Source organism: Solanum dulcamara, chromosome 6 (genome assembly GCF_947179165.1).
Source record: "Solanum dulcamara chromosome 6, daSolDulc1.2, whole genome shotgun sequence".
NCBI classification, from domain to species: Eukaryota; Viridiplantae; Streptophyta; class Magnoliopsida; order Solanales; family Solanaceae; genus Solanum; species Solanum dulcamara.
This window is the reverse complement of record NC_077242.1, coordinates 7,371,817-7,443,905: the sequence shown is the minus strand read 5'-3', so window position 1 is coordinate 7,443,905 and position 72,089 is coordinate 7,371,817. Positions and strand designations below refer to the sequence as shown.

Genomic DNA, 72,089 nt, shown 5'->3' with positions numbered 1-72,089 from the left:
AAACGTATATACATAACCTAAATCAAAATATATGGATTCATTTGAACCCATAGCTTGTTGATTGGATATGCCTTTGATGGATAATTTCATTATTTGATTTTCAAAATGCTCCTGTTATTATTATATTGAATTAGTTCAATATGATTTGGTAATTTTTAGTTTATTTATGGTTTGTTCGACTTTATAACTGATTATATAGGTGGAGAATTATGACTTTAACAATTGTGAAACTCTTTAATGAAATGAATGAAAACTGTCTAGTATTTGACAGTAAACAACATACATGTTTAAGTAATTTGTACTATATATTGCTAGTTGTAACTAGGTATTTATGTCTTTATGTTTAAAAGTAAAGATAATAAGCTTTTAATTGAAAGGATTTTAAGGCATTTTATTAGTTTATATTTAGAATAATAAAATATTTATCTATATAATAATATAATATACATACACAAATTGTACATGAAATTAAGTATTTCGGCAAAATATTTCATATTTTGATACTGTTATTATATATATCAAATACAAAAGAATAATTTAAAAAAACTTACCAATCATCGTATTAAATTCTGTAATATCGAATTTGTACGTAGTGCCAAAAATTTCGATTTTAATATGACAATTTTGTTTAATAAAATATATCCACCCTAGTGTTGGGTAATAGTGAACTACTGAACTCTAAAAAAAAAAAAAAAGAAGCTACTAGCTAGTGTGAAAGAACAAGAACAAGCTCCGTGAAAAAGCAATTTAGCTTTATAACATTTCAACTAACCACCAAAAGAAAAGACGTGCAGTGGATGGACTTCTCCTCTCTTAATTAGAGGTCTTGAGTTCGAATTCTGAATATAAAAAAAATTCATGATAGGGAACGTTTCTCTCCAAATGGGACCATGCAGTGAGAGTTCAGAATAGTCGGACTCTACAAGTACCGGACAATGGGTGAGAAACCAAAAAAATATTTCAACTACGATTAATCTCAAGTCACTGTAATCATCAAATGTAACGCTAATGATTATTTTCAAGAACAAAATGCAAAATGAAACTTAAAGCAAAACAACATTATATTGGAAGAATTAGGTTTATCAAATATGGACCACATAGTAGTCAAGGCAAAAAATTATTTGAAAATGATCCAAAAGGAAGAGTTGGGTAAGAAAGTTGAGCATGATTGATCAGTGTCCCTTTAATTTTCTAACTTTTTGTTATCACTAGTCCAAAACAGAACACGGCAAATATACTTCTGTAGCTATTGATATATCAAAGTCATCTTCCACTTTATATTACATGTGCTAAAACATGAAGAAGATTCCACCTTGGAATATCATATGTATACTTACAATAGAGAATGCATTGATTGCTTCAATCATAGGAGTAGCTTTGTCCTTTACCATAATTGTTTATTCCAAATTTCATTATATAACATTTTTTTCTCATATATATATATATATATATATATATATATATATATATATATATATATATGTATATATAAGTAATTAAAAAATACTCATCAAAAGACTGTTAGATCAAGTAATTTTATCGTCCACGAGAACAGTTTAAAGGTAAAGAGATTACAATTTGAATTATAGTGTTACGAATTCAAATCTTAAATTTGATTTTTTTAATCATCTGATTTTCGAAATTCACCGATTCAATTATTTCTTTGGGATTGAATTACTAGGAGTAATTTTATGTTTAACTTTGTGGAGTTGTGGTTTTTTGTGCTATTCTTTGTGGTGAAAGTCACTTGACAAAATGAATCATTCACATTGTTGAGTTATATAATGGGATGAGCACTACTAAAGTCTAAATTTAGTGCAAGATACGATTTAACTCTTTTTTAAGTGCCTCTTAAGAATATGAGGAGGGTTCTGTGTACGTAGTCATATTTCTATTTTAGGAAGATAGAAAGACTGTTTTTGAGAGAAAATAGTATCCCAATATGGGAGCTTTTATTTTCCTTCTTTTATTATTATTATTATTATTATTATTTATTTATTTAAAAAGAAAAAAAGAAATTGGACGAAGGCACAATTTGAGAGTGTAGATTTGTGTCACGAAATGACAGAATTGGAGCTTTAGATTGTATAAAGTTGAGGTGGTCAGGGATATTTAGACAATACTTCAGATTGTACAAAACAAAATAATGAAGTGGGCTGGGTCATGGATGGGGTGTTTTTCATAATAATGAGTAATGTTCTTTTCATAATAATGAGTTGGTTTGGGCCATCGATTGGAATATTTTTCAAAACAATGAGTTGGGCTTGGTCATGGATGAAATGTTTGAGAGTCCCACACCGGTAGACACTAAGATCTTTGATTTTCTTATGTGGTCTTGGTCTCTCACACAATACTTTTTTTTACGAGTTAGTATTTGGAATTGAGTTAAGATCAAAGATCCAGGAATAAGTTGATGAAGATTAGAAGAAGGCAGATCAAGTTTTGATAAGAAAATCAAAGCAAACTCTAACACAGCTTATATTGAAAAAGGTAATAAAGCATCTAATAAAAACATAGGGAGCAAAGCAAATTTTAGTTTTGAAACTTTGAAAATTCGTGTGTCCGCCGCACTGGTCCTACATATAATTACAAAAATAATACTTCCTCTAACTCAATTTATGTGATACTTTTTGAATTTTGAGATTCGAACGATTTTTTTTATAGTAGTTATGTCTTTTAAGTATTTTTGAATTGTCATTTTCTATAACTTAATTATTGGGGATTGTACTATTTACATAAGTTTTAAATATGTTAATTTTATATTTCAAAAAGGTTAAAGATTTCATAGCTGTATTTAAGGACAAAATTAAAAGATTGAACTCTCAAAAATTCAAACTGTGTCATATAAATTAAAATAAAAAGAATAATTGTGTGATATAAATGGAAGCTGTTGAAAAATAGATATAAGCATGACGACTATATAAAGTAAGGCATACTCCGTTTGCTAGGAAGTAGGATAATAATAATATATTAAAAAAATGCAATTTTGGACTTATATTTTCCTCAACTATATGATGTCACTTTTCCCTTGTTTTCCCACCACCAAATCTATAGACTAGGATATGCTCTTTTACAAGTCAATAATCTCTTCTTTTTTATTACTATTACTATTGAGATATCAAATAATTTCTCATAGACTATATATTTTACTAAATAACAATTGTGATCAATATTTTTTTTTATGTGTTTTAGATATGTAAACTTTATTTCATAAAACTCTGTACTAAAATATTAGATATATTAACTTTCGACTTTTCATACTTTGATTGAGGGGACTGCTCATTAATTTGTGATTACAACGTGCAATTCAGAGTAGAAACTAAGTACTAAATATTGGCTATTTGAGTTAAAGCAAATCACAAGTCCTATCAAAATATTCAATGTAATATTATGTCAATGATTCTGATTACGATTTGCGAGGGCAGCTTGAGGATAAGATTATATGGTCAAATGGGTAGGTTAAGTTTAATTTGGCATGTCAAAATAGATTGAGTAAATAATGACGGATCAAAGTTACTTGGGTGAAATGAATTGTGTTGAATTAGCTAAAAATCAAATCATAACCCAATTCTCCTAATTTGTACTAAGTTTTAAATTCTATGTTTGTTTTCTTACAATTTGTTTGAATGGTCTAATAAACTTTTTCTCTTATATTATGACTATATATAGTATATTAAACATAAAAAGTCTTTTTAAAAATATTTAGATAAAAAAATTCATAGGTCCAATCTATAAGTATCAACTTGTTAATCAAAGCAACATATCAGCTCAGCTTTAAAATGAGTTGAACAGGCGAATTAAAATAAACTAAGTTAATAAATTAAACACGTGATTAACTTGCCCAAACTCAAATGAATTAAACAAATCACAATTTTATGAAATAATTTTACCACCCTGATTAAAACTTTAAACCATACAAACTATAACCATAATTACCCACCTATCCAAGAGACTTCCCTCTACCACCACGCGTTCAAAAAGTAAATTTTAGGAAGCTCTAACACAAAAAGGAGACATTCTTTTTGTGTTTAACGTGAAGATGATTCAATTTGGTTTGATATTACCTGGAATTACCTTAATTTTGTAAATTAATATCCATTTTCTTACTTGTTATTAGTTTAAATGAATTTACCTTTAGTTTCGTGAGGTCAAGGTATCAAGTGATTCTCGCAAAAAAAATAAGGGAAATGTTCGAATTTACCTTTGATCGTTTTGTAAATGTTCGAGGAAACTACTAAAATTATTGAATTTCTGTCGGAGATCAGGACATGCATTAGATGTCAAAATATTATCAGAATCTCTTATTCTTTGCATACTTTTCTTAGCTGGTGCGTTGATAATGCATAAGTCCTATATAATTCAAATTTATCCTTCGTCAATAATTCTAATCAAATCTATCCCGTTATAAAATGGGCTAGATTTGCCCTCATTGATAACTACATAAGTTTTTCAACACTTGAGCTTTTCTTACGAGGAAAATTTCAAAAGTAAATATGACCCCTTTTCCCATAAAATAATTATAGTTGATCTAGCATTCAATCATGCAAGAAGAGAATCTCAATTATTTTCATCGAGTGCCACCTAATTACCAAATACCAATCATTGAAATTAGAAAAACATTATGAACCGCAGGAACTATATAGAATGTGTGTGGACACTAATCAAAGATGAAAAATGAATTACAGTACTATTAATAATTTCATGGTAACAAATTGAGTCAATATTAGCGTCTTTCTGTACAAAAATGGTGTAAGAATTTGAGCCATATAAAGCTCGATTTGTACTCGTTTTCTTCTTTATCACACGCTTCTTGCTAGAAACAATAAAAAAGTGTATGCAAGACAAAAATGCACTTTTAAAGTGTTTTCAAACTATAAAATAAGGAATATATTCTTAAATTTTGGTTCAAACTCATGAGTCATGAGGAGCGGAGTGGTCCATTACGTAAGGTAAACGAGAGCTTCGCGACGCAAATATGAGCAGTTTTAAACGTGTCACATGGGTTGTCCAATGAAATCAAGTTGACATATGATTATGCTATTTACATTTTTAAAGTGATAAAAAATAAATTATAATTATAAGTAAAATATGATGAAATAAAGATTTTATTGATGAATATATATTTGTGAATATCATTCTTTTTCTCCTTTGATTCTTTTTTATCTTTAATTTTTTTTTGTAATTCGAAAATTGTTAATAGTGTATTTCTTGAATATAGGATGATTTGGTATTTGATTGCTAGGAATGTCGGACATTAGCTTTGACAAAAATAGTATTTAATGTCTTGATCTCTTTATGAATATTCCAAGAGTTTATGGGATTTCAAGATGGGTCTTTAAGGGAATATGTTACCCTTAATATAGACGTAAATTAAGATTTATGGTAGAACAGTCTCCAAAAACCCTAATTGATACTATATATGAGTAATACTTTTACTGATATATAATTATATTTTAACTAATTAAATAATATAAAATTTCCTTTATATCGTCTGTATATGAAAGATAAAACTATTTTTATCCTTGTAAAGAGATTAGTAGGGTCCATATAGAATTAGCGTAGGCAGTTTGAGCAAAGGCCAATTTGTGATATAGTTCATTGATTTCGTTCCACACTTTATTAAGAATTTCTTTAATAATCTGAAAACCATTCTTTTGATTAAAATTGTTCAGATAAGATATGTGGATAACCATAATGAAAATATTTCACTTTGCTTATAATATTGTTGATGTAAGGAGATGTATTTCCCATATTGAGGTTGCTTCGTTCGAAAAGGATAATTACTTATGCACAAAAAATATGTTAAACAAAATCAAATAAATTTAAAACAGTTCAAACAGAGCGGATGTATACTCTAATTCAATTAATCTTCACTACTAGTAGTTAGTGCCGGATTATTGTCGATGTAATCATAAAAAGCTAATTTTTCAGGAATTTTAGATCAGGCTTCTGATAAATTTTGATTTTCTGATCAGAAGGTCACGGGTTCAAGCTTTGGAAATAGCCTCTGGCATAAATGCAAGGTAAGGCTGCGTACAATAGACCCTTGTGGTCTGACACTTTTCTGAACCCTACGCATAGCAAAAGCTTTAGTGCACCAGACTGTCCTTTTTTTACTAGTAGTAAGTTAGCATCAAAGATGGTGCCGACCGTCAAATTTTGAATCTATCTCTGATTTGATTCAATTTCTGATTGGTGTAATAATTTCTCTCATTTCTTTTTTACATCAACCCTTTAAAAATTAGAAGAAGTGATTCTCAATGCAAACACAATTAAATGATCTTTGATCTTTAATCAACAAGGGACAAAAGTTCATTTATATAAAGAATCTTGTTAAGGGTGTATTCGGTATAGAAGAAAATATATTTCAATTTTTTTATATTTTGTTGGTCAGAAGGTTTTGAAAATTATTTTTTCTAGGAAAATAATTTTTTAAAATTAAAAAAATGACTTCTTTAATAAAAGTATGAAAATAAATTTCATAAATGACATTATAAGTTCATTGTCCCCGTCCATCCAACATTCCAACATTCCAACCTCCGCCCTTAGACCATTCCATCCCTGCCACCCCGGAATCCCTCTCCCCACTTCTATAGTATTTTGCTAGATCAGGCATTTAACCAATTGAGGAGGGTAAGGTGGGGGTGGGAAGAATAATAGATATTTTTCCGCTCTATTATTCATGGTTGAGGGGAGAATTTGATTTTTTAAAAACCAAAAATAGGGATATGGGTTGAAATTCCACTTAATATGCACAAATTTCCACATAATAATTTATCTAGTTTTTTCTAGAATATATAATTCATAAACTCAAAATTCTAGAACCATTATCTCTAAGGGGGGAATAAATCTTTACTATTTTCTTCGGTCATTTTTATATGTCTACTATTTTAAAAATAGATGTTTAGTACTTTAACTTGTCCAGTTTAGAAACTTAAGAGATAATCTATCACTTAATTCTTCATTTATTTTTATGAGTATTTGTTAAGACCGAAATAATTAGGTGTCATCTGAAAGATAACAAAACAAACCTCGAAAGACCATGAGTAAGAAGACAAACGAGAAATATGTCAAAAGAGACACAACTATTTAACGTGGCTCGGTCAATCAACCTACATCCACAAGAGGAGATGAGCAATCACTATACAAAAGAGAGCACAAAATATTTAGAGAAATAACCTCACACAATTCACCCAGAATAAAAGGAGGTACACATAAGTGTTCGTAATACTTGTGTCTCACAAATTCTCTCCGTAAACAAAATTTTCAAAACCCTTAGGACTATATTGTTAATGCACCAAGTTAGAAGGAATTAACCTCTATTTATAGAGTCATAAATTAACCTTTATCTACAAGACAAATGACTAGCAAAATATAAAAACTTTGTGTTTTTCTTTTAGGACAAGGAAAACTCAATTATGGTAAGAAATCAGGGCAAATACCCAACAATATTAACTATTGTCATTTTTCAATGTATTTCCCAAAGCATTGGATTATATTCAAAGGGTAATATAATAAAATTGTCATTTTATTAATTTCTTTAAGATATACATCAATTTAATATTAAACAAGTAAAAATGGAGGGCGAAAGTATTAATATTTCATTAGAGTACCACGTGATTGATCAAGACTAAGTTTCCTCAAAGGGAATTTTTTTTTTAAAAAAGGTAGTAGAAAACACGTATAATACGTACCTTACTTCCGTGTAACAGAGCAAATCATAAAAAAAAAAAAAATTAAAAAAAAGACCAAAGTCACTAGAGTTGGTTATCTAGTTACATAATTTTGATTTCGAATCTTTTAAAATACAATATACTAGAAAAGAATGAATAAAGAAACTTACATAAACAAGATGAGAGGGAAAAGAAATCCTCAAAACTTTTGTCTATGTATATTGTATATAATCCACCGGTTACATTGGAAAAAAAAAGAATAATATATAATAAGACAACAAACAAATTAAACAACTGGTATGTATAGATAAAATTTCTAAAACAAGAGCCACCTAACATTACAAACTTTAGAATTTGGATGCACCAAATACTAAAAAAAAACGTAACAACGGTTCCATCCAAATGTCCCTGGAGAAAAATAAAACAATAACAAAGACAACAACAAACACACACAAAAAAAACTATATTTTGAACAATGTCAATCGATATTTACATAAAATCATCGAAATTTAAACTCTCTGGGATTTCGAATTTCATCAAATTACTGCAATAGCTCTCTTTTTCGTCTTCAGTGGGCGTCGACAACACTGAATCTAAACTGAAATTCTGATTGCTGCTGTTGTTGTTCAGTGATTGAAAAGTTGAATTATCAGAAGCATCAGAATTACAATAACCATAGTTTTGTGGAGGTAGCATTTGGCCATTCATCAAATAGGATTTCTCCACGTATCCTAATTGCATGGGCTGTGATAATGAAGATGAAGAAGGAACATTTTGTGTGGTGAAATTTGGTATTTCTTGAATCTGATTTTGGAATTGGAAAAATTGAGGCTGATTTTGCAATTGGGAATTCAATATTTGATTTTGTTGAAGTTTTTGTAACAACAATTCAGACCGTCTAATAAATCAAGACGAGGACTATGCGTAACTGGATCAATACCATTTCTTAGAAGCCTTTTTCTAATATGAGTGTTCCAATAATTCTTGATTTCATTATCTGTTCTTCCTGGTAGACGAGCCGCTATAGCTGACCACCTAAGACAAACATAAAACACAAATATAAGTTTTATGAAGACATTTAAAAAAAATTAAAAGTATATTCTGTCTAACAATATAAACTTTTAAGTTATTAAAGTATATATTGCTTACTTGTTGCCAAGAACACTATGAAGTTGGATAATAGTTTCTTCTTCATCAAATGAGAATCGTCCTCTCTTAATATCAGGTCTCAAGTAATTCGTCCAACGAAGACGACAACTCTTTCCACACCTTTGAAGTCCTGCAAATGAATTTTTCATGAAATATTATACACCATCTATACTCATAATATACATGAAGAACTAAAGAAACCATCAATAATCTTGATGAATAATATATATACCAGCATTCTTAGGGAGTGTTCTCCAATTTCCAGGAACATGAAGTTGAATATATTGGATGAGTTTATTATCTTCTTCTGGAGTCCATGGACCTTTTTTGAGTCCATTTTTATCACAACATGGTGATCTTCCCATTGTTTTTTCTTCTTTTTGTTTCCTTCTAGATGTTATTAAAAAGTTGGAAGTGTTTTCTTGTGAAGAAACTCAAGAACTTTTAGAGAATAAAGTGAACTTGTAGGACCTTGAGAGGATGAAGACCAATATTTATAGATGAGAAAAATAGATTGAAGTCAATAGTATTTGGCGCCGGCCTCCTTCTATGTCAATGCCTCAAATCACTTTGTCCGCTGTCTCTTGAGAGTGAAATGTACAAAAGTTACTTAAGGTAATAGAATATTGAAAATAATGTACTCTCCCCCCATCTGTTTTTACTTGTATTAATTTGACACACCTTTTAAAGAATAATAAATAAAATAATAATTTACTATATCACCTTTTCAAAATAAAAATCTATAAAAAATGTGCATTATTTTTAATATAGTGAAACAGTAAATGTGAACTAGGAGTAATACTATAATCATTTTGGGATAGTTATAGGTCCGGACCATTTGATCATCTAGTTTATATAATATGTACCAACTATATAGATAATAAATAATTTATGTATCTATAATATACATACCTATACTCAAATTCAATATAAATATTGTGTATATTTCGACCGTATTAATAAACTAATTGGCCAAAAATATATATCCGTAACTTTTCCGTTCTTTTTTCAACTGTAAAAGTGTTTGGACTTTATCTGGAAAAAAATGTGAAAATTTTGGATGAATGAGATGAGACAAGTGGCAAGTAACTAATGGTTTTGACCTTTACATCAAAGTCTTCAAAATTAGAATTATTAGTTGGTATGGTAGTTAGGTTTTCCCTACCAATTAAAATGTCAAGGTTTCATTTGTTTCAGTGTTTTTCTTCGCAAAATTATCAGAACTTTAAAATAAATAAAAACATAATTCAAACTCAAGATATGTATAGACTATAGTCCACAAAAAAATTCAGAAATTACGTAGGCTATCGTCAGCGTATCTGTTTCAGTCCAGTTAGTCCTCTTCGTGTCACTTTTTAGAAGCTTATTAGGACCTAATCTTGGAGACAAAGTTTTGATGATTAACAAAGTGAAATAAAATATATTGCAGTCATTGTAATCTTTGACATGCATGCATCCTTGGAGGAAGCCAGTGTGTAAGTTTAGAGATAATATTATAGTATAGAAAAATTAATGTGAAAATTTGAATGATCTACGGATAGAAAAAGCAGATATTAATCCAACAAAAGATGTACATTAGGCAAAATGTGGAATATAGGATGTAATTTAATTAATTATCTGAGTGCTTTTGTATTTTATTTGAAAGAAATAGGGGGTTAGCCTCCTCCTCTCCTTATTATAGTAAGTAGTATTATTTAGTATTCGCATATATAATCTCTTATTCTTTGATGTATATTTTTGTGTTTGATACACGCATTTGCTTTGTACTTTTCTAATTTATTGTCATATTTTTTTTGCAATCTGCTTTGAAAAAGTTTTTTTGAATCGAGAATTTATCTAAATTGACTTCTTTTACTCTATAAAATTAGGAATAAAGTATGCTTATATCTTATCCTTCCCGGCTCTTTATTGTTGTTGAAATGGTCATACATATAATCTGTTTATAAAGCATCTAATATTGTTATTGAGTTAATGATTTTCTAAATTTCTTCTTAATCATCAGTGAGAAAGCATTTTTTTTTATATCCTTTATATTTCATTTTGCAATTTAGAATGTCCAAAATATTTGGAGATCTCACGGTTTTAAAATATAAAGTAGAAGGATTGAAAAAATATTTTGAGAGCAAAAAGGTCAACTATGATATTGAGGATAAAGTCATGAACAGAGAAAAGGGTATATAACAAACCCACAAAATGGAAAAGGAAGGCATACTAGATACATATCTGAATAGAAGAAGTTCTACAGTATAAAATGATGACACGCTTTTTGACGTTCTATAGTAAAAGTTTTCTCAAACTTGCTCTTTTCCAAATCAGTTTAATTATATAAAATAATGACACACTTTTTGAAGCTAGAAATAATTAATTTATACTTTAATTTTATCTCATGAATTTTTTTTATAATCATACAAATGTATTGTAATATACTTTAGATTTTTTAAAATTCAACGCTAATTCAAACTAGCTAGGAGGCACGATTTTCACAAGAACCTTCTTTCCGTAGTCGTTTTTTAAACAATAAAAAAGAGGAACTTTATGAGTAAATGGCTGATGTTTATTTACAGCAAAAATATTAAAAAGGAGTGTTTATGTAAAAGACGCTAAGTAAATTTAATTTCTAATTTGAGGACGTGTCATGAGGTCAGAACAATCCAAGACCATACACGTATCCTAGGGACAAGTGTCAAATTTTACTAACCTATATGAATATTACTTATAACTTATAATATAGCAAGTCAACAAGGCTAGCTAGCTCCTCATATTATGTGGTCTCAGTACTGTACCAGTGCTGATTAAAAATATAAAGATTAAAAAGGAATAAAACAGCTGCTTAGACAAACCACAACCATTGATTACAGATGGCCCCATCGTGGACATTTTTAATTATTGACAAATATTGATAACATGCCATATACACCAATATCAACTTTGAAATCTTACTTGCTTCGCAACACACGTTTTCCTTTTCAAGCCATGTCGCATAAGTAAAATTGATTAAGAGTTCAAGACTGACTTCTACTATCGTAAAATGGATATCAAGCCTAATTTAATTTCAAAAATTAATTAAAGATATAGAAATCATCTAATACTATAATAAAAATAGCATTTTATGATAATAATTATACATATTAACAAAGAGTGCTAAAAATTTTACTGGCGTTAATAAATTGTCACTAAATTCAATGTCGTTATAAGCTTTAGTGACATTTACAAAGAGTGTTAATTGTCACTAAAAAGACATATTTAGCGGTGATTAAGTATTGTCGTTAATTATTTGCTGCTAAAGATCATTTTTGGTGCAGTATAAGATCATATAAGAATACAAATTATCATTTCACCAAGCAACGTGGGACTACTTAACTACTCCCTCTATTTTTGTTTGTCTAATTTTGATTTGATTCGAAGGTTAAAAAAATAAAATAGTATTTTGAATCTTATGAAATTAAATTTAAGATATATAGTATGTGCCAAAATGTCATTTAATTTTATAATAATAAACATGTCACATAGAAAATTAAACTTAAAAAATTATCAAAACAAAAAAGTTATTTTTTTAAAACGGACTAAAAAGAATAATAGAACAAATTAAAATAAGGAGAACAAATTTTATAGTGAGAAAAGAGGAATAATAAAACAAGAAGAAGTTAAAATGCAATAATTGCTCAATTTAAAGCTACATGGTCAAATCAAATAAATGAAAAAAGCCCAAAAGTGTAAACTTGTATTGTATAGGCTAATACATAGCTTTAAGACTATTTTTTTTTGGTTGTTTCTCAATTAATTTCCGCTACTCTATCGCAAAATTTGAGTTCACATCGAGAAGTTTTATATTGGGATTTGTAGTTTCATACTAAGGAATAAAGTGTTTTTTTATCAAATGCAATTCAATTATCAAGGAACTCAAATTCATGAATTAATTAAGTATGACGGAGTAATTATCAGTTCACTACAATTTTATTGATAGATTTAAAACTATTAAAAGATTGAAAGATACAGCCAATTGATGAAAAAGGTCTGGGCAAAGCTTACCCCCTAAAAGCAAAAAAATATGTGTGAGTTTTTTTCAACTGTAGCAGTCCAGCAGGTAATGCTTTTGGCTCACTCTATAAACTCCTAAACTAAAGCAACCTATTATTCAAAGCCGCTGAGTTTCTGGTATTTCATTCATCGAACTTTTATCTAACGAAACAATTTGGTCAAATATTACTTCCTTCTCTTTCTCATACAAGCATTTCAGCAAAATTCAACGTCAAAAAAAATGGGAAATTCAAAACCTCCCCCCTTCCCCCCGTCCCCCCACCACACACATCTGGAGGCTTGCTTAATTGGCTTGTCTACCTCTTCACTTCATTTATTAAGTATAATATAATTTGTTCTAGAAGAAATCATGAATGATAGTATAAAAATTAATATCGATTCTAACTCAATCTCAAATTAAAATTAGCTAATATGGTGAGGATCGTGCAAAAGTATACATAAATACACCAAATTACATCTCTCACACGGATTTGGAACTCATCAAGACCTCTCCCCCAACACGTTGAGCAGTGGACATCAGGAGCATGGATCATACTCCCTCCGTCTTTTATTTGTTGCGCACTTCCTGTTTAATTAGTCCCTTAAGAAATCATAAATAACAAGGATAATTTTATTAATTTACCTTTTAAGAAATTTTTTTGGAACTTTAAAAATTTATTACACTTTCAAAAAATTCTTTGTCATTAATTTTCATTTAGATAATAATTAAAATATTTTAATAAATTAAAAATAATAATTTCTTAATCTTTTCCCAATTAAAGTAGGATAAACATTTTTTGAATTAAAAATATTATCATAGAAAAATAATGTGCTTAAAATATAATATATTTATTTAGAAAATGACATTTTTAACCTATTAAGTAACAATAAAGACATTTTTGAATCAAACTATTGAAGGCAAGAACATTTTTCGGACCAAACTATCAATTGAGGACATTTTTGTTAATTTCACATAGTTTAAGGATATTTTTTACTCTTTTTCAAAAATATATATTATTGTAAAGGTAAAATGAAAAAATATTAAATAATTCTTTCTTGATTTTGTAATTAATTTGGGATAACTATTTATAATAAACGACAAAATATGTGACGGAGGGAGTATAAGATGGGGGCTTGTCGGGTAAATCCAGGGGAGGAGCTACACCTAGCTAAGGGTGGTCAGCTGAACAACCTTCGTCGAATTTTTTTTGCGAATATATATATATATATATATATATATATATATATATATATATATATATATATATATATATATATATATATATATATATATGTTGAATATTGATATTGTCGGATATATATTAATTGTTGAACACCCTTCACATAGTAAAGAAAGATAGCCTTAGTGGTTAAGGGGGGCAAGTTTGCCTGGCATTTTATTTAATTTTTTTAGTTCAGTTTTGTCCTAAAGTATCAACACCCTTTAGAAGATAAGACTGAAAAATATTTTGATATATTTTTTTTTAATTTGTCTAAAGTACGAACACCCTCGACGAAAATCTTGAATCCGCCACTGAGTAAATCATGAATTGAGATGATTCTAATACCATTATAAAAAATGTAATTTAAACCTAATTAACGACCTCAGAAACTAACTTATAAAGCAAGAATTATCCAAAAATTTATACAGAACGTGGTCCTCAACAAAACTGCATAGTTTTATCTCCATTTTACAACTATAATATTTAGCTGTATTTTCTTATTAATGCATAAAAAAATATACGTAACTAGTACATGCAAATTATTATTTTTATTGAGATGACAATCTTCATCGTCTTGTGTTCCCTATTTGGTGTCCACGAGACAACTCAATCTCATAAACTGCTAATTAAAAATTACTAATGAAATCTTAGAGAAAATCACATTACTAACAAGATGATGTCGATTGTCTTGATCAACTTCTCTTGCCACCTGTCTCTAATCTCTATTAATTTTGATGATTCCATTTTAAAATTGCAATTTCAAAGAAAAACTCGTAATTTTGGTCTGCTAAGCCGTCGCATGTTGGCTAATCTTTGTTTAAGAATTAAGCTTATTAATGCGTCAAACTAGAAAAAATAGATTTTAATTCGTCATCATATAACAACCAAAAAATAAACAGTTCATTAATTACTTGTCGAAAATTTAGGGTTTGCTTGTGGGGGAACTTACCCTAAACAGCTACCACGTCATGAGAGTTGACCTCTTTACCCCCCACCCCCACCCCTACCCCTCCCCCCTCTCCCTCCACAAATAGAAACTAACAATTTATTTATAATTTGTTAAGTGAATGTCGTTATATTATTGTTGAGAGGTGTTCAATGGCTCTCAACAAACTTTGAATTATAATGTTTATTTTTTTCTTCTTCATTATCTCCAACACCAATTATTTAATTAGGGGAGTGTTCACATTGTTTCAATATGTATAGAGTGTGAAACTAATGATACGATATCAAGTGCATGTGGAGGCTAATTAAGTTTGTGTTATCATGCATATTTATGTAAGTGCCATGTATATTATCCATGCAACTCGTTATGACGCACACAAATTAAATTACATATTTACATTTCATGTTTAATTATTAGGATAATAAAAATTTTATTTTACCAAAAGGTGGGCTGATGATGTCTTAATTTTAAGATTTAAAAAATGAGGGGAAATTAATTAGTGAAACTTGTAGATACGTGGTTAAGTTTCATGTAGACTTGTGTATAGTTACATTGTGATATCACAGGCATTGTCATTTAGTCAATATATCCAGATGTTTCCGTATCAATCCATGTCCTCTTCATTTTTCATTTTTCATTTTTTTCTTTTTCTTTTTACCCCATCATTTTGTCGTGTTTTTCTTTTTCTCTTCTTAATTTCATGAGGGGCTAGCTATTTTTTTTTATGTTTAATATTTATATTGAAATTTAATTAATTTAAATTTGTATTGCTCTCTATTAAAAATATTCATACCCAATATTTAAATTTAAAATTTCTAATTAAAAAAAGATATTCTTATCAATTACACCACATCCTTTAATGATAAGCGGTGAGGGGCTAGCAATCTTTTTTTGTTGTTTTGTTAGAATAGATGCGAATGAAAGAAACATGTGTTCACTGTGGCGACAAACCTTGTGTTAATTACTTCTCCCGTCTCAAAAATATCTATCATATTTTAATTTACATACCCTTTAAGTTAATAAAAGCAACATTTGACTATTTTATTTATATCTTTTAATATATATATATATATATATATATATATAATTTTTTTAGTTGAATATTTATTCTATTTATATAATGCACCTTTCTTTTATCAAATTTCAGTGATATGGTCTAACCATGAGGATAGTATTTTATCATGGTGTCGGATCCTAAGTTTTTATGGCGCGACGACACCTAGAGTTGTGAAGGTGAGTTAGAGCGTAAAGCCTTAACATGTTCCAAAAAAGGAAATGGAGTTCGCCGGATTCGGACAAAAAGACAAAGGTTGAGGTATTTGTAGTCTTCACGAATAATTATTTTTTGTGTTATATATTATTTAATCCTAATTGACCTAACACAATTCTTAAGAAAACTTTAGTTAGAGATGTATTTTACTAAATTAGTTTTATTTATAATATTTTGAAACTCTAAGCTAACTAGTAGTGTTTTTTTAAAATTTATGTAGTTATTTAATACTAAAAATAGTGTGATAAAAAGTAATTAAATTCTCTTAATTTGTTAAAATATACAAGTAAAATAAAACATCTAATTTTAATATATAAGGGTCAAATAAAATGAAATGGAGAAAGTACTATTAAGGATAAAATGGAAAAAAAATTGTCTTAGAACTTCTTAAACTAAAAAAATATAAGGACCAAAATAGTTATAATTTTTTTTTGTGTGATTATAGATTTATGATCAAAAATAGTGATTAATAATGAAAGAATTATTATGTGACGGTTTTACTTAATACAAAGATTTGTTGTCTTTAATTAAATAGTTTAATCCTCTTATTGCTAATAGACATCTTATTTGATATTCTATATGGCATAAAATAATATACAAATTCCTACATAATTTACTGAAAACATTATTAGCATCTTCGACTATATAGGGGCCAATGGCCTATTGTGTCACATATTAGTGCACATGAACTAATTTTTTTTATATAGATCATGTATATGAATTAATTAAGATCTTGTATATGAATTAATTAAGAAATTAATTAAATATTTGATTGTGAATCTAGTTAATATTGTACATTATCTTGAGGTCACTATAGAATTTATAAAATTCAAATCATGAACCTCCTCTATCGCAAAAGAGTTGTATTCAATATTGAATATAAACTGTATTAAATTGGTATCAGACATGTATCAATTGTATCAATACATACTATATCAATTGAAAACGGGCGAAAGATCTATATCAACGCTTGTCGTATCAACGCGCATGTGTATTGTATATTTGCTACCAAATCCAAATGTAGCTAAGTTTCATATTTTTTAGAAATTGTTGTTATGTATCGTACATATAGCTAGTCTAAATGTTTGCCATCGCATATTTTTTTCTAAATGAATTGCAAACTATGCATTGGGCTCGACTTTCGGCCCATTCCCACTTTCATCATTGTGTAAACATGTGCTATTTGGGGGCCTATATAAGTCTTTTCATGGATTTGAATACAATGTCTTTCTCCTCAGCAAGTATCTATAAACTAAGAAGTTCAATCAAGTCTCTATGTTTTCATGGGACCAAAGATGGTTACACATTTAAAATTTTGAATATTTATATAAGCAAATGAACATGTAAATGCAGCCGATAATGAGCAAGAATCATTCTATGAGCTTACATAGTTACATGTAAGTGCTAAAATCATAAAGCTAAAGTGTCAAATATGATCATTAACTGATTAGATGTTGTACTATGTCGAAATTTAATTTGCCTAGCAAACAGCAATAAAGAAATGATCATTATTATGTCCAGTCCTCCTGGGCTCATTGATCAGCTTTTATAATCTGCTGGAGTTTTTCTTTTCTTTTTCCCGTTGAAAACAAGTTATGTTAATAACACTTGGTTGTTGGTAGAAAAAACAATTTCAGTAAGTTATATTTTTAAAAATCAACTTTAAGGGTCGTTTGGTTGGAATACAAATTATGATGAAATACAAATTATGGTGGGATAAGTTATGCTGGGATAAGTTATGATGAGATTAGTTATGGTGAGAGTAATTTTTATTGCTTGTTTGGTTTGTCATATTCAAAATTATATTCATTGCATAAATCTAAGAATAAGTTGTTTGTTTACAAAAATGCCTTTCACCTTTTCTTTTTTCATTTACTTAGCAAACTTTTAATTATTCATTCTTAAAAATAAAATTTCCATCTTATTTAACTAAAAAAAAATTGTGTATGCATTTTCATGATTGTGCCGTGTGTTTTTAAAATTAAACTTTCATCTTATTTAGCTTTAAATAAAATTTTTATCTTATTTAACTTAAAAATAAAACTTTCATCTTATTTAGCTTAAAAATAAAACTTCCATCTTATTTAGTTTAAAAATAAAACTTCCATTTTAAGTTTATTAGTAAAATAAATTTTATTATTAAAATTATCTACATTTTAAAGTTATTTACATTTTAATTGATATATTATTTATCTTTCATCTTATTTAGCTTAAAAATAAAACTTTCATTTTAAGTTTATTAAAGTAAAATAAATTTTATTATTAAAATTATCTACATTTTAAAGTTATTTGCATTTTAATTGATATATAAAATATAATTTTTAAGTAAGTAATAAAATATTTAATTAAAATATATATTTTAGTAGTGAAGTGAATATTTTACGAGAACTCAAATATTAATAAACATAAGAATTAGACAAATAAATTCAACTTATAATATATTCATAAATACAAATTTTATTTATAAAATATAATTTTTAATAGAAAAATATATTATCATAAAAACAAAGATTAATTAAGTTTGTGAATATTATTATAAATGTTGTTAAAAGTTATGTTAATATACATTAATATAAAAAGTGGTGTATAAAAGAGAGTTTAAAGGGATATTTTAGTTATTTAATATACCTTATCCCAAGATAATTATCCTGGGATTACTATTCTATCCCTAGGTTAAGATAACTTACCCCAGTACTAATTGTTAATCTTGGGATAAGTTATCACATCCTTTGAAACCAAACGAGAAATTAAAGGGCACTTAAAAATTATCCTAGGATTAACCCCTATTATTCATTACACCAAACGACCCCTAAGTGTAGAAACTCATGTTGATTCAGATCCTTCTGTTTTGAATATGACGATGTGTTACGAATCTAATCACGGTGGACGAGCCAATTGAGATACGGTCAAATTACATTTCCGACCCTTGTTAAGAATAGATGTGCACAGTAGATATCTATATATATAGAGGAAGAGATATTCCATTAGGAGATGTTAAGACTTGTGTTATCTTATTTTCATTATCTATTTATGATAGCAATCTGAAATCTCCCTTTTCTATTTTTCTTTTGATTTTTGGTTATTAAAGTTGATGAACAATCTTGCAAGTTCCTTTATTTGATCAATACAAAAGGTTAGTTTGTTACACAATGTGTCTGTTCTCTAAGTGTGTCCTAGGAGTGTTAAATGGGTATGTTGTTGTTATTATGAGTGGCCAGAGAAGCAAGAAGAAGGTTGTAAGGGTGATCACAATAATAATGTCATGTAAGCAATATAGTACACTTGAACCAGTAAAAATCAATCCATTAACGAGTAGAACATCATTTAGAAGTTGAAAGTTAGATAAAGTGACAAAATAGTCCTTTACTACAACAATAACATACAAACCTAGTGAGGTCCATGGAGCCTGGGAGAATAGAGCAGCAGATCTTATCACTATTTAGTCGAGATAGAGAATTTGTTTCAGAAAGATCCCCGGTCAAATGCAACAAATCCAAATACAAAGAAAATAGTGTAGAAATCATAACAAATAAATAGTGCAAAGCCTATATAAGAAAGAAACAAGAACAACAAACTAGTGCAATAATCGAAACACTGTAAACAATAGATTATGATAAATATTAAAAGCAAGAACTATAATAATACGGTTAGTACAACGACTAATACCAACAAGTCTAACCCCTCGAAAAGCAAATTAAAACCTTCCACTTAAGGGTACACAAGTCAAACCGAACCAACAAAAAAACCGACTTGTGGTTTGGTTTGATTGGTTTGGCGTTCAAAAAAATAAATCGACCATTGTTGGGTTGGTTTGGCATTAATAGAAAAAAAGTCAAACCGAATCCAAATCAAAAAGACATTATATATATATACTTTCATTTTTCTATACACAAAAAATGTTTACTATAATATACTTTGTAAGTAATTTTTGAAATTAGTTTATAATTTTGAATATTTGCATATATTATTTCATATTTAAGCTTGTAATATGACTAAAAAAAATTGACATGTGTTTATTTCGTAAAGCAGGCATGTTTAAGTTGATATGATGCTACAGCAACAGATATAGTAAGCAAAATCATACGAAAAGACAAGGGGGATATGAGATAACCATAACGGATGCGTCGGATGGGCGTCAAGTGGAGTTTAGCAAAGTAAAAATTCTCTTAGCTTGGAGCTCATATGGGAAGACACTGGCAACGCTTAGCCACCAAAGCAGATGCCAAAGTATGACACTTTAGGCGCAACCAGCTTAAGGATATGTTTGTTGTTTTTGATAAGTTATAAGTTTAAGAATATTTGTTGTTCTTTTAATTTGTTTTGTGAAGTAATATGTTGTGTCTTTTTATGAGTTTTTGATATGTTTTTTTAAGATAATATCTTGACGATGTCTTTGTATATTTTATTTTATTTTCAATTTTATTTATTCAAGTGTCTTTGATATGCCATTAAGCAATAGAATCACACGATACAGAAAACAACCTTCATTTGGGTACTTCAAGGGCGACATTAAATCACACGATCAAGAAAACAACCTCTTCAATTTGATCTATTTTTCTATCGCAATGTAATTGTAAAAAAAACAGACGTTAGTTGATTTAATTTGATTTATAAGTTTAATAAACCGACATAATTTTTTTGGTTATTTTTTTATGAAAAATCGAACCAAACCGATCTATGTATACCCCTACTTTCACTACCCACTAACCTTCTACTTTAGTACGTGACCTCCATACCCTCTTATCTAAGGTCATGTCCTCGGTAAGCTGAAGTTGTGTCATGTTCTGCCTAATCAACTCTCCTCAATACTTCTTCGGCCTACCTCTGCCTCTCCTCGTCCCCATTATATCCAGCAGCATCTCGAATCTCCTTACTGGGGCATCCACACATCTCCTCTTCATATGCCCAAACTATATTAGTCTCCTTTCCCTCATCTTGTTCACCATGGAGGCAACTCCCACTTCTTTTCGAATTATCTCATTCCTAATCCTTTCGCTCCTACTATGTCCATCCATCCATCTCAACATCCTCATTCCATCAGACCATCACTCATATTCTGAACATGAAATTCTTGACTAGCCAGCACTCCACTTAATACAACAAAACCGATCTAACCATCACTCTATAAAACTTACCTTTAAACTTTGATGGTACTTTCTTGTCACACAAGCCGTCAAACTTCTTTCTTTTGTAAGAATTCATATTTGAAGGTGTAGTTTCTGCTAGTATTTTTGAGGTGCACTTTTTGCTAATTTTAGTCTATTTCTACTATTTAATATAGTTTTTACTGTTGTAATTTGTGAAATTTGGCAAGAGTCGTTTCTCGTTAAAAATATTTTCTTATAATTTTCGTTAAATTTAACAACTAAATTTTCTTAAATATTTGATATAGACAAAAAATAAACGCTTTCGACAAACTCAAAGAATAGCGGCTAATTGTTCATAGATTTATAAAAAGAATGTAGAGATATGTGATTAATTAATACAACGCTTTAAGATATTTTGATACTTAATTTATGAGTCATGGTTTGCTCATTTGGTAAGATTGTATAAAAGTTGAAGAAATTTTGATAGTTTTAACAAATTGTGAAATTTTATATTTACGTGAAAACATACAATTTTAAAAATCTAAACTGCGTTTCTAAACAAAATTTCAATTTCAAATATGATGTAAAATCATGTTCAAACGCCCCCTTAATATCATAAATTATAAAAGATGTAAGTATCACGAAATTAAACTTGGAGGGAAAATTTATGTAATCATCCCATTATTTAACCTTTTAATGACTGTTGGAATTAACATTGATACTGAATAAATAAAGTGATTTTAGCGTATAGATTGTTATAATTGAGTGGTGATATAAGATATCCACTCTGATATCCATTGAATGCGATATATATTTTAAATATATTATTATCACTGAATTATAGTAAGTAACACACATTCCTATTACCCCTCTAGTTCATATTAAGTAAATTGAGGTTTGACACATTTCCTAAAAAAATATTTAAGGATATTAATTAAAGAGGAAATAACGATTTTAGTTTCTATGTTATTATATAATTTCAATTTTAGTCTCTGTGTTATTTGATTATGCAGATTTAACCTTTAATTATTTGAAGTGTGCAATTTTGGTCCTTAATTGGAGTTAAAAAAAGTTAATTATTTAACAAAATAATTATTTGGTCCTTCAATAATTCTTCAAGCATTTAAAATCACCAACCCTTTATTTTATTTTATTTTATTTTATTTTATATATTATCAAATAATCATTTTGTTAAATAATTAACTTCAAGGGGTAAAACCGCACACTTCAAATAAATAAAAATTAAATGTGCATAGTCAAATAACACAGGGACTAAAACTAAAATTATGCAATAATACAGTGACTAAAACCACTATTTTCTCTTAATTAAAAGTTACCTTCCATTATTACTCTTTTGATTATTTCTACACTGTTCTCTTAGAAAATGTAAAGTAGTTCAGATATTAAATATGAAGAAAGGTCTCAACAATTTTCTTGAATTTTGAAAAATTTACGTCTTTTGAACTATGAAAAAAATTAAAAATTCAGAGGAAATATACTTCATCATTTAATCATAATAAATTAATAAGATTTGAATTAAATACCAAGACCTCATAAGTTTTTTTTTATGTAAAAGCATTATATATATATATATATATATATATATATATATATATATCATTAATATAGATTTTTCTACTGAACATAGTTCCTACAATGTCTGCCTAGACATATTTTTTAGCAAACATTAGAGGAACTATCAATACTTCGTCTCTTCCCAACTCACTGCATCTGGTTCCTTCCTTGCTCAGACTATTCGCTACTCTGTTTTGCTCCCTAAAGATGTGTGCCACTATTACATTCCCCATCTTCTGAATAAATGATCTGCACTAAAAAATATTGTTAACATTGTAAACAACAAATTTTCGAGCCGAGAAAAATAAATAATCAAGACCGAAAAATTGGAGTAACAAAGTGTAATATTTGATTTCAAAATATGATGCGGTTACAATCTCTATAATAATCCTCTGATTCTTCAAATAATATGAAACACGTTGAACTTGAATTTGACTTTGATTTATAGTCAAGGGCTTGGATAGCTTGATCTTGAATCTTCGTCTTCGAATTTGGATTTGAATTATTCGTCACGAACACTTGTATGGTTATGACGAACAGTAAAGATGAACAAGTAACTTGATCTTGATCTTCTTCTTCGTTCTTGATCTTGAACTTGAATTTGATTGCTTGAACTTTGTAGCTTTGTAGAGAATTTGTGGTCTTTGATCCACGAGCTCTCTTTTTGCTTCTTGTTCTTCAAAACCCCCCCCTCCTCAGAATAATGAGGACCCCTATTTATAGTTGTAGGGAGTGGTATGAGGGTGTGATTTGATTGGTTGGTTTGAACTGACCAATCAGATTTCTTTGTTGAAGAGTTTTAATTTGATTGGTCAGAACATGTCACATGGACACGTGGCATTATTTTAGTGGCTCATTTAATTTGACTTAGATTGCCACATAACTCTGACATGTGGCATGATTTTAGTGGCTTATTTAATTTGACCTGGATTGCCACCTAACTTTGACATGTGGCATGATTTTAGTGGCTTATTTAATTTGACTTGGATTGCCACCTAACTTTGGCACATGACATAATTCTAGTGGCTTATTTAATTTGACTTGGATTGCCACCTAACTTTGACATGTGGCATGATTTTGGGCCTCTAGGATGAGATGATATTGGGCTTAACAAAGTGGAGTCATCTTTATAGCCCAAATCAATGGATTTAGGTTTTTAATTAAATCCACATTTATTGGGCTTAAATAATCGACCCAATTTTATTAATCCAAAATATTTATTTGGACTAATATATCTTGAATTTAATATAAATTGAACCATTCTACAAATTTATATTTAATAAATTGTAAATGATTACAAACATACAGAGGGTTATCATGTTTAACCATTTTGATAACTTCTTTAGAGTCAAGATTGATTTTCATTGGCCTCAGATTGTTTACATTGGCCATTTTAAGGCCTCTTTGCAGTGCTTGGAGTTCTGCCATAATAAAATTATTATGGGCAACCTTACACATAAAGCCAATGATCCAATCACCGCTATGGTTTTTAATTACCCCACCCAGCCCTACCATGTTAGTGGAGTTTATGATAGCTCCATCAGTTTTCATCATGAAGTGTCTAGGGGTGGGAGGGTCCCATTTGACCTTGATGGTGGATGTTGCAGGAGCTAGTGCTCTTATAGGCTTGATGACGAGGTGGTATTCAGTGGCCTGATTAAGGACATTGAAAAATAAAATGCCTTTTTTTTAAATTAAAACATTGTCATTTTTTTAGTCCAGATGTTCCAGAAACAGAAGAAAATCAGAACCTCCCAAGTTATGAGCTTTTTATAGTACCTGCCTCTACTATCCTTCCAGATTTTCTTCCATTTGTCTCTGGTGATGCTGGAGATATTGATGGTCCAGGTATAGGTGGTATTAGAATTCACTTCATCCCAGAACTTAAAGGCATTAGAGTTGGTAAAAAAGAGGTGGTTAATGTCTTGTGGTATGAGGTTACAGTAGGTGTAGATGGGGTTTACAGAGATTCCAATTCTATGGAGTTATTTATTGGTGGGGATCCTACCATGGAGGAGAAGCCAAAGAAAAGTTTTGATCTTGTTAAGGCTAATGGTTTTTCAAATACAACTAAAATTCGTATTGGTTTCATCATGGTTATTAATAGTGGATTTATGGATCAGCTTGTTGGCTGTTTTGGTGGTAAATATCCCCTTATCCAAAAAATCGTTATTACTGCCTGAGCTACCCAGAGCACATGGTGTATCGCAAACAAAAAATATGACAGTACGACCACTACCAAATCAAGTATCTCAAGACACTCATGCAAATCTACATCATTTACGAATATCACCCATTCCTCCTCATCATCAAAATACTTGAGTTGGAATATTTCAGTTTGTAGTTTAAATCTCTTAGCAACGTCCTTAAAAAGTTGAAAGCATCCTATTGAAAGGTCAAACTTAAATTGATTGGTATTTTCTTTGTAAGTGGTATTATTGTAATGACCCATTAGGTCATTTTGAGAATGAGTCCTCCTCCTTTCATTGAAGACCCTTTTCGTAAATTTAAATTGAAAATTTTGGACCTTTCGGTAACTTTGATTAATTAGTTAAGGGATAATTTTAGAGAATTAATTTAACTGATGGGCTAAAATGTTAATTTATTTAATACTTATACCACTTTTCTTATATTTAATAAAATAGGTTAGTAAGGTTTGTAAATTTTAATACATAATCAGTTTGGAAAAGGAAAAATAATAATAATAAAAGAAAAGAACAAAAATAATTATATCAGATGTAACGCGACGAGAAAATGAGAAATAGAAACGGGAAGAAGAAAATATGGAGGGAGAAAGAAAAGAAAGGGGACAAGAAAAATAAAGGAGAAGAGAAAATAAGGATTTTCATTCCAAAGCGTCAAAGTAATTATTCTCATCCTTTCCATTAAATTTTCATGTGATTATGAACATATTTTTAGGGTATATTGGTGGAGAAACAATGTTGAAATAAGAAAATATGACCCTAGGGTTCTTCATATAAAATCTTGATTTGGGGGTCGAATAACGATCCATTTTAGCTGAAATTTGACATGTGAGTTTATTTTATCACGAGTGAACATAATCGGAAAGAAAATTTCAGATTTGACTTGAATGACATAGAATGAGTTAGTTCCCGAATTTTGACATATTGAGATAGATAATTAAATATTAGGTATATTATATTTTATAAATTCCATTAAATTTATGATATTGGGCAAATTAGAACCTAACCCTAGGCTTGAAATTTAGAAAATATGGGAGTTGACATGTTAAGTGGCATCAAGATTAGGAACGTGATTATAAATTTGTGTGAGTTTTTGGGTCTAGGCTAGACATATGGTAATAAGGGTGTTGTTAGTTTCGAAAATCTTATTGTGATTATTTATTTGACTAGATTACGTTGATTTGAAAGCCCAACAAAAAGGGAAGGCTTAAGTCCCGGAGTGACTGCTTGATTAATTAAGGTAAGTGAATTTTTAAACCTCAATTTAAGCTTGTAGATGCTTGTACTTCTGTGTTATGTGTACTAGTGAGTAATGAGAATTAGACTGGGTTATTGACTATATGATTGGTCTTAAAAATAGAGATGAGGGTATAAAATGATGATCTAATGACATGTATTGGTGGAATTGATATGTTGTGATTGTGGATTTATTTTGGACATGTGAAATGACTATGTTGATATTAGATAGGAAAAAATATTGTTATTGTCATGTTATTATCGTGAATTATATGAACATGAAGTGATTGTATTGGTTCTGACATATTGTGTTGAGACTGAAAATATTATAAAACAAAGGGGTCGGGCCACACGCTCCGTGGCAGGTATTATGAAACAAAGGGGTCGGGCCACACGCTCCGTGGCAAGATATATATGTTGAGGGGACAGGCCACACGTTCTGTGGCAGGTTACATGAACAGAAATGTCTCCCATGGGTTCCGGACTGTAATTCAGCGGATATGTACCGATAGGACAGACATGCATCATCTCATTGCATTGCATCGCATTTTATTGATATTTGTGAATTCGTGTTTACCTCTTTATTGCTCGGTATATGCTGAACTTGACTTGATATGATTCATTGATGAATATTCGTGGACTGTATTACTGTTATTATTGTACAAATGTATAGTTGAACTGGTTTTATGCAAGTTGTAGTTAAGGAGATTCGGTTAGGAGGACAGGAGTACTTGTGTCTATTGAGCTTTGCTTAGTTTTAGTTATCCACTTGCTGAGTACCGTAATGTTTGGTACTCACCCTTTGTTTCTACACTTGTGTAAGTTGTGAGCCCGGACTTGTTTGATCTCCTAGTGTTTCCACTACATCCAAGGCTATCATTTCGAGTGTTGAGGTAGCTGTTACATCCATTTAGCGGACACCTCTTACTCTTTTATTATGTTTTAGTCTTACTCTAGAAACAAAGACATTATGACTGTATTTCCTTTCGTACTTCGTTAATTTATTAGTAGCTTATATACGTGACAACCAGTCTTGGAGAATTTTGAGATTATTTATTTATTTTTGACTAAGTTAAATCTTGTTTTATCTCAATTACTTCCGCATTTACTTTTGTTGAGTTTTAGGCTGACTTGTCTCGATGGGTTGAGATGAGTGTCATCACACCCGAATTCGGGTCGTGACAATTATTGACCTACTATCATCACATTTCACCTCAACTTTAGAAAGTTTCAATACACACGATGCGAAATTTTGATGAACTACCATTCATCATCGACCCAGACCCATTGGATGAGTCTGTCAAGGCTGAAGAACTGACCTGGTTATGTTCAATCACCCCACCATCACCATCCAGTTCATTATTCCCTTTCATCTTATTGTTAACATTATCCCTAATAGCCATGGAATGCAAATATCGAGAATTGAAATGATAGTTAAAATTATCCAAGGTGTCATTGTTCAACCCCCACCTCATGCATCCTTCTTTTGTAAGGAAAGATTCTAATGATGCATTTTTGAAATTATTCAATGACATAGCATTCAGACTTGTAGGTTCGGATGACCCAGCATCTAATGCTGCCAACTTAGATTCATAACAAAATTTAGACACTTCCATACTTGATTTATTTCCTTCCTTAAATAAGGGAGTATTGATATGATTTAATTGGCTGAATTGGTCCCATCAACATAAGAGTCCTCTTCCATTTTTACCATAGAATTCTCTTTGTTATTGCCTGAAGTTGAGGGAACAGACACAATATCCTGGAAAACAAAAGTAGAATTTTTGACAGAGACATCTTTGAATGAAAAAATATGTTTTTCTGTGCATCAAAATCTTGGATGATAGAGCCAGCTGGAACTAGACCTCTAGTGACTGGATCAAACTTCAACCCTCCTCCTACGTCTTGGACAAATTCAAGCACTATTTGTATCTTTTTAAAGACCGATTGGCTTTATTTATCTTTCGGGATAGCCACCCAAATATCCCATGTTGTCGGTATATCCTTAAATCCTTATTGGTTTCATCGTGGTTATTAATGATAGAGTCATGGATCAGCTTGTAGGCTATTTTCATGGTAAATTTTCCACTATCCAAAGAGCAGTTACTACTGCCTGAGCTATTCAAAGCACATGGTATATCGTAAATAATAAATATGACAGTACGACCACTACAAAAATCCAGTATCTCAAGACATTCATGCAAATCTACAACATTTACCAACATCACCTATTCCTCCTCCTCATCAAGATATTTGAGTTGGAATATTTCAATCTACAGTTTAAACCTCTTAGCAACATCCTCATAGAATTGGAAGCATCATGCTGAAAGGTCAAACTTAAATCGAATGGTATCTTCTTTATAAGTGGCTTTTACAGTAATTGTTGACCCACTATCACCATAGTTCACCTCTATTTTAGAATGTTTTAGTACACCACGATTGCGAAAGCTTGATAAACTACTATTTATTATCGACTCAGACCCATTGGATAAGTCTGTTATGGCTGAAGAACTGACTTGGTTATATTCAATCACCCCGCCATCATCATCCAGTTCATTATTTCCTTTCATCTTACTGTTAACATCACCCTCAACAACCATGAAATACGAGCAGCGAGAATTGAAATGACAGTCAAAATTGTCCAAAGTGTCATTGTTCAACCCCCACATCCTACATCCTTCTTTTATAAGGAAAGATCACAATGATGCATTTTTGAAATCAATCAATTGCATCGCATTTAGACTTGTAGGTCCGAATGACCCTGCATCTAATGCTGCCAACTTGGATTCGTAACAAAATCCAGACACTTTAATACTTAATTTATTCCCTCCATTAAATTAAGGAGCATTAATATAATTTAATTGGCTGAGTTGGTTCCCATCAACATAAAAGTCCTCTTTCATTTTAACATAAAATTCTCTCTGTTATTACCTACAGTTGAGGGTAAAAACACAACATCCTGAAAAATAAAAGTAGAATTTTTGACAGAGATATCTTTGAATGAAAAAATATGCTTTTTTATGCATCAAAATCTTAAATAATAGAGCCAGCTGGAACTAGACGTCTAGTGGTTGGATCAAACTTCAAACCCCCTTCTATGCCTTGGACAGATTCAAGCACTGTTTGTATATTTTTTAAAGATTAATTGACTTTATTTATCTTTCGGGATGACCATCTTAATATTCCATGTTGTCGGCATGGTTATTAATGATGGATTCATGGATCAGCTTGTAGGCTGTTTTGATGGTAAAATTTTTATTGGTAGTAAAGTTCCCTTTAAGTTTGTATTTGGTTACATTCTCAGGGTGTAAGTGGATAGAATCAATATTGCTATACAAGCTGACAGGATGTTGGAATAAAAGGTCAGACATATCCCTTTTACCATATTTCCAAATATTGCATACTTTTAGCTTATCCCCCCTTTTTTAGGGGACTATGATGGATGTTTCTAATGGAATCATGGTTGGAAACCCAATTATCATGCATAAGGTTGACATTGTTTCCATTAAGAACAGACTATCTATGCCTACCTACACTGTCCTTCTATCCATTCAACGCACAGTTTCAGGTCCTAGAATTAAGGCATTTTTGTGCGTTCAGATTATTTCTAAAATGCTTAGTAAGGAGGACTTTGCTCCATAGACTGTTGGGAGCGTGAAAGAGTATCCATGCTAAGTTGGCATGGGAGGTTCTATTCCTGATCTCTCTTTTTTGGATTCCTAATCTACCCTTGTCCTCAGTGTTGGTAATAGTGTCCCAATCGACTAAATGCAATCTTTTTTTCTCTGTTGAATCCCAAAATGAAGTCTCTTTGAATTTTGTCAATGGTGTTATAGATTTTGGTGGGTATTTTAATGAATTGCATAATGTGGGTGGAAATGCTACCAAGGAAAGCTTTGGCCAAGATAGTCATTTTCAGGAACTTGATTTTCCAACCAGCAAGCTTGTTGTTCAAGTTATCAATGATAAATTGGAATTCATTGTTGGTAGGCTTTTTGTGGAAAATGGGGAAACCAAGATACTTACTAAAGGATTTGCTGGGCTTTATATTCAAAACATTAGAGCATGTGTTAGCATTAGGGTTGTCAAAATGGGCTAGCCCAACCCAACCCAATCTAATCCTAAAAGGCTAGTGAGTTAAATGGGTTAGGACGGACTGACTCTTTTAACTAAAAGTCCTATAAAATAGCAGCCTAATCTAGCCCTAAGCGGATTGCGGTTGAAACGGGTTGGACCTTCAATCAAAAGATGCACCATATTGATCTCTTAGAAAGACTATCGAACATTGATCAACACAACACCAATACATCAAAAACTCGCATGTTCATGAGTTCCACACACCTTAGTGTAGCACTTATAAAAAAATAGAACATGCAAGATACAATAGTCAACAATCATAAGATTAATCATCACAACATACATTACATGATCATTTTTTTATAAACTAGATAAGAAAGGAGAAACGAGATATTAGGCATAAACACAAAAGTAAAAAAGGTCAAAGATTCATAGTTATAATAACTTCATTTGCCTAGTTACGGAAGATTTGACAAAATAAAATACTACTATATATATATATATATTAGATATTTTTAAAATTCATGACTCACGAGCCGACATCTGAGTCTTGCGAGTTGAGCCCATGAAGTTGGCGGATCAAATGAGGTTGGGCTAAAAAACCTCGTTCCTAAATGGACTGAAAAAATTTAGCCCAACCCCACTTAATTCAAGGGTTGAATTGGGCTGACCTCACAGGCCAAACCCATTTTGACAGATCTAGTTAGCATTTCCAACGTTACAATTGGATGAAAAGATGACCTTGGACTTATTGGTATTGATGATTTGGCCAGACTTGGAGTAGAAGTCATTTAGGGGGTAAATTATGGATGATGAGTACTCTTGATCAGCTTTAAAAGTTTAGTACTACCTTCATTTCAAAATAATTGAATTGTTGGAGTGTTTCATACCAATTAAGAAAAAAATATTAAAACATTAATAGACACTGTTTTTCATTTTTAACCTTATTAATTATAGTCAAATTACTCTTTAGAATGACTATATATTAATTGAAATTTCTTGAACTCATCACATAGGAAATCAAAATGAAGGATAAAAATAAAAATATATTTTTGAAAATTATTATTAAAGATTAAATAATTTGTTAAGAAATAAACTAATTTAGCAATTAAAAGGAGAAACAGTAACAAAAAGATTAAAAAATAGAGAGAGAGAATTTAGAGAAAGTATGTATTTTTTGTTTTCTGTTGCGTGTGTATCTTCATTGCCATGCCAAGAGATGGAAATATATAGGCTAGAAAAAGAGAGAAAACTAGTGGGTTGCCCACTTTAAGTGGGCCCCACATGAATAAAAGAATTCATTAGTGGACAACCAAATTTCACTAATTTTTTAATACTCCTCCTTGGATGTCCACGTGAAATGTGTCTCCATAAAAATACTTTACAAGAAATAATATACATAGTTATTCTGAGCATCCATAGATATTGTATCTCGTTAAAACCTTAGTAGAAAAAAAAATCAGTAAAAAAAGCCTAGTTAAGAAAAAAGAGTACACATATCTGGTAATACGCCTTGAGTACTGCCTCGTTAAAAATCTTACCAGAAAAACCCAGTGTAACAAAACCTTGGTTAAGGAAAAAAGAGTGCGGCGCGTATTTTACTCCCCCTAATGAAAGCTTCATTTGATATTTTGGAGACGACACATTCCAACCTTATATCTTAATTTTTTAAAAGTTGATATTGATAATGCTTTTGTGAATAAATCTGTAAGATTACCACATGAACGAACTTGTTGTACATTAATATCACCATTCTTCTGGAGATCATGTGTGAAAAAATAATTTTGGTAAAATATGTTTCGTTCTGTCTCCTTTTATGAAACCATCTTTCTATTAGTTATGCACGCGACATTGTCTTCGAATATAATTGTGGATACTTTAACATCATTTTCTATACAACATCTTTCTTTGATGAACTATATCATCGATCTCAACCACACACATTCTCTACTTGCTTCATGAATTGTTATTATCTCAGCATGATTTGAAAAAGCAGCAACAATAGATTGCTTTGTATATCGCCATGATATAGTAGTTTCTCTGTGTGTATACAAATAGCCTGTCTAAGATCGAGCTTTATGTAGGTCTGATAAATAACCTGCATCTGCATAACCAATAAGGTCTGCACAATCTTTGTTAGTATAAAACAAACACATATCAATAGTACCCTTGAGGTATCGCAAAATATGTTTGATACCGTTCCAATTCCTTCGCGTTGGAGATGAACTATACCTTGCCAGCAAATTAACAGAAAATGTTATATCAGGTCTGGTTGCGTTAGCAAGATACATAAGTGCACCAATTACACTTAGATATGATACTTCAAGACCAAGAAGTTCTTCATCCTCTTCAGGAGGTTGAAATGAATCTTTTTTCACTTCAAGTGATTGAACAACCATTGAAGTACTTAATTGATGTACTTTGTCCATGTAAAATCATTTAAAGATTTTTCAGTGTAGGCAGATTGGTGGACAAAGATCTCATCTGCTAAATGTTCAATTTGCAGACCTAGACAAAGTTTTGTCTTTCCAAGGTCTTTCATCTCAAATTCTTTTTTTAGATATGCAATCGCCTTTTGGACCTCTTCAGGGGTTCTAATGAGATTTATGTCATCAACATAAACGGCGAGTATAACAAACTCTGATTCCATTTTCTTAATAAAAACACATGGACAAATGACATCATTTATATAACCTTAATTTATTAAGTACTAACTAAGAAGATTATACCATATGCGCCCTGATTATTTCAGACCATATAATAATCTTTGTAGTTTTATTGAGTACATCTCCCGAGGTTTAGTATATGCTTTAGGCAATTTTAATAATTCCAGAATTTTCATGTAAATTTCATTATCAAGTGAACCATAAAGGTAAGCTGTAACTACATCCCTTAGATGTATTTCAAGATTTTTATGTACAGCTACACTGATGAGATATCGAAATATTATTTCATCCATAACAAGTGAATATGTTTCTTTCATAGTTGACCCCGGGTCTTTGAGAGAATCCTTGTGCAACAAGGCGTGTCTTGTATCTTATAATTTCATTTCTCTCATTTTATTTTCGCACAAAAACCCATTTATAGCCAACTGGTTTCACACCTTCAGGGGTTTGGACTACAGGTCCCAAAACCTCATGTTTAGCAAGTGAGTCTAATTCTGATTGAATTGCCTTTTTTCATTCTGGTCAATCAAATCTACATCGACATTCTTCGACAGATTTAGGCTCAAAACTTTCACTATCTTGCATGAGGTTAAGTGCAACATTATATGCAAAAACATTATCAACCATGATTTTCAATCGATCTAAATTTATCTCATCACCGGTAGAACTTAATGAAATTTCTTCATTCACTTGAATCTCGGGTTCAATGATTTCTTCAGGAATATGAGGATTACTCAAATCTTGACCATCTTCAAGAGGTTCTTGTGTAGTATCATCTTTATTATTTATCACGCTTCTCTTTCTAGGATTTTTATACTTTGAACCCAATGGTCTATCATGCTTCTAGCGTGTTTGGGATTCAGAATCTATGATACTAGGAGATGGTCCTTTGGGGACATCAATTCGGATAGGCACATTCACTGCAGGAATATGTGACTTAGTTAGCCGTTCAAATCAGTAAATGTATCTGGCATTTGATTTTCTATGTTCTGTAAGTGAATGATCTTCTGGACCTCCTGCTCACATGTGCGGGTGCGTGGATCAAAATGAGATAGTAATAAAATTTTCCACGCAATTTCTTGTTCGGGTTCCTTTTTATCCCCCCTAATGGTGGGAAAATTATTTCATCAAACCGATAATCTGCAAATCGAGCAGTGAATAAGTCTCCAGTCAACGGTTCAAGGTATCGAATTATGAAGGGTGAGTCAAACCCAATATATATGCCCAACCTTCATTGAGGGCCCATCTTTGTATGTTGTAGTGGTGCTACAGGCACATATACCGCACAATCAAAAATTCTTAGTTGGGCTATATTTAGCTCATGACCAAATACTAATTATGACGGAGAGTATTTATTATAATGTGTCTGTCTGAGATGCATAAGCGTTGTTGCATGTAAGATAGCATGACCCCAAATAGTAATTGACAATTTCGTTTTCATTAGTGGAGGTCTTGCTATCAATTGTAGGCGCTTTATAAATGACTCTGCAAGGCCATTTTGAGTATGAACATGAGCAACAGGATGTTCAATTTTTATCACAATTAATAAGCAATAATTATTAAAAGCTTGGGATGTAAATTCTCCAACATTATCAAGGCGAATGGCCTTAATTGGATAATCTGGGAATTGCACTCTCAATCTTATTATTTGTACTAACAACTTCGCAAATGTCAGGTTATGAGATGATAACAAGCACACATGAGACCATCTAGATAATGCATCTATTAGGACCATAAAATATCTAAACAATCCACTAGGTGGATGAATAGGTCCATATATATCTCTATATATACGCTCTAAAAAGCCAGGAGATTCGATGCCGACCTTCAGGGTCGATGGTCTGGCAATTAATTTGTCTTGAAAACAAGCAGCACATGAAAATTCATCATTTGTAAGAATCTTCTGGTTCTTTAATGGATGTCCATTTGAATTTTCAAGAATTCGTCTCATCATTATTGATCCAGGATAACCTATTCGATCATGTCATAGCAAAAATGTATTTAAGGACAAAATTTCACATGTGGAAATACCATAAAAGATTAAGGATAAAATTGGAATTTCACATGTGGAAATACCATAAAAGATTAAGGATAAAATTGGAATTTCACATGTGGAAATACCATAAAAGGTTAAGGACAAAATTGGAATTTCAACTTGGAAATATTAGAAAAGGTGAGGGGCAAAATGGTAATTTCACATGGGAGCCTTTAAGTCATCTAACTCCTAGAATCTTCAAGAAAATTGAGAGAAGAAGGAAGAGGAAAATCAAAGGAAAACAAAGAAGAGAAATCGGACAAGGAGGGGAAAAATTCACTCCTTGAAATTTCATCTCTAAAATTATAATTTCTTGGTATTTCCACTAAATCAAGGGTCCTCTATAACATGGTAAATTTATTTTGGAAGATAGAAGGCTTGTTTGGTTGATTTGAAGCTTTGGTAAAGTGAAGAAGTTGGAAGGAAAAGGTAAGAATTAATCCAATTTCTTTGTGTTATGAAGTTTGTTGATGTTGTAGTATGTAGAGATGTGTAGAATTTATGGAAATATGGAAGTTTGTATGGTGGGTTTTACATATGTATAAATCCATGTATATGAAGATTTTAGAGGCAAGATGAATTAAATTTTTGTGTAGTATTTTAGTAGTAGTTATGGAGTAGTAGTTATGGTAAAAATTTTATGTTGGAATTGGAAGTTGAATGAATTTATTGAAGTTGGAAATATGGATTAGGTGATGAAATTGAAAAAAAAATAAGTTTGTATAATTTGTTAGTTGTTGTTATGATTTTTGGGATATAAATGAAGTTTATATGGTGTAAGTTGGTATTAAACTAGTTTGTAGGAATTATATAATTTGAGTATGATATTATAAGAATATGGAGGTAAATTATTAAAAGTATGGAGTGTTGTTGTTGGTTGTGAAGTTGAAAGAAGGAAATGGATTTGATTATGAAGTTGGAGGAAGAAAATGAATTATAATATTTTTGTTGTGTTTATGGAATTTTTGAGTGAAATATGAAATTGATAAAAATTGGATAGCTTACTTGGAATATTTTTCACTTATGTTGGAATGAGTTGAAATTAATTATGGATATGAGATATTCATATTTATTTGAAAATGCAAAGTTTGATTGAAAATTGGTGCACTAATTAGAAAATTACACCAATTTATGTTATGGTGTGTTAAATTGATTATCGATGGAATTGGTGTTGTTGTTGGCTTGGTTGTTAATATTGTGGCCGAGTTGTAATCTCGGGGTGTCATATATATAGGGGAGATGCTGCCGAAATTTTTGTAGACAAGTATTGGAAAAATTGAATTCTTAAAGTCTTATGAATAGTAATTGGTAAATGTGACCAATTGTAGATTTTGGAGGAAACGGAAATTGAACTTGGACAACCGTAGAAGGCCAAAAAGGTATGTAAAGTTTTACCTTTTCTTCTCTTGGCATGTCTTAGGTGTAATAGGTTTGGATACGAACCTCGGGGATCACTCTACTCTTCGAAATCGACACTCAAAAATTTCCCTTTTCTATTCAATAGAATTGAATTAGGTAATTATGAATAGTTTTGGAAAAATTGTCTAAACTTCTAGATTTTGCACAAATAAATTCCGACTACCTTAAAACTCTTCTAAATAATGTTATAAGGTGTAACACACGTGATTTGTATGCGCCACCACATTTGACCGAGGTGGGCCCCACTATTCCGTTTGGATTATGTTAGGGAAAATTTGAAAGAAACTTTTTGCAATGCTTCCTAATATTATATGAACAATTATTCCGTTAAATTTCCATAATATATTTGGAAGTATTTGTACTATTATTATTATTCAAGTTTCCTTTTATGATTTGTTATCAAAATTATGCCATCGAGTCTGTATAAATATTTTGTAATTTAAATTGCATTTAGTTTCTCACTACTCTATTCGTGCATACTGTAACCATTCTTTCACTGAGCCTAGGCCAGGATATGTTTTCGTGCGTATTTCTCTGCATTGTTCGCCGTGTCCCGACGTGAGGGGGCAGGTATGACATGTACATGGGGTGGTAAATGTTATGCCACGGAGTTATGCTGTGCCATGTACATATATGTTTGTAATATGACATGATTTGATATGGCCATCTGATATGATATGATTTGTTACGGAGATATTCCCTACTCTGGTGTTATGATGTGCTGTGGCGCCAATGACAGGAGGGCGACCACGTTTTGTTCACCGAGTCCTATAAAATGGGGTCGGATACGGCATATGTATTTGCATATATGATTTGGGATTATGAAAAATATTTTGAAATTCTGAACATTTATTTTATTTTCTGCACATACTATTCAGATTATGATTTTATTTATTACAATTCATGCTTTACATATTCGGTATATTTTCGTACTGACCCCCTTTCTTCGGGGGGGCTGCGTTACATGCCCGCAGGTACCGAAGTTCGATTTGCTGATCCACCTGTTTAGGACATCTGCTGTGTTATTGACAGTGCTCTCTTGTTCGGAGCTTGTATTTTGGTACTGACTTTATCTCTGTATATTTGGATATTTTGGTCAGGGGTACGACGGGACCCTGTCCCGTCATATGACTATGCTATCATCTGTAGAGGTCTGTAGACAGAGTTATGTTGTGGGTTTTGTATATATAGTTTGGGTTTTGTGTGTTTTGTGACGGCCTATCAGCCCTCGTGCCTACATCTACTTTTATGATATATTTAACAATTTCTACTAATCACTACATTTGTTTATTCAAAAAAAATAGACTAATTTGGGATAAGGGTACGTTTGGGTGCCCAACTCGGGCACCAGTCGCGGCCTACGGGGTTGGGTCGTGACAATATTCATTTCATATAGTGTCTCAACATGATATCCATTTCTGCGAATATCTTTAAAATTTAACAAATTTCTTGGGAATTTAAAAGAGAATAGTGCATCTTCTATAATAATTTTTGTCCCATTAGGCAGAAATACAGTAGCTCTTTCGGAGTCTTCAATCATTTTTCAATTACCAGAAATTGTAGTGACATTCGATATTCATATTTTCTTCTGAAAAATTAAAGAAATCAGCTACATCCTAATGTATAGGCTCAATATTATCCTCAGAGATAAAATTAGTCTCTAGATTATTTTCTACCCTTTTCAAGGATGCCTGATATAGTTGAACCAAGCATTTTAACGATCTGCAAGTCCGCGACCAGTGCCCCACACCTCCACATCTATGACATACACTTTCTGAATTTTTCTTTAGTAAAACTTCTGCCTTTTTACCCTGTCTTTTATATTGCTGATCATTTCTCGGTGCCAGCCGAGTATCCCATGACCATGACCACGACTGGGGTCATGATCTCTTTTTCGTTGGTTATGATTTATCTGATTCACTTCTGGGAGTGACAAAGAACCAACGGGCCGACTATCATGATTTTTAATTAATAATTCATAAGAAGGTGAGATAGTAATTCAAAATATTTTGTAAAATCTTTTTCGCGATATTGCTGCTGCAGGAGCATATTCGCGGGTGGAAATGTGAAGTGTATTTTTTCGAGTTTATCTTGCTCAGTGATTTCATCTCCGCATAAATTTAACTGAGCTATAATTCTAAATAAGGCAGAATTATATTCAGTTATATTTTGAAGTTCATTAGTCTCAGATTTAACTAGTCATGACGTGCTTATGGAAGCATGACTAACTTCAGGTGGTCATATCTTTCTTTTAAATTTTTCCATAATTTCAGGGGATCCTTTAATGTAAGATATTGTAATTTGAGCCCCTCGTCAAGATGGTGGCGGAGAAAAATTATAGTTTTTGCACGATCTTAACTAGATGTCGTGTTATCATCTTTGATGGTGTCTGCTAGACCCATCGATTCTAGATGAATTTCGGCATCTAGTGCCCATGAGGAGTATCATTTTCCAGAAATATCCAGAGCCACAAATTCAAGTTTTGAAATATTTTCCATTTTATGAAAATAAAATTAAATAAAATCCTTACCACTTTTTGTTACCTAAAAAAAATAGCTGGAGCCTCGTGCTAATAACGTGTTAAGAAATATATTAGTTTAACAATTAAAAGGAAAAACAGTAACAAAAAGATTAATAAATAGAGAGAGAGAATTTAGAGGAAGTATGTATTTTCTGTTTTCTGCGTGTATGACAATATATAGACTAGAAAAAGAGAGAAAATTAGTGGGTTGCCCACTTTCAGTGGGGCCCATGTAAATAAAAGAATTCGAACAACCAAATTCCACTAACTTTCTAACACAATTAAATTAATTTGAAACATGAAAAATGTCTCAATATTCAATTATCCAGGGAGGATGATTTGGACTAAATATCGGAAGTTATTACCACCATTGTAAATGACAAAGAAAGATGAGGAAAATCCGTTAATGGATTAGGTGTGATGTGAGTCTAAAAAGACGTTTTTAAGATTCTGATTTGTCTCAAATCCCACTACGCTTTTTCTCTTGGCGCCTTCGTAACAAGAAAAACTCTGAATAGAACTTGCATACAATTAGTGAATATAAGGAACAAAAAAGGCCAGTAGAGGAAATGTCAAAATGCAGCCAACTAACGTGCAAAAAGGAAAGCGCCCTTACAGTTTCCTCATCATATAATTGGGCATTCATTAAGCATCATTTTCAATTTTTCATTCTTTTTTACTTACTCCATTAAGTTTTAAGACTGTTATCCAGAATATATTAGGCCAATGTGATCGTTAAGAAAGTTCAACGAATCAGTCAAATTCACTCGCACACGGTGCCATCACGCGTCTTTCCTCTTCCTTCCGTCTCCTTTATAGATCCGAATTCCGCCCAAAGTCCTTTACTGTTGACGCACGCCTAATTTCTGATTCTTCCGAATATCTCTCTGCATACATAGGTTGATTCATATACTTTTCTTTCTCAGGTAAATCTTCTGATTCTTCTCATTCGAATTTCGTTGCTTGGCGCCTTCGTCTTGTACAGTTTTGAATCATAAAGCAACGTTTAATTTAATCGAATTTGCACGAGTTCAATCGCTTTGCTTTAGTTGTTGATCGTCGTTTCCTATCTGAATTGCGTGTAGAAATGTTTGCGAATTTAGATTTACAGAAGTCAAAGTGAATGTCAGACGACTGATTATGTGCTGAATTTAACTGTATGAAGAAATTTGACTTAGATCGATATGAGGAATCAGTGTTTTCTGCAGGATACGTATTTGTTGAAATTCCTCTTACGGCCTTTGAACAGAGTAATTTCCATAATTTTGAGTGTGTTTGAAGTCATTCCTTGCTGAAAGACGTGATAATGGCAGTTTTTACCTTCTTTTGATCTTCATTTTCACCTTTTGTGTGTAGTTCTTTGTGTTTTGCTTATTTATGAGTAATTTATTTGTTAATGCGGCTGCAGTTAGAGTTAATGGCGGATTCTGAGTCCGAGCACAATAACAACATCCATAGAGACTTCTATATTCCTACCTATATACTTGCACCGAATGCTTCGAGCAACAGCTTACGTTTACCTGATGTACCTAAATGCCCTGTCCTAGTGTTCGTCAACTCTAAAAGTGGAGGTCAACTTGGAGGAGAACTTCTACGTACATTTCGTCATCTTCTTAACAAATATCAGGTACTTAAGCTGTTTCCCTTGGTTCACATAGGCAAAAGATTTAACTGCATGACAACAATAACATAGTCAGTGTAGTCCCATAGAGTGAAGTTTAGAGAGGGTAGAGTGTACGCATACTTTATCTCTTCCTTAGTTGAGGTAGAGAGGTTATTTTCGATAGATCCTCAGCTAAATAACAAAAACAGTTTAGAAAAAGACGTCACGGAAGTACAAGCTATACTAGAAAATAACAAAAACAACATATAGTAGCAAACAATGCCACAACAATAATCATATAGTCGATCTACACAAAACAACAGATAGTAGCATAAATCAAAGAAGAAGAACCTACAAGAGTAGAAATACGCCTACTAGAAAGGGTAACAAGCTAATACACACACTCCTACTTACTAGTATAGATGCACCCCAATCCTGAGGTTAACAAAGCTAACTGTTTTGTGAACATGCACATATATTTTTTCCCTTCTATATAATTCTTTTGTTACATAACTTTTCAGGTTTTCGATTTGGGAGAAGAAGCTCCTGATAGTGTTTTACATAGGCTCTATTTGAATATAGAAAGGCTCAAGGGTAATGGTGATCGATTTGCCGCCGAAATTGAAGAGAGAATGCGAATTATCGTGAGTTGAATTCTTTGATTTGGTTCATGATTTTAACAGATTTTCTCATAACTTCACCAGAGGGCCAGATGATTATTATCCAGCACAAATTACTGACGTTGAATATATATTAGGTTGCAGGTGGAGATGGCACGGCTGGCTGGCTTCTCGGAGTTGTATCTGATCTCAAGCTATCTCAGCCACCTCCAATTGCGACAGTACCTTTGGGAACTGGAAATAACCTTCCATTTGCTTTTGGCTGGGTATGGATCTGTCGCAGACACCATTGACTCACTAGATTTATGAAGGATATTTTCATGTAAATTGTAGCTCTCAATATAGTGGTGCAAAAGTTCTCAGTTTGCTTGCCCGGTGTCTCGCTATGCAATTGTATCCTAGTTTTTCTTACACTATGTTGAATATATCTATATACAACATGGACTCCGTTTATACAAAAATATTGCTCATAAACATGTTCATTTAGTTAGGAGTTAGAGTAAAAGTCTTTTTTTTCCTATAATACAGTGTGTCTAGTATTGAGAAAGATACTTTATGTGATGTGCAGTTTTGGTGATTGACAGGGAAAGAAGAATCCAGGGACCGACCTTAACTCTGTCATCTCTTTTTTGAAGCAAGTAATGAATGCAAAGGAAATGAAGATGGACAGGTTATTTTGTTAGTTCATATGTGATATTGTGGCCTGTCTGAGATATTTGTAATTTATTTTCTATCCCTTGATGATCAAGTTTTAATTCTTTATTCAAACTTCTTGGCAGTGGTACAAGCTGAATGTATCGTCTATCTTAAATTGAATATCTTGTTTATACATTAAAGAGATGAGAGTTTGTGATGTATAGTTAATTTAAGTGCAGACATTGGGGGTCTCATTTCACTATATACTGTTATTGTTTTTCTTGAATCAAAAGTAAAGAAATAAAATATAACAACAAATGCAAAGATGGGATTGATATAACTATATATTTTTGTGTAATAATATGTGGATCCTCCTTAAAGATCTATCTTTTCAAGGAAATTGGACAATATTTTTCTGGTCTCTAGCTAAGTCAAGGAATATTATAGTTTGGTTGATGAAGTTGTGAAAGCTCTAGCTTCCATTGAAAGAGAATTGGAACAGCATAACATGCTGTTAAGGCTCGGTCTATCCATTTTCTACTGGTTCATATCTAAATTGCACTGGAGAAAAGATTGCTGTATACATCATCGTTTTGTGCTTATTATCCAATATTGGTAAAGGGAACAGATTTCTGCATATTCTATTTCTTGTGATAATTGACATATTGGGTTCTTAACAAGAAGAATTTTTTTTATGTTGATTTAAATGCCTTCTTGTTTATTGTACACAACCATAATAAACTCTTCCAAAACAATTGGAAGTTCAAGGTTTTGGGAAATTTTCTATTGTTGTTATATCCTGTACTCTTAGGGCTCGTTTGGTACGAGAGACAAGGGATAACTAATCATTGGATTAATTTTAAGATGAATTTATCCCATGTTTGGTTGGGATAAAATCTCGGGATAACTTATCACATGATTGGTTATCCTGGGATTGTAGTGTTGTTTTTACCCATATTGAGGGTGGGATAATCAATCCCGGGATAGCTTGTTCCCGATCCAAACAAGCCCTTAGTATGGTATATATATTTCGATTGCAGACACTTCTTGAAGTATTATAGCAGTAGAGTAATTTCATAGTAAAAAATTGGTGCATCATGATTGCTCATTCTCAACCAACTTGTGTTAAAGAATTTGCTTTATGCAGTTGGCACATTCTTATGAGGATGAGGGCACTAAAAGATGGTTCTTGTGATCCTGTTGCACCGCTGGAATTGCCTCATTCTTTACATGCCTTTCACCGGGTTTCTCCATCTGATGAACTAAACGTGGTAAGACATCCTTATCTGTTAGTGCTTTTGTGTATAAAGAAAGTGTGTTCTCTAACATGGATAACACACACTTTCATATAGTTTAGCTCCATCTTTTGTATCTCCATAAGATCTTGGTCACTTGTATTCATTTTTTCTTTCTTCTTTTGTTGTGTTATATGTCTTTGCTGATAGCATATTAAACCTGGTTCTGCTTCTGTAAAGTCCTGCTCCATAATAAAATAAATAAATCTAGGTGTCACCTTTAAGTCTTGTGTTAATCAAATTGACCGTTAACAACATCCAACAGAGGCACCTTATATAGGAGAACATAATCACTGCAAATAATTTATTCATGTTAAATGCAAGTAGGCAAGTGGACATTCAATCCAACTTGCTTTTTAACACTCCCCCTTGGATGTCCACGTGTAAGGTGCCTCGTTAAAACCTTACTACGAAAAATTCAGTGGGAAAAAGAGTACACACATCTGGTAATACGTCTTAATTGCTGCCTCATTAAAAACCTTACTAGGAAAACCCAGTGGGACAAAACCTTGGTTAAGGAAAAAAGAGTGCAGCGCGTATTTACTCCCCCTGATGAAAGCTTCATTTGATATTTTGGAGACGGCGCATTCCAACCTTATGCCTTAGCTTCTCAAAAGTTGATGTTGGTAATGCCTTTGTGAATAAATCTGCAAGATTATCACTTGAACGAACTTGTTGTACATCAATTTCACCATTCTTCTGAAGATCATGTGTGAAGAATAATTTTGGTGAAATGTGTTTCGTTCTGTCTCCTTTTATGAAGTCACCTTTCAATTGAGCTATGCACGCGGCATTGTCTTCGAATATAATTGTGGGTATTTTAACATTATTTTCTAGACCACATCTTTCTTTGATGAACTGTATCATCGATCTCAACCACACACATTCTCTACTTGCTTCATGAATTGCTATTATTTCAGCATGATTTGAAGAAGTAGCAACAATGGACTGTTTTGTAGATCGCCATGATATAGCAGTCCCTCCGTGTGTAAACAGATAACCTGTCTGAGATCGAGCTTTATGTGGGTCTGATAAATAACCTGCATCTGCATAACCAATAAGGTCTGCGCAACCTTTGTTAGTATAAAACAAACCCATATCAATAGTACCCTTCAGGTATCGCAAAATATGTTTGATACCGTTCCAATGCCTTCGCGTTAGGGATGAACTATACCTTGCTAACAAATTAACAGAAAATGTTATGTCAGGTCTAGTTGCGTTAGCAAGATACATAAGTGCACCAATAGCACTGAAATATGGTACTTCAGGACCAAGAATTTCTTCATCCTCTTCTGGAGGTCGAAATTGATCTTTTTCCACTTCAAGTGATCGAACAACCATTGGAGTACTTAATGGATGTGCTTTGTCCATGTAAAATCTTTTTAAGATTTTTTCAGTGTAGGCAGATTGATGGACAAAAACTCCGTCTGCTAAATGTTCAATTTGCAGACCTAGACAAAGTTTTGTCTTTTCAAGGTCTTTCATTTCAAATTCTTTCTTTAGATATTCAATTGCCTTTTGGACCTCTTCAGGGGTTCCAATGAGATTTATGTCATCAACATAAACGGCGAGTATAACAAACTCTGATTCCGTTTTCTTAATAAAAACACATGGACAAATAACATCATTAATATAGCCTTCATTTATTAAATACTCACTTAGGCGATTATACCACATGCGCCCTGATTGTTTCAGACCATATAATGATCTTTGGAGTTTTATTGAGTATACTTTCCGAGACTTTTTACATGCTTCAGGCAATTTTAATCCTTCTGGGATTTTCATGTAAATTTCATTATCAAGTGAACCATAAAGGTAAGCTGTAACCACATCCATTAGGTGTATTTCAAGATTTTTATGCACAGCTAAACTGATGAGATATCGAAATGTTATTCCATCCATAACAGGTGAATATGTTTCGTCATAGTTGACTCCGGGTCTTTGAGAGAATCCTTGTGCAACAAGGCGTGCCTTATATCTTACAATTTCATTTCTCTCATTTCGTTTTCTAACAAAAACCCATTTATAGCCAACTGATTTTACACCTTCAGGGGTTTTGGACTACAGGTCCAAAAACCTCACGTTTAGCAAGTGAGTCTAATTCTGATTGAATTGCCTTTTGCCATTCTGGCCAATTACATCTACGTCGACATTCTTCGACGGATTTAGGCTCAAGACTTTCACTATCTTGCATGAGATTAAGTGCAACATTATATGCAAAAACATTATCAACCGTGATTTTAGATCGATCTAAATTTATCTCATCACCGAAAGAATTTATTGAAAGTTCTTCATTTACTTGAGTCTCAGGTTCACTGATTTCTTCAGGAATATCAGGATTACTCAAATCTTGACCTTCTTCAGGAGGTTCTATTGTAGTATCATCTTTATTATTTCTCACGCTTCTCTTTCTAGGATTTTTATCCTTTGAACCCAACGGTCTACCACGCTTCTGGCGTGTTTGGGATTCAGAAGCTATGATACTTGTAGATGGTCCTTTTGGGACATCAATCCGGATAGGTACATTCACTGCAGGTAGGGGTGCTCACGGTTCGGTTTGGATCGGTTTTTATTTAAAAAATAACCAAACCAATTGAGTCGGTTTTTCAAATTGTCAAACCAAACCAAACCAAACGATATCGGTTTTTACTATTCGGTTTTTGTCGGTTTTTATCAGTTTTTTCGGTTTTTGTCGGTTTTTAAAATACCTTGTAGTCACTATTTGAATAAACAGAAAATAAATTTCAAAAGTATTTTCTTATTATAAATTTCATTGTAGCCAGTAGTTACTAGCCAAGATTGACGCATACATGTTTAATAATAGAGAATGACTCACCTAAAGTTTTACTATTTGTAATTGTGAGTAGCTTTTCTATGTATGAAGTCTATATTTTATTTATTTTTACTTTATTTAGTATAATTCAAAAGAATGGCCCAAGATCAAAAATATAAAAAATCAATATAAATTGTATTTTTTTCATAAAAAAATTAAAATACACACACATATATATACAAATTTAATTTTTAAAATATGTATATATAAAGTCGGTTTGGTTCGGTTTTTTCGGTTTTTTTTAGACTTGAAATCAAAACCAAACCAAATATAGTCGGTTTTTAAATTTAAAAACCAAACCAAATAAATGTCGTGTTTTTTTCCGGTTTGGTTTGGTTATCGGTTTGGTTCGGTTTTTTGATTTTTCGTGTTCAGCCCTAACTGCAGGAATATGTGACTTAGTTATCCGTTTCAAATCAGTAAATGCATCTGGCATTTGATTTGCTAATTTCTGCAAGTGGATTATCTTCTGGACCTCCTATTCACATGTGCGGATACGTGGATCAAAATGTGATAGTGATGAAACTTTCCACGCAATTTCTTTTTCTTTTTCGGGTTCCTTTTTCTCTCCCCCTAATGGCGGGAAAATTATTTTATCAAACCGACAATCTGCAAATCGAGCAGTGAATAAGTCTCCTGTTAACGGTTCAAGGTATCAAATTATGGAGGGTGAGTCAAACCCAACATATATGCCTAACCTTCGTTGAGGGCCCATTTTTGTACGTTGTGGTGGTGCTACAGGCACGTATACCGCACAACCAAAAATTCTTAAATGGGCTATATTTGGTTCATGACCAAATACTAATTTCGACGGAGAGTATTTATTATAATGTGTCGGTCTGAGACGTACAAGTGCTGCTGCATGTAAAATAGCATGACCCCAAACAGTAATTGGCAATTTTGTTTTCATTAGTAGAGGTCTTGCTATCAATTGTAGGCGCTTTATAAATGACTCTGCAAGGCCATTTTGAGTATGAACATGAGCAACAGGACGTTCAATTTTTATCCCAATTGATAAGCAATAATCATTAAATGCTTGGGATGTAAATTCTCCAGCATTATCAAGGCGAATGGCCTTGATTGGATAATCTGGGAATTGCGCTCTCAATCTTATTATTTGTGCTAACAACTTCGCAAACGCTAGGTTGCGAGATGATAACAGGCACACATGAGACCATCTAGATGATGCATCTATTAGGATCATAAAATATCTAAACAACCCACTAGGTGGATGAATAGGGCCACATATATCTTCATGTATACGCTCTAAAAATCCAGGAGATTCGATGCCGACCTTCAGGATCGATGGTCTGGCAATTAATTTGCCTTGATAACAAGCAGCACATGAAAATTCATCATTTGTAAGAATCTTCTGGTTCTTTAACGGATGTCCAGTTGAATTTTCAAGAATTCGTCTCATCATTATTGATCCAGGATGACCTATTCGATCATGCCATAGCACAAATATATTTGGATCAGTAAACTTCTGGTTTACGATCATATGTGCTTCAATTGCACTAATTTTTGCATAATATAGGCCAGATGACAGAGTTGGTAATTTTTTCAAAATATATTTCTGGCCTGAGACACTCTTGGTTATACCAAGATATTCAATATTTATTTCATTTAGTGTCTCAACATGATATTCATTTCTGCGGATATCTTTAAAACTTAACAAGTTTCTTGGGGATTTAGAAGAAAATAATGCATCTTCTATAACAATTTTTGTTCCCTTAGGCAGAATTATAGTAGCTCTTCCGGAGCCTTCTATCATTTTTGAATTACCAGAAATTGTAGTAACATTAGCTTTTCTTCTAAGTAAATTGGAAAAATATTTCTCGTCTTTAAATATATCATGGGTTGTTCTACTATCAATTACACAAATATCATCGTGATTTATCATTGATCCAAATAAGATTTGAGGCATTTTCATATTTTCTTCACAAAGAAAAAAAGTCAATATTATAATTAATACATAATTTATTATACAAAATTTTATTTTATTACATGGATTTAGAAAAATACAAACATAATATTTAATACATACAACAACAAAGAGAATTGTTTAAATATTATCGGGCTTATCAACATTTATATTTACTTCTGGAAAATTAAAGAAATCAGCTACATCCAAATGCATGGGCTCAATATTATCTTCAGAGATAAAATTTGTCTCTGAATTATTTTCTGCCCTTTTCAGAGATGCCTGATATAGCTGAACAAGGCGCTTTGATGACCGGCAAATTCGCGACTAGTGCCCTACACCTCCACATCTATGACATATTGTTTCTGAATTATTCTTCGGTAAAGCTTCTGGCTTTTTTACCCTGCCTTTTATATTGCTGATTATTTCTCGGTGTCCGCCGAGCATCATGATTAAAATTTCTTTTTTGACTACGACCACGACCACGACTGGGGCCATGGCCTTTCTCGTTGGTTAGAATTTACCTGATTCACTTCAGAGAGTGGCAAAGAACCAACGGGCCGACTATCATGAACGCCATAATGAATTATTAATGAAAAATCATGATAGTCGGCCCGTTGGTTCTTTGCCACTCCCTGAAGTGAATCAGGTAAATTCTAACCAACGAGAAAGGCCATGGCCCCAGTCGTGGTCGTGGTCGTAGTCAAAAAAGAAATTTTAATCATGATGCTCGGCTGACACCGAGAAATAATCAGCAATATAAAAGGCAGGGTAAAAAAGCCAGAAGCTTTACCGAAGAATAATTCAGAAACAATATGTCATAGATGTGGAGGTGTAGGGCACTAGTCGCGAATTTGCCGGTCATCAAAGCGCCTTGTTCAGCTATATCAGGCATCACTGAAAAGGGCAGAAAATAATTCAGAGACAAATTTTATCTCTGAAGATAATATTGAGCCCATGCATTTGGATGTAGCTGATTTCTTTAATTTTTCAGAAGTAAATATAAATGTTGATAAGCCCGATAATATTTAAACAATTCTCTTTGTTGTTGTATGTATTAAATATTATGTTTGTATTTTTCTAAATCCATGTAATAAAATAAAATTTTGTATAATAAATTATGTATTAATTATAATATTGACTTTCTTTGTGAAGAAAATATGAAAATGCCTCAAATCTTATTTGGATCAATGATAAATCACGATGATATTTGTGTAATTGATAGTAGAACAACCCATGATATATTTAAAGACGAGAAATATTTTTCCAATTTACTTAGAAGAAAAGCTAATGTTACTACAATTTCTGGTAATTCAAAAATGATAGAAGGCTCCGGAAGAGCTACTATAATTCTGCCTAAGGGAACAAAAATTGTTATAGAAGATGCATTATTTTCTTCTAAATCCCCAAGAAACTTGTTAAGTTTTAAAGATATCCGCAGAAATGGATATCATGTTGAGACACTAAATGAAATAAATATTGAATATCTTGGTATAACCAAGAGTGTCTCAGGCCAGAAATATATTTTGAAAAAATTACCAACTCTGTCATCTGGCCTATATTATGCAAAAATTAGTGCAATTGAAGCACATATGATCGTAAACCAGAAGTTTACTGATCCAAATATATTTGTGCTATGGCATGATCGAATAGGTCATCCTGGATCAATAATGATGAGACGAATTCTTGAAAATTCAACTGGACATCCGTTAAAGAACCAGAAGATTCTTACAAATGATGAATTTTCATGTGCTGCTTGTTATCAAGGCAAATTAATTGCCAGACCATCGATCCTGAAGGTCGGCATCGAATCTCCTGGATTTTTAGAGCGTATACATGAAGATATATGTGGCCCTATTCATCCACCTAGTGGGTTGTTTAGATATTTTATGGTCCTAATAGATGCATCATCTAGATGGTCTCATGTGTGCCTGTTATCATCTCGCAACCTAGCGTTTGCGAAGTTGTTAGCACAAATAATAAGATTGAGAGCGCAATTCCCAGATTATCCAATCAAGGCCATTCGCCTTGATAATGCCGGAGAATTTACATCCCAAGCATTTAATGATTATTGCTTATCAATTGGGATAAAAATTGAACGTCCTGTTGCTCATGTTCATACTCAAAATGGCCTTGCAGAGTCATTTATAAAGCGCCTACAATTGATAGCAAGACCTCTACTAATGAAAACAAAATTGCCAATTACTGTTTGGGGTCATGCTATTTTACATGTAGCAGCACTTGTACGTCTCAGACCAACACATTATAATAAATACTCTCCGTCGCAATTAGTATTTGGTCATGAACCAAATATAGCCCATTTAAGAATTTTTGATTGTGCGGTATACGTGCCTGTAGCACCACCACAGCGTACAAAAATGGGCCCTCAACGAAGGTTAGGCATATATGTTGGGTTTGACTCACCCTCCATAATTTGATACCTTGAACCGTTAACAGGAGACTTATTCACTGCTCGATTTGCAGATTGTCGGTTTGATGAAATAATTTTCCCGCCATTAGGGGGAGAGAAAAAGGAACCCGAAAAAGAAAAAGAAATTGCGTGGAAAGTTTCATCACTATCACATTTTGATCCACGTATCCGCACATGTGAACAGGAGGTCCAGAAGATCATCCACTTGCAGAAATTAGCAAATCAAATGCCAGATGCATTTACTGATTTGAAACGGATAACTAAGTCACATATCCCTGCAGTGAGTGTACCTATCCGGATTGATGTCCCAAAAGGACCATCTACAAGTATCATAGCTTCTGAATCCCAAACACGCCAGAAGCGTGGTAGACCGTTGGGTTCAAAGGATAAAAATCCTAGAAAGAGAAGCGTGAGAAATAATAAAGATGATACTACAATAGAACCTCCTGAAGAAGGTCAAGATTTGAGTAATCCTGATATTCCTGAAGAAATCAGTGAACCTGAGACTCAAGTAAATGAAGAACTTTCAATAAATTCTTTCGGTGATGAGATAAATTTAGATCGATCTAAAATCACGGTTGATAATGTTTTTGCATATAATGTTGCACTTAATCTCATGCAAGATAGTGAAAGTCTTGAGCCTAAATCCGTCGAAGAATGTCGACGTAGATGTAATTGGCCAGAATGGCAAAAGGCAATTCAATCAGAATTAGACTCACTTGCTAAACGTGAGGTTTTTGGACCTGTAGTCCAAAACCCCTGAAGGTGTAAAACCAGTTGGCTATAAATGGGTTTTTGTTAGAAAACGAAATGAGAGAAATGAAATTGTAAGATATAAGGCACGCCTTGTTGCACAAGGATTCTCTCAAAGACCCGGAGTCAACTATGACGAAACATATTCACCTGTTATGGATGGAATAAAATTTCGATATCTCATCAGTTTAGCTGTACATAAAAATCTTGAAATACACCTAATGGATGTGGTTACAGCTTACCTTTATGGTTCACTTGATAATGAAATTTACATGAAAATCCCAGAAGGATTAAAATTGCTTGAAGCATGTAAAAAGTCTCGGGAAGTATACTCAATAAAACTCCAAAGATCATTATATGGTCTGAAACAATCAGGGCGCATGTGGTATAATCGCCTAAGTGAGTATTTAATAAATGAAGGCTATATTAATGATGTTATTTGTCCATGTATTTTTATTAAGAAAACGGAATCAGAGTTTGTTATACTCGCCGTTTATGTTGATGACATAAATCTCATTGGAACCCCTGAAGAGGTCCAAAAGTCAATTGAATATCTAAAGAAAGAATTTGAAATGAAAGACCTTGGAAAGACAACTTTGTCTAGGTCTGCAAATTGAACATTTAGCAGACGGAGTTTTTGTCCATCAATCTGCCTACACTGAAAAAATCTTAAAAAGATTTTACATGGACAAAGCACATCCATTAAGTACTCCAATGGTGGTTCGATCACTTGAAGTGGAAAAAGATCAATTTCGACCTCCAGAAGCTATTTGAAAGAGTAAAACATAGGTAAAAGAATCAGTATCTTTTACAAGTATCAGCTTCTGCATTCAGTAAATTTATTACTTTACAAAGGAGTTTTCTTGTGTATTTACTTGTAGTTGGGTAATCATATGAAGCCCATGGTGGGGCATATTCGGGTAAGATTTCCATTTTGGCATTTCCAATTTCAAATGTATTAACATTGATTAAGAATGAAAAGTGAACATATGGATATGTCTATCGATATGCATGCGTACATATGTCTATCAGTGTGCATGCGCACTTTCTTGCTTTTTCAAGTTGCAATTTACTTAGCTTGGTCTGTTTCAAATGTTACCCCACGACTGCTTTCCTTTTTTTAACCTAATACCACGCAGGACGGTTTCCATACATTTCGTGGAGGTTTCTGGAATTACTTCAGCATGGGTAAGTGCATGTTCTTCTGATTAGGAATTAAATTCTATATAGCCATTTAACTTCTTTTCATTTTCAAGCCAGTTTAATAATATCTAATAGCTATAGGACTTACAAGTGTGAGGCGAGGGTGCTTATCCTGTTTTATGCCTATTAGAAATGATCATCTTTATATCAACTAGAGAAGTAATCTAAAAAAGACAAGGTAGACCTAAAATTATATGAACGGAAGTTGTTTCTGATGAAGACAATCTCTTGGCAGCAGACCTAACTTAGTACATAAGACAATGGAAGCAAACCATCCATATATATTGGCTATACCAATAGTTGGAATTAAGGCCTAGTTGTTGTTATGCTTACATGAGGTCCAAGTAAGTAAAATGTGGGATTTAAAACCTCTAGTTTTGGATAACATCTAATTTGCCTTGAAAGATTAATTTGGAATGAAATGAGCCTGTAGAATGGAACCAATAGAGAATTTATTTAGCCCACCCATCTAGTTTGGAATTGAGGCTCAGATGATCGATATAAAAACCTTTTATTGAATTTGGTCTCCTATTTTTTCCGTTCTGTATGTCAATTCTTTGTCTTACTTTTAGTTCTGAGTTAATTGGCCTATTAATGTCTTCATCTTAATTCTTGTATTAAATTCGATTCAAGTAGTTTCATTCTAGAGATTGTTTGTTCCACTCATCCGTTTCTTTTCATAGTTTAAATTCGAAAAAAAAGGAGGTCCTCTAAATTAGGGCAACTTGAAAGAAGGTCGGGTGCAATTGACTCCATAGATATTTACTAGAAGCAAGATTTAATTTGTCGTAAAAATCCTGCATTAGTAATTGATTTTCGTTAATACGACGGCTAAGAACATACAATTCCCAATAGATATGAACAAAATGCCTATGGGTTTATGCCTTAACCTACGGAGACTATGATTTGAAGTTATTTCTTTGCTTGTGCTGTTAGTCATCTAGTACTACGTCTAACATGAATTTTCTGTTAACAGGGATGGATGCACAAGTATCTTATGCATTTCACTCAGAGAGAAAAATGAACCCTGACAAATTCAAAAACCAACTTGTCAATCAGGTAAGGAAGTGAATAACAAAATTTAAGAAGATAAAGCTTCTCCTAGGTTTATTTCTCTGAATCTTTGCATATTAATTTGAAGTTAATTGTCTTAATCTTGTGCTTTGGACCTTTTGTTTTGTTCTATCTAGAAGAAAAGAAACTACTCTCAATTTAATGACTGTTGTGATAGAACAGATAAGTTGAAGATGTAAGCTTTGGGCTCTTGAAAGCAGGAGTCAAAATTTTTGGTATAACGTACTATCTTGCGAGTGCTAAATATGTTCTGTTCTATCACTCAGAATGCAAAAAGTAAAATGAACGCCATCACTTTGTTTTGGTATCAGCTTAATGGAAATTTGATTAATGGAACTCCAGCTTTACATCTCCCGCTGTTGAGACAGATGAGAACACATGATAGATCAAAGAAAAATACATATGCAGCTTTTGTCTTGATTCATGTGCTGTAGAACCTCCTATAAAACTAGTTTATCCTATCGTTGTGCAAACCAAATAATCACCGTGTTATCCATGCAAATACTATGCAATACATGTTATTCCCTCCCTGTTTTCTCAGATAAGCTTCTAATGCTTCTTATTATCCTAATTTGTTTATCCACATCTCCCTCGAACTGACAGGTGCATATGCATCCTTGAAGTCTTAAAAAATTCTAAAATTGCCTAACATTTCAATAAATACATTTGTATGAGTTGGTTCTGAAGTCATATTGCTAGGAATATTGGTGATTAGAAGAAGAAAAGGTTAAGAAACTGATTAAGGTCCGTCCTAGTTGGTTTTTTTTCCTTTACTTAAATACGTTGACAGAGGGAAGTTGGTGGTATTATGCTTAATAAGATACAGGAATATCTGTGAAAAGAATAAGATATATGGTGCTTTTGCCTACTTGGTAGTATGCCGTTTTATCTCATTATTATACATTTTCCTTCTTAATTGCTTATGCCTCTAGTAACTATTTTCCAGAATCTCTGCTTTTCTAATGCTTTCCCTGTGAATTAATGTCGTAAATCTGTTGAGCACCCTTATCTTAGATGATACATGCTTCAGGAGATCCACATAAATAGTTTTAATTGCTTGTTATAGCTGTCGATATGGCTTCTAAGTCATTAGATTATGCTTGATTCATTAGATTATGCTTGATATTTCTCAAGAGATAAATGGTACAAGTATATGGGGAAAACTTCGTTTATAGGAGTTACCAGAACTATTTTGGTTGGGAACTATATTTAGCACTTTGCCAAATATGGAACTCTCATGGATATAGTAGTGTTACTCTTAGAGTATATGGTGAAAACATCATTTCTAGGAGGTTCATCAGTTTGACTATTAACCTTTTAGGACATTGTTTACTCCATACATGGATGAGTCTTAATTCTGTTTGCATCTCATGCCTGCATATTCCATGAGTGATCATTAACATCAATAAGCAGATGTCCACATTGACAAGCAGGATGGCTGAACTTTCACTTTTTGTTACGTAATTAAGGACATAGTCTACCATTCTACTTCTTTTGTCTCGCCCTAGTGATAATGATATACAGTAAAACAATTTGTAATGACTGGTACTTGAGATAAATGAGGGATAGCCCCAGTTTTAAGGACCCTCAACCTCCAACCATAATATTGGATATCGAGTCAGCAGCAAAGCAAAGTGAGAAATGCCACACTTAGGTTCTCAAGCAGGAGTGTTAAGCTCCTAGGTAGGGGTGTCTGGAGGGGTGGAGTTTATATTTATATCGACCAATTAACTAGTGACGTAGCCAGAAATTTCATCAAGGATGTCCAAATTTTGGATAGTAAATTACAAATAATAAAAAAGAAGATGCCGCTGCCAGGAATCGAACCTAGGCGACGTGTGGTTTCGTAACCGCCCTAGCCACTGCGCTACGGGCTTTCTTTTGTTTTTTAAGGGTGTCCAAAATACTATATCTACCAATATAAAGTAAAATTTTATCTATATATATAGTGTAATTTTCCGATGAAGGGTGAGCAGTTGGACACCCTTACACCATCGTAGCTCCGCCCCTGCAATTAACAATTATTAATGCGACAAGTTATATAATTGCCATGTAATAACTAAATGGAATTTGTGGTTTCTCTGTCCTAGCTCAAATGAAGTTATTTGCATCGTGTTTTTCTTGAGGTAAGGTTCTAGCATCTCTTAACACTCTGTAAATAATATTTAAAGGGAATGCCTCATGCTAATTTTTCTTGCTCCACAGAGTTCATATTTAAAGCTAGGATGTACTCAAGGATGGTTTTTTGCCCCCCTCGTTCATCCTTCTTCGAGGTGAGTCTGCAATGTAGTTTTGTTACACAACTTCTTCCATATCTTTTGCAACTCAACAACACTATATTCTCTTTTTTGGAAGCTTCACCTTCTTGAAGGTCTAATGTAAGCTGCAAGTAATTATTTTTTCAACAGATAAATCACAATTGGAATAATCATCATAGTTTAGACTCCTGAGACTGACCATATTCATTTCTATAATTTCACCCAGATTGCAAAAAGCATGTACCGTGTGTGATCTCTTGTATTCAATTGAAAGCTGCTTTTTTGAAAACAACATATTAATCTGCTTAAACTTTTTAAATCTGTATCGTCAGTGTATGGCACCTTGTTCTTATGTGATAAATTTAAATAGCCATCTAAATTTGCTTTGATGTTCTTGCCGGAAACATGAAAATGTGAACTTGATGATTGCTCTTGTAACTTGGGGAGATACTCCCTTTTTCCTGATTTAATTGTCTTTCTTTTTAGTTCATCATAAAATAGTGTAATATATGCGCGAAAGCTGGCCCCGACACCACGGTTATCAAAAAAAATAGTGTAATGTCTTCCAAAGATCACATTTTATTTAAACACAGTAGAGTAGTTTGCCAGCATCATAATTAGTCAATATGTTAGCAAGTTCTACACAATTTATGCAAATTGGTTGTTCTTATATACATGACAATGTGGGAAAACATGAACTCTTGCATTATTACCCTTGCCAGGTAAACCATGACAATTACTTGGGATAGAAAGATATAACTACAAATTCTGCAGTTGTCATTATTTTCCAACCAGTATTTTTCCCGTTCATAATTTGTGCCACGCAGCGACTATAAATTTGAACAAGCCCTTGAGAAAAATAATAAATTTTCTCGTCATAAGACGGTTCAAGTTAATTACGTCTTGATTGAATATTTTACCATCATCTCTTATGAGGGTACACCTTATGATAATTTACTGGTCTCTGGTGGCAGCTAATTTTGGTTTACTACAGGAACATAGCTCAACTGACTAAGGTTAAGATAATGAAAAAGCAGGGGGAATGGCAAGACCTTCACATTCCACCCAGGTAATATTAGTTATAGTATAGGAACCCTAGATGACGACTTGACAATTTACTTTTCTGTATCGTTCTTCAAATGTAATATTTTTGCTGTTTTCCTGTAACCTGTTTCTGGTTGCGTTACTGCATCTTTCTCTATGCTTGATGAAGTTGGTTCCTGTAGAACTACCTATGATTTACATGCAACTATTCTTTTTTTGTTGTCCAATTTTACATGCAGTGTCAGGTCAATTGTATGCCTCAACTTGCCTAGCTTTTCTGGTGGACTAAATCCCTGGGGAACACCAAACAGCAAGAAACGTCAATATGTATGCATTCTGAACAAAGCTTCTTCCCAAATCCGCACCTTTTTCTGTTTCCTGAAGTGTTTTATAGCTCTACTTTTTTTCTTGTCTTGCCGAGTCAGTGTTCTATGATGGGGGGTTATTCATTTGTAGTTATACTGACGTGCTTATATTCTTAAATGGACAGAGGGACTTGACTGCTCCATTTGTAGACGATGGCCTTCTTGAGGTTGTTGGATTCAGAGATGCTTGGCACGGATTGGTCCTCCTTGCTCCAAAAGGACATGGGACACGTCTTGCCCAGGTTAGGAATAAATTGTGGTTGTTACAAAGATTTGTGCCAGTATGTGACCGATGAAAATTTCTGTTTCTACTAGTGATCAACTGTCTCTTGTATTACAAGAAGGATAAAAACATTGAGCTGACTTATCCAGAAAGCCGGAAAAAAACATTGAACAGAGAGAATATAGGAGTATAGGACCCATAAAGATTTTCGTAATAAAGCAAAATGTAGTTACAGATCTGTCTAAATTATTGCTTGTGGCCCTGAGAAAATAGATAGCCACCATGACCTGTTTCTTCAGAGGTCATTTTGTCAGATCTTTTCCGGAAAACGCGAATTATGTTTACTTATATGGGCAGAGCTACTATTTACGCTGAAAATTATCTCATTTCCTCTACGGTTTCCCTATTTGTAGGCACACAGAATCCGGTTTGAGTTTCACAAAGGTGCAGCTGATCATACATTCATGAGGATTGATGGGGAACCCTGGAAGCAACCCCTACCTGAAAATGATGAGACCGTTGTGGTAGAAATTTCTCATCTAGGCCAAGTTAAGATGCTTGCTACCCATGACTGCAGAGCCAAAAGTATACATGATCCCTCAAGTCAATTCAGTCCTGACGCTGATGAGGTTGATAGTGATGAAGAAAATTCGGTCAATGAAGAACGGAGGAAATTTGGGGCAGCAGACACTTTCAAAATTTCAGATGAGATTAATGTTTCTAGTCTCAGTTAATTTTATGTCTTCTTTGTTATGTTACCTCTATAGAAGATTTGCTGTATAGTAGACATAACGAGGCTCTATGTCGACTTTATAAGACATGGATATTTTAGAGGTTTTGCGTAGAGAATTTCGTGATTATTTGGTGTATAGGAGAAAGTTAAGTGACTTTGTGTATGATAAAGGAGACGCTTATTATTTGTATTTGGCTTTTAAACTTGTATTCTCTACCAAAAGTGACCAGATTAGGAATATCATTCTTTTTGTATGCTTGCTTCTACTTAATCTAAAGTCTGAGTTTCATGGAGAATTCTGAGAATAGCACCACTCCATAATCGACAGGCACTTTACTAGTTCCCGACCTTGTAGCATATGCCCACATATTTTAGTGGCAGTTCAGTGGTGGGATATTTCTCTGTCACTGAGAATGGGGGAGCATAAAAAAATGTTCTGTTTTGAAGTAGCCGTGTTTCAAGATTTAAGAAGATTGTGGATAACTTTTACAACTAACAAAATTAACTCCTAATTAAACAATCTAAGCTTTAACTTGATTAAGTATGTGCCTTGAGAAAAACAGAAATGGAACTTTAAAATCCTCAATCAAATAACTGATGTAGTGCTTTCAAGTAATACTTAAAAGCCCTAATCTTCAAGGATAGGGTGGGAGATCTTATTGCATTTTTACCTTCACAAACTTTCTGCAAGTATGAATACTCACCACCAGTTGAAGAGTTCTCTCTACGTAATGAATTGTTATAGCAGAGTTTAGCTGATTTTACCAGTACTCTGGTTAGAATAAATAAAGTCGTAATGCAATGTTTACACAGCTTGAAACAAAACCAGAACCACAGAAAATGAGAGAGCATGACTGCTGAGTAACTCTTTCATTTTTTGACACTACACAGGCTTTATCTACAAATAATTTAGAGATAGTTGCAACAATGAAGTTATTCTGTTTAACCAGAAAATAATGAACATTGTAATATATCCCAATTACTGTAATGACAAAACATTCAACGTAACTTTGATCTTCTAATATAACTTGCCTGAGCTTTGGAGACTGAGCTCTATTGTACATGGACAGTTCCGTTAGTGAAACAAGTCAATGAGGTCCAGGCAGGAGGGCAAAATTATCTTTGTCTTACCTACCAGCATATTGGTAGTCTCCCAAGCATTTTGTCACAGTCTCATTGGCCTTCTGAGTTTCCCTTTCGCTTCTCTTTTTCTTCTCCCTAAACGACACAGACATTATAAAATTGAGATAAAAATAGTACAAGTATTTTCACCAGACAAGGTCCTGATTGACTGTATTTACACTATACCAAAATACATGTGAAGAACGTAAAAAATGGAGAGGAAGGGAAACAACGGGACATAAACGAGAGTTGTGTGTGTGTGTTTTGGGGGGAGGGGAGGGGGGGAATAGTCATGGATTTCTGGCTGATTATGATGAACAAAACCTAGTTAGAGCTTATCCAAGGATCATGTTAGAGGGAAAAAAACAGCTGAATAGTTTATAGTAAACAGTGAAGAGAAAGGATACGAAGAATGTTGAACCAAGAAAGAACTCTAACCTTTCCACGTATTCTTTCAACAGCTCTTTAGCCTGAACCAGCTTGGAGAGCAAATTGCGATAAACGTCAAGGTCCCGGTCCACACTTTTCTTATTTACATTGAGAGCGGCACAAAGCTGTCATGCCAATTCCACAAGTCAACAATGATATTCTCGTATAAGAGTATTGAAATTTACATGAGCATAAACATGGGGGATTTCACCTATACGTGAACACATTCAGGAAACCTGCTACACTGGTTACTCCGATTATAAGCAAGACCATTGGTGTTTTATCAATCCAATTATCCAAACAAGTGACACTTTTTATGGCAAGTAAACTCAAGATTATCTTAAGTTCGAATTGTTTTCTTCTTTTTTGCTTACTAGCACGAATCTCTTGAAAACTACCCTAACCGCCAAAGACCTCAAGCGAAGAGTACAACAAGGAACTCTAACTAAAGGAGAGTCTTCATATTAGCCTTCTTGTCGTACAGAATTTTCAAGACAAAAAAAACAGTTGTGCTATAATAATAAAGTACAGGGCAATTTAATTCTCTTTATACATAGAGGGTTAACAGACAACTTTTACTTTCTCGTTAAGGTTAAAAGACAAAATAGGTCTCATGGGAGGAAGACTAGACTATGGGCACTATTAAGGAATTTGCTTGCTTTTCATTTAGAGAGACATTGAATTTCATCCTAATGGAGTATCATGTTGTATATGAGAAAAATGATTTGAACTTTTTCTTTGTTCCCGTTTTCCCCTCTTTTGTGATGGATGTAACTGTTTGTGAAGATCATCATTTAGCAACCACACATTTGTTGATTCATCAGTGCAATCAAGAAATGCTAGCATTGGTCAATGATTTATAGAGACAGAGAGAGATAGTAGAACTCCTGATATTTCTGGTACAATTACAGGGATACCATGGACAGGTTAAATCCATTCAAGAAACTTGCACAGACAATAACTCAAAGAGTTCCTATTTTACAGTTTTGGCCATTAATCCATGAGCTTTTCCTTGTTCTAGGATGAGTGCCATCAATTATCTTTCTCACAGATTTCCTGAGAACTGATACCTTTGACTTCAGAATGAACACTTCCCCGCATAACCATGTTTTATGGAATAAAGATTACAATGTTCTTTAAAGTTAAATTTGTACAGATCCGAACAGTGAATTGTAGTTTTAGTCCATATAATGCACAAGTCTGAAGTTTTACCCTATATCATAAATACAACCATGTAAGATTTTGAACACTTTTATCTTAAGAATCTATTGCTTCACATCTACTTCTAGTGTGATCTAGCACTCATGGATGTTCATTTTTTTCACAAAAGAATATGTCAAGAAGAAAGAGAAACAGTAACAATGGGCAAGGTAACTGAAAGGAATATAAGGGCCCACTTGGACATGAAAATTGTGAAGTTGAAAAAAAATAGTTTTGTATTCAAAGTGAAAAATGGTATTTGGAAATTGTTAATGTGAATCAGTTAAAAAGTGTCAAAAGTAAGAGTGAATTCTCTTTCACCATAAGCCAAAATACACAAGTCAACTCCCTCCAATGACCAATCTAAATTGCAATTCTGAGATCTCAGTCCAGCTTCAATGCCTTTCTGTATAATCCCATTAAAATCAATTTAGTTAATCACCAAAGTATTCATGCCAAATTGTACAAACCATGACCAACTATATTGAGCAAAACCTCAAATTGTAAGTGATTTAAGTGCTGAAAGCGAGTCTTCTGCTCTTTTAAGAAACTTTACTTTGAACAAGAAAAAGTGAAGAAGACCAGATTGTTTTATGGTGCACTTTCTTGGCATCAAACAGTGGGAATTGGCTTTAGACTTCATGCAAAGAAAAAAGAAGAAGCTTGCCGCTGAATTTTCACTGAAGGGCGCAAAGAGATGACTAGAGTTTGGAGGCTTTAGCAGCAAATAGTCCTATAGGGAAATGCTGTTGCTAATGGCTGGGGATTACCTGAAGCTAATAGTAATGAATGAATATCTCTGCTGATCCTTTTGCTACTAACAGACATTAATAGCAAATCATTTAAGACTCATGAGAAGGAAACAGGAGTGTGAATCTTCTTGAGAGTAAAGCAGAGCAGGAAATTGGTCCCCCAAATGTCAGAAAAATAAGGAAAATCACTAAATCAACGGCCTGATCATGTCTTATTCTAGGCAATAAGGAAAATGAACCTTCTCTCTGAAATTACTCTCTAATTCTCTGACTGGTTTCCGTTTATTCACTTTGTCTGTTTGATATCAGCCAGAATGATACAGTAGGTTTTCTAAATCTGGCGGTAATAAAGTATAGAGGCTAGCACACAAACATGAGCGAAAAGACAAGAACAGAAACTATATCTAGCCCCAACTTAAGAAGCTCTAAAAGAAAATGTGCATCAGCATTATGACTTGAACAGGTTTCCCAATTTTTAGAGTTCTATCTGAGATGAAAACTTGAAATTTATACGTTCCTGTTTTTGTTTGTTTTTTTTCTTTTTTTCAATGCACCGGGTAATTAGCTATGCAAAGGCAAACTGAAATTATATGTTTCTCACCCGGATACGGGCTTACAACTCCTGATCATGTGTAACCTTCCCTCTGACACTAAATTACTTTACGCGTTTATCATAACTATTTCCAGAGTGTTACAGGTTTACACAAACCATAGTGCTTGTGGTGTTTCTAGATGGTTTAAGTAATCCAAGTAAACATAGACGAGCAGGAAGTTCTTGTAAAATACAAAATTTACTAAGAAGAATGTCATGATATATACCTTTTCTAAGATAGTAGGATCAGTTACATTTGCCAACTCAAGTAGGCGAAAGAGACCAACCGCAAATAATCGACTGTAGCAGAAACCGTCCTTGGTTCCAGCTCGCTGTGCAATATCCTTGAAAATGTTTTCAATTTCTCCATCTTTGGATGAAAAGTCAACTAGCGTATTGGCATTTTGAGTACGAGCCCATTCTTCTAATTTTTGTGCATCAGCTCTAAAAACATATTGGGAAAGTTAGAATCGCTAGAATGGAAAACATTCATGGGCATACATCATAATAAAAGGTAAGTACATTCCTGATAAATCTACTCAACGTTAGACAAAAGATTATAACAACTACAGTAACATCAACAACATCTATGCCTAGACCCCAAACTATTGGCACTTGGCTATATGATCATCAATATCCATTTTGCTCATTTCATTTCTACTCAAGACTAAAAAATGTGATAAAAAAAATAAGAACACCCACAAAAATTTCTAACCTTCTTACATCGGATGGTCATGAATCATGATATTTAAAAGGTAATGCACAAGAAATATCTAAAAGAAAAATGAAAATCTTCCCATATCATTAGTTTCAAATAAATGGAGCATGGTTTCGGCATTTTCTAGGTTAGTTTTTAGCATAATATAGCCACCTCATATTACCATCTAACTTTTTAACAAAGAATTCTAAAGCTTGAGCTTTTGTGGCACAGTTCAATATTATAAAATCAGATAGTCTCTGTTTGAATGGAAAATTAACTCCTTAATCTCTGGTCACTAAAGATTAAAGTCCTTGGATTTTTTTGGCTCCCAGTATTATATTGCTGTGGTTGTCTCTTCAAGGCATTAGAGACATATAATCTGCTTCAATTCATAGGCCCCATGGTTTAAGTCTTAAGCATTTGCCTCTTACAATTGAACATCTTCTTCATTCCAAAGGCAAAGATTTGCATTTACACTAAAGTCTTCTTTAGTGAAAAAGGAGACGCCTATTTCTACGTCACAGACCTAACCTTTTGATGGATTACATAGAGGAAACTCTAGAACAATATTTGTATTATCTTAACAAGATAAAGATAAAGAGTGACACTTTTGGCCACCACAAGAAAGATGAGAGGCTCTCCCTGGAATTCTATCTAGTATATAAAGATGTACTTATTCTTCAACTCTTTTCATAAATCTAATTTTTCATTCTTGTATGGGTGAATCATGATTGAGAATTTTCAATATTATGTTGAGAACTTGAGAGTAGTTGATTTATATTTGGGATTTGCTAAGCATGTATGAAGTTTGGTTATGAAACCTGATCTATAAATTTGAGTTTTGTCTTGAGAGGCATGGGTTTCGTGAGCCAGGTGAGAGCCTACTGGGTGCCAGTCGTGGCTCGAAAATGGGTCATGACACTCTACAAGTGGAAAAATGTGAAAATGTATAATTTGGGTCCATCAGTCTCATCCCATGTAATCTCTTGGCTAAAAAACTTATACTAGACATATCCACTTCAGAATGGGGTTACTTTATTCAATTCATTCATGGGTTCCTCTTTGTAAGCCCAGGAAGATACTGTTAGATTGAGGATAACAGTAAGCTACATCTTAGTAAATGAAAATTGATCAAGGATTCTACAGCTAGTTTTGAATAGCACTTCCATTCATTGGGAAATCATACACCTGCATTTCTCATCTTGGGTTTTGGTCTCATCCTCCAAGAAACTCTTAATGATAATTAAACTTATATTTTATCTACAACTACCTTACTGGAAGGCTTAATGCTAGCAGCCCATCGCTTATAAACAATTATTTGTGTGCCTTTAGACAAAAAGGAAGTAAAAAGCAACAAAAAGTGGCAAGTGATGGATAAAACATGCCTGTATTGCCCAGGATCCTCCTTTAGCGCCTCTATATATGCTTTGAAGATGGCATCACGATCCTCTTCACTTTGGTAGCCCTCCATAAGTTGATCATACACAGTAACAAAACCTAGCGCAAACACGGGATCATATTGGTAGGATTTCTTGTACCTTATCAAATGTTGTTGCACGATTAGCTCTTGCAACACTGTGTTGTAGACAGTTGGAATTGGACGCTTGTAAGCGGTCAAGAAATTCATTTTAGTGTCAGCAACAGTTGGCAAATCTGGAAACAATTCAATATAACACGTTGCATCATTACATCATAAAATATACACTTGAAAAATCACTGAGATAGAACAGAATAAGTAACCAGAAAGAAATTAGACAAAAGAAAATGTACATACATACAGAAAATGAAGATAGTTGCAAAAAAATGCAGACAGAAACATTAAACCAGAAAAAGGCTTCATTTCTCTGTTAGTGTTAATGAGCAAGTGGTTTAGTGGATGTCCCTTTTGCAGGGCCCACTTAAATATACCAACTTGCCCACTTGTTCTTTTTCTATAAATGTCATGTTTTAGCATTGTAAAAGATACATACAAACTCTCTCTCTCTGATCTCTCTCCTTCACTTATTTTTCTCTTTATTTTGTGAAGTTTGTTTATTTTATAACACGTTATAAGCACAAGCCTCCATCACTTTGAGCTATATTTTTAAGAAGATAACAAAAGGGGTAAAAAATTTATTTTCTTAAAATGTCTAATATCTCAAAACTTGAATTTGTTGCTCTTGATATTTCTGGAAAAGGCTACTCATCATGGGCACTAGATGCCGAAATACATCTAAAATCGACGGGTCTGGCGGATACCATCAAAGATGACAATACGGCATCTAGTTAAGACCGTGCCAAAGCCATGATATTTTCCTGCCACCATCTTGACGAAGGATTAAAATTACAGTACCTTACATTAAAGGATCCCCTTAAATTGTGAAAGAATCTAAAAGAAAGATATGACCACCTGAAGTTGGTTATCCTTCCACAAGCACGTCATTATTGGCTAAATCGGAGATTAATGTATTTCAAAAATATAACTGAATATAATTCTACCTTGTTTAGAATTATAGCTCAGTTAAATTAAATTTATACGGAGAAGAAATCACTGAGTAAGATAAACTTGAAAAAACATACTCCACATTCCCACCCGTGAATATGTTCCTGAAGCAGCAATATCACGAAAAGGATTTTAAGAAATATTCTGAATTACTTTCACACCTTCTGATTGCTGAACGTCACAATGAACTATTAATGAAAAATCATGATAGTCGGCCCGTTGGTTCTTTGCCACTCCCTGAAGTGAATTAGGCAAATTATAACCACCGAAAAAGAGGTCATGGCCCCAGTCGTGGTCATGATCAGGGTCGAAGAAGAAATTATAATCATGATACTCGGCTAGCACCAAAAAATGATCAGCAGTACAAAAAAAGAGTGAAAAGCCAGAAGCTTTATCAAAGAAAAATTCAGAAAGTATGTCATAAATGTGGAGGTATGGGCACTGATCGCGGACTTGCCGGTCATCAAAACGTCTGATTTAACTACAACAGGCATCCTTGAAGATGGCAGAAAATAATTCAGAGACAAATTTTATCTCTGAAGATAATATTGAGCCTATGTATCTGGATGTAGCTGATTTCTTTAATTTTTCAGAAGACAATATTGATAAGTCTAATAATATTTAAATAATTTCCTTTTTATTTGTATGTATCTCTGTATCTTTTACAATGCCAAAATATGGCATTTATAGCCAGTAATGGGAGGAAAAAGAAGAACAAGTGGGCAAGTTGGTATATTTAAGTGGGTCCTGCAAAAGGGACATCCACTAAACCACTTGCTCATTAATATCCATAAATATTGTGTCTCGTTAAAATCTTACTAGAAAAAACTCAGTGAAAAAAAGCCTAGTGAAGGAAAAGGAATACACACATCTAGTAATACGCCTTGAGTGTTGCCTCATTAAAAGGCTTACCAGAAAAACCCAGTGGGACAAAACTTTGGTTAAGGGAAAAATAGTACAGCGCATATTTTACTTTCCTTATGAAAATTTCATTTGATAATTTGGAGACGACACATTCCAATCTTATATCTTAGCTTCTCAAAAGTTGATGTTGGTAATGCCTTTGTGAATAAATCTGTAAGATTATTACTCGAACGAACTTGTTGTACATCAATATCACCATTCTTCTAGAGATCATGTGTGAAGAATAATTTTGGTGAAATATGTTTCGTTTTGTCTCCTTTCATGAAGCCGCCTTTCAATTAAGCTATGCACGCGGCATTATCTTCGAATATAATTATGGATACTTTGACATCATTTTCCAGGTCGCATCTTTCTTTAATGAACTATATCATCGATCTCAACCACACACATTCTCTACTTGCTTCATGAATTGCTATTATTTCAGCATGATTTGAAGAAGTAGCAACAATAGACTGCTTTGTAGATCGCCATGATATAACAGTTCCTCCGTGTGTAAATAAATAGTCTGTCTGAGATCGAGCTTTATGTGGGTCTGATAAATAACCTACATCTGCATAACTAATAAGGTTTGCACAATCTTTATTAGTATAAAAAAAAACTCATATCAATAGTACCTTTGAGGTATCGCAAAATATGCTTGATACCATTCCAATTCCTTCACGTTGAGGATGAACTATACCTTGCCAACAAATTAACAGAAAATGTTACATCATGCCTGTTTGCATTAGCAAGGTACATAAGTGCACCAATAGCACTGAGATATGGTACTTCAGGACCAAGAAGTTCTTCATCCTCTTCTGGAGGTCGAAATAGATCTTTTTTCACTTCAAATGATTGAACAATCATTGGAGTACTTAATGGATGTGCTTTGTCCATGTAAAATCGTTTTAAGATTTTCTCAGTGTAGGCGGATTGGTGGACAAAGACCCCTTCTGCTAAATGTTCAATTTGCATACCTAGACAAAGTTTTGTCTTTTCAGGATCTTTCATCCCAATTTTTTTCTTTAGATACTTTATCGTCTTTTAGACCTCTTCAGGAGTTCCACTGAGATTTATGTCATCAACATAAACGACGAATATAACAAATTTTGATTCCGTTTTCTTAATAAAAACACATGGACAAATAACATCATTTATATAACCTTCATTTATCAAGTACTCACTAAGGCGATTATACCACATGCGCCCTGATTGTTTCGGATCATATAATGATCTTTGCAATTTCATTGAGTACATCTCCCAAGGTTTAGTACATGTTTTAGGCAATTTTAATCCTTTTGCGATTTTCATGTAAATTTCATTATCAAGTGAACCATAAAGATAAGCTGTAACTATATCCATTAGATGTATTTCAAGATTTTTATGTACAGCTAGACTGATGAGATATCGAAATGTTATTTCATCCATAACAAGTGAATATGTTTCTTCATAATTGACCCCGGGTCTTTGAGAAAATCCGTGTGCAACAAGGCGTGCCTTATATCTTACAATTTCATTTCTCTCATTTCGTTTTCGCACAAAAACCCATTTATATCCAAATGGTTTTACACCTTCAGGGATTTGGACTACAGGTCCATAAACCTCATGTTTAGCAAGTGAGTCTAATTCTGATTGAATTGCATTTTGTCATTCTAGCCAATCACATCTACGTCGACATTCTTCAATGAATTTAGGCTCAAGACTTTCACTATCTTGCATGACGTTAAGTGCAACATTATATGCAAAAATATTATCCAGCGTAATTTTCGATCGATCCAAATTTATCTCATCACCGATAGAACTTATTGAAAGTTCTTCATTCACTCGAGTCTCGGGTTCACTGATTTCTTCAGGAATATCAGGATCACTTAAATCTTGACCTTCTTCGAGAGGTTCTTTTGTAGTATCAATTTTGTTATTCCTCACGCTTCTCTTTCTAGGATTTTTATCTTTTGAATCCAATGGTCTACCACGCTTCAGACGTGTTTGAGATTCAGAAACTATGATACTAGTAGATGGTCCTTTTGGGACATCAATCCGAATAGGCACATTCACTGTAGGGATATGTGACTTAGTTATCCATTTCAAATTAGTATATGCATCTGGCATTTGATTTGCTATGTTCTGTAAGTGGATGATCTTCTGGACCTCCTGCTCACATGTGCGGATAGTGGATCAAAATGAGATAGTGATGAAACCTTCCACACAATTTTTTTACGGGGTCTTTTTTCTCTCCCCCTAATGGCGGAAAAGTTGTTTCATCAAACCGATAATCTGCAAATCGAACAGTGAATAAGTCTCCAGTCAACGGTTCAAGATATCGAATTATGAAGGGTGAGTCAAACCCAACATAGATGCCCAATCTTCGTTGAGGGCCCATTTTTGTACGTTGTAGTGGTGCTACAGGCACATATACCGCATAACCAAAAATTCGTAAATGGGTTATATTTGGCTTATGACCAAATACTAATTGTGATGAAGAGTATTTATTATAATGCATCGGTCTGAGATGTACAAGTGTTGTTGTATGTAAGATAGCATAACCCCAAACAGTAATTGATAATTTCGTTTTCATTAGTAGAGGTCTTGCTATCAATTGTAGGCGCTTAATAAATGACTCTACAAGGCCATTTTGAGTATGAACATAAGCAACATGATGCTCAATTTTTATCCCAATTAATAAGCAATAATCATCAAAAACTTGGGATGTAAATTCTCCAGCATTATCAAGGCGAATAGCCTTAATTGGATAATCTAAAAATTGCACCCTTAATCTTATTATTTGTGCTAACAACTTCGCAAAAGCCAGGTTACAAGATGATAAGAGGCACATATGAGACCATCTAGACGATGCATCTATTAGGACCATAAAATATCTAAATAATCCACTAGGTGGATGAATAGGTCCACATATATCTCCATGTATACGCTCTAAAAAGTCAAGAGATTCGATGCCAACCTTCAGGGTCGATGGTCTGGCAATTAATTTGCCTTGATAACAAGCAGCACAAGAAAATTCATCATTCGTAAGAATCTTCTAGTTCTTTAACGGATGTCCAGTTGAATTTTCAAGAATTCGTCTCATCATTATTGATCCAGGATTACCTATTCGATCATGCCATAGCAAAAATCTATTTAGATCAGTAAACTTCTGGTTTACGAGCATATGTGCTTCAATTGCACTAATTTTTGCATAATATAGGCCAGACGACAAAGTTGATAATTTTTTCAAAATATATTTCTGGCCTGAGACACTTTTGGTTATACCAAGGTATTCAGTATTCATTTCATATAGTGTCTCAACATGATATCCATTTTTGCGGATATCTTTAAAACTTAACAAGTTTCTTGGAAATTTAGAAGAGAGTAGTGCATCTTCTATAACAATTTTTGTCCCCTTAGGCAGAAATACAGTAGCTCTTCCGGAGTCTTCAATCATTTTCGAATTACCAAAAATTGTAGTGACATTTGTTTTTCTTCTAAGCAAGTTGGAAAAATATTTCTCGTCATTAAAAATGACATGAGTTGTTCCATTATCAATTACATAAATATTCTCGTGATTGATCATTGATCATTGATCCAAATAAAATTTGAGGCATATCCATATTTTTCTTCAAAAAAAAATAAAGTAAATATTATAATTAAAATAAAGTAAATATTTATGAATGTTTACGATAAATATGTATATTATGTCTTGTAAAGTTTGTAATGAGACATATTTCACGTGGACATCCAAGACGAAGTGTTAATGAGCAAGTGGTTTAGTGGATGTCCCTTTTGCAGGGCCCACTTAAATATACCAACTTGCCCACTTGTTCTTCTTTTTCCTCCCATTGCTGGCTATAAATGCCATGTTTTGACATTGTAAAAGATACAGAAATACATACAAATCCTCTCTCTGATCTCTCTCCTCTTATTTTTCTCCTTATTTTGTGAAGTTAGTTTATTTTATAACAGTTAGTTCAATATTCCATGTTTTTTCCTTTGACAAGTTAATTCAATTTTCATTAGCAAGAAATAGTACTCCTTCCAATCCATTTTATACGATGTGATTTGTATTAACATGGAGTCTATTATGTTAATTTGACTAGTATATATATTTGATAATTCTTTTAGAAGAAGTAAGGTCATTTTATTACACTTCATTACAAAAGGTACATGAAATCAGACCGTAAGCTAAGTAGAGAGCTAACAAATATTTTAAAGCAATGGTTACGAACTTAATTTAATCGAGAAAATGTAAAGGTTGTTTTCACAATTTCCGCTCCAAATCACTTCCAAAAATTCAAAAACAATTCCAATTTGTATTCATGTACAAACACAACTCCAATTTCCCGATAACATTTTCAATATGAAAACAAATACTACTTTTTTCCAAACGCCCACCAAGTGTTATATAAAGCAGAATGAAGTGAGCATATAACAGAAAAATTATTTCAATACTTCAAATCACATGTAAGTAATTCCAACGAGGAAACATCGGCATTTCACTATATCTAAATCTAAATTCAACCATTATGCATTTCATATCAAAAATTGTAAGATATAGACTAAACGCAGTCGTATTAGAAAGAAATTAGTCGAGCAATTGTAACACCATACATGCACCTCCACACAATCATAAAATTAGCTATAGGCACTTGCTGAGAAATTAAACTAAACAGAAAATCAGATGAAAAATAGTAATTGTATACTGTATTTTTTTTTTCCAATTTTCAATTCGAAGCACTGAATCGTGACATAAAGAAGAGAACTTGCCTGCTGCTGAATTGGACGTGCAATGAACAACAAAGCGAGAGGTGAAATTGGAAGATCGAACATTGACGGAATCAAAGGAGAAGTTGGAACGGAACCTAAATGTATCAATAGAACGAGATGAAGAAACGGAGGATTTCCTTTCCGCCGATTGAGCAATCGCCGAGAAAGATACTGAAGTAACAGCCGCCATAGCAAAACGTGAAGAAGAAGACGAAGAAAAAGAGAATCCAAAACAGTGCGTTACTTTACAGAAAATAGTTGTTTTCCATTTCTATGTTCTGAGGAAAATGGAGAAAGGAAAAATGGAGTGTGAGGTTTGAATTTGAAGGCTTATCCAATATTTTAAGGATATTTTTTTATATATAGATTTTTAATATTTATGAGATAGACGAATAAGAGCACAACACGTTTACTAATCGGATCCACTTTGTACTACTCCTTTTTGTGGTTATGAACGATTGTAGTAACTTGTAAGCTAATGCCAAAAGGTTCATTCAATGTTTTACAGTCGAATTGGTTACTTCTAATTGATTTGTCCAAGTGTAATTTATATTTTTACAGAAAGAATAGTGATGGTAAATTTTTTTAAAAGATCTGAAAAAAGTTAACTACGTCAGATAAACACATTTTCAATGAGGACCGGTTAAATTGCTTAACTTAAAAATATCTTAACTTGATCCAAAATAATGTTTTAAAAAGTCTCCCAAATTCGAAAGATGAAAAATGTGAGAATTCATCGACACATTTAAAATCAAATATTATTAATTATTCAAATAAATTTACATATTTAAAGTTATATAAAGATGTCACAAATTATAACCTTTTATAATTTTAAAATATCATCAAAGAAAGAAGTAATTTACTCTAGGGTGTTCAAAATCGAATCGTAACCGATAAACCAACCGCAAAATTGATTTATTGGCTTATTGATATTGGATTAACGAATAAGTGGTTGGGGAGCGGATTAAAATTTTATAATTAACGACTTATTGGTGTGGGGGCGAATTATTAAATTTTCTTATTGGATAAACCATTAACCCTTTAAGAATTACCATATA

At 32.8% G+C, this 72,089-nt stretch overlaps 3 protein-coding genes, 1 long non-coding RNA gene and 1 pseudogene across 4 annotated transcripts; 2 read left to right on the top strand and 3 right to left on the bottom strand.

Moving 5' to 3' along the window:
• Positions 1–7,915: 7,915 nt before the first annotated feature.
• LOC129892300 (transcription factor MYB41) lies at positions 7,916–9,271 on the bottom strand. The gene is given in 4 exon segments (XM_055967868.1): positions 7,916–8,569; positions 8,572–8,708; positions 8,823–8,952; positions 9,055–9,271. Coding segments are annotated over 4 exon segments (807 nt in total). The 5' UTR covers positions 9,188–9,271; the 3' UTR covers positions 7,916–8,162.
• Positions 9,272–28,302: 19,031 nt separating this feature from the next.
• On the bottom strand, positions 28,303–29,578 carry LOC129892664 (protein NLP9-like; annotated as a pseudogene).
• Positions 29,579–35,396: 5,818 nt separating this feature from the next.
• On the top strand, positions 35,397–37,786 carry LOC129892302 (uncharacterized). The gene is made up of 3 exons (XR_008767294.1): positions 35,397–35,587; positions 36,487–36,537; positions 37,552–37,786. It is a non-coding gene; the product is annotated as an uncharacterized LOC129892302 (long non-coding RNA).
• A 1,887-nt stretch (positions 37,787–39,673) lies between these two features.
• LOC129891723 (diacylglycerol kinase 5-like) lies at positions 39,674–58,356 on the top strand. The gene is made up of 13 exons (XM_055967179.1): positions 39,674–40,024; positions 40,507–40,725; positions 41,223–41,345; positions 41,459–41,587; positions 41,906–41,991; positions 43,105–43,228; positions 52,333–52,381; positions 53,373–53,455; positions 55,676–55,743; positions 56,723–56,797; positions 57,012–57,099; positions 57,263–57,379; positions 57,774–58,356. Exons 2-13 carry the CDS (start codon positions 40,516–40,518, stop codon positions 58,092–58,094), a joined length of 1,473 nt encoding a protein of 490 aa, XP_055823154.1. The 5' UTR covers positions 39,674–40,024; positions 40,507–40,515; the 3' UTR covers positions 58,095–58,356.
• A 525-nt stretch (positions 58,357–58,881) lies between these two features.
• LOC129891724 (protein THYLAKOID FORMATION1, chloroplastic) lies at positions 58,882–71,365 on the bottom strand. Its single transcript, XM_055967180.1, has 5 exons — positions 71,032–71,365; positions 64,274–64,541; positions 62,416–62,632; positions 59,654–59,769; positions 58,882–59,311 (listed from the first exon to the last, which is right to left on the bottom strand). Exons 1-5 carry the CDS (start codon positions 71,219–71,221, stop codon positions 59,221–59,223), a joined length of 882 nt encoding a protein of 293 aa, XP_055823155.1. The 5' UTR covers positions 71,222–71,365; the 3' UTR covers positions 58,882–59,220.
• Between the last annotated feature and the right edge of the window lie 724 nt (positions 71,366–72,089).

Excerpts from the sequence above, each read along its gene's own strand:
- LOC129891724 (XM_055967180.1), bottom strand. The coding sequence starts at position 71,221 with ATGGCGGCTGTTACTTCAGTATCTTTCTCGGCGATTGCTCAATCGGCG. Across the intron at positions 62,633-64,273 it reads GAGGATCCTGGGCAATACAG|AGCTGATGCACAAAAATTAG; the intron begins GCATGTTTTATC and ends ATATGTTTTTAG. Across the intron at positions 59,312-59,653 it reads TTGAAAGAATACGTGGAAAG|GGAGAAGAAAAAGAGAAGCG; the intron begins GTTAGAGTTCTT and ends TGTGTCGTTTAG.
- LOC129891723 (XM_055967179.1), top strand. The coding sequence starts at position 40,516 with ATGGCGGATTCTGAGTCCGAGCACAATAACAACATCCATAGAGACTTC. Across the intron at positions 52,382-53,372 it reads CTGGAATTACTTCAGCATGG|GGATGGATGCACAAGTATCT; the intron begins GTAAGTGCATGT and ends TTCTGTTAACAG. Across the intron at positions 57,100-57,262 it reads ACAGCAAGAAACGTCAATAT|AGGGACTTGACTGCTCCATT; the intron begins GTATGCATTCTG and ends TTAAATGGACAG.